The 72,089-nt window shown below is 40.3% G+C and overlaps 3 protein-coding genes and 2 long non-coding RNA genes across 5 annotated transcripts; 2 read left to right on the top strand and 3 right to left on the bottom strand.

The window, feature by feature from the left end:
- Nucleotides 1-3,997: 3,997 nt before the first annotated feature.
- LOC117461779 (calcium-activated potassium channel subunit beta-2-like) lies at nucleotides 3,998-6,043 on the top strand. Its single transcript, XM_034103705.1, has 4 exons — nucleotides 3,998-4,047; nucleotides 4,634-4,807; nucleotides 5,320-5,515; nucleotides 5,759-6,043. Exons 1-4 carry the CDS (start codon nucleotides 3,998-4,000, stop codon nucleotides 6,041-6,043), a joined length of 705 nt encoding a protein of 234 aa, XP_033959596.1.
- Nucleotides 6,044-9,990: 3,947 nt separating this feature from the next.
- On the top strand, nucleotides 9,991-39,554 carry LOC117462023 (phosphatidylinositol 4,5-bisphosphate 3-kinase catalytic subunit alpha isoform). The gene is made up of 21 exons (XM_034104055.2): nucleotides 9,991-10,356; nucleotides 11,719-12,131; nucleotides 14,794-15,003; nucleotides 15,103-15,353; nucleotides 16,540-16,785; nucleotides 17,007-17,092; nucleotides 17,615-17,720; nucleotides 21,713-21,865; nucleotides 24,972-25,106; nucleotides 25,849-25,973; nucleotides 26,069-26,150; nucleotides 29,126-29,290; nucleotides 29,435-29,538; nucleotides 30,452-30,623; nucleotides 31,619-31,725; nucleotides 33,329-33,450; nucleotides 33,778-33,856; nucleotides 34,047-34,217; nucleotides 35,322-35,439; nucleotides 35,528-35,679; nucleotides 36,421-39,554. Exons 2-21 carry the CDS (start codon nucleotides 11,780-11,782, stop codon nucleotides 36,689-36,691), a joined length of 3,207 nt encoding a protein of 1,068 aa, XP_033959946.1. The 5' UTR covers nucleotides 9,991-10,356; nucleotides 11,719-11,779; the 3' UTR covers nucleotides 36,692-39,554.
- Nucleotides 39,555-41,693: 2,139 nt separating this feature from the next.
- LOC139435611 (uncharacterized) lies at nucleotides 41,694-42,425 on the bottom strand. The gene is made up of 2 exons (XR_011644837.1): nucleotides 42,360-42,425; nucleotides 41,694-41,791 (listed from the first exon to the last, which is right to left on the bottom strand). It is a non-coding gene; the product is annotated as an uncharacterized lncRNA (long non-coding RNA).
- An 11,646-nt stretch (nucleotides 42,426-54,071) lies between these two features.
- LOC139435600 (uncharacterized) lies at nucleotides 54,072-54,903 on the bottom strand. Its single transcript, XR_011644826.1, has 2 exons — nucleotides 54,391-54,903; nucleotides 54,072-54,170 (listed from the first exon to the last, which is right to left on the bottom strand). It is a non-coding gene; the product is annotated as an uncharacterized lncRNA (long non-coding RNA).
- A 2,129-nt stretch (nucleotides 54,904-57,032) lies between these two features.
- On the bottom strand, nucleotides 57,033-71,434 carry kcnmb3 (potassium calcium-activated channel subfamily M regulatory beta subunit 3). Its single transcript, XM_071206384.1, is given in 6 exon segments — nucleotides 57,033-57,194; nucleotides 57,196-57,399; nucleotides 58,602-58,776; nucleotides 62,520-62,638; nucleotides 69,550-69,655; nucleotides 71,349-71,434. Coding segments are annotated over 6 exon segments (852 nt in total).
- Nucleotides 71,435-72,089: the final 655 nt, after the last annotated feature.

Genomic DNA, 72,089 nt, shown 5'->3' on the forward strand with positions numbered 1-72,089 from the left:
TGTTTAGGAGAATGGTGTTTGATGGTTGTCAGAAGGGACGAGGTGCGTCACGTGGTAATGTATGATTGGTGCTCGAATTGACTGCCTTGAACTATCTCGCAGGCTTCGCCCCATTTCTGATACAAGCCATTTTAGTTTTCCAAGGTGTCCAGAAACTGTACTTGAATACACTTTCACTAGCAGGAACCACGCCACAACAAGGTGATGTTTGTAAGTTATTGAAGTAACATGTGAATGATATGAGGGGGGTGAAACATGATCTTGGAGGACGAGCTGTCGTCCGTGCAGTGGGGAAGACTCAGAGTGGGGGGTTCCGTCTCCGGCATGATCTGCGTGGGCTGATTACGGCCCCCCAGACGATACCTGGGATTTAAGGTGTTAGTATACGCAGTATATAAACGTGCACCGTTTGAATATAGATGGTGACGGGCAGAGGATGTTGGGATGAAGGGGGAGGGAGGGAGGGATGTAGGGATGTAGGGATGAGGGATGTTGGGATGTAGGGATGAAGGGATGAGGGAGGGAGGGATGTAGGGATGTAGGGATGAGGGATGTTGGGATGAGGGGAGGTTGGGATGAGGGATGTAGGGATGTTGGGATGAGGGGTGTAGGGATGAGGGTGGGATGAGGGAGGTTGGGATGGGGATGTTGGGATGAGGGGATGTCGGGTGTTGGGATGAGGGATGTTGGGATGCTGGATGTTGGGATGCTGGATGTTGGGATGGGGGATGTTGGGATGGGGATGTTGGGATGGGGGATGTTGGGATGCTGGATGTTGGGATGGGGGATGTTGGGATGAGGGATGTGGAGGGATGTTGGGATGTAGGGATGTTGGGATGAGGGGATGTAGGATGTAGGGATGTTGGGATGAGGGATGTAGGGATGTTGGGATGAGGGATGAGGGATGTAGGGATGTTGGGATGAGGGGATGTAGGGAGTAGGGATGTTGGGATGAGGGATGTTGGGATGTAGGGATGTTGAGGGAGGAGATGGGGATGGGTGGAGGTATCGCTCGGTGTGAGTCGGAAGGGGAACTGTATGGGTAGAAAGGGAGAGGGAGGGTGGGTTGAAAGGATGGAGACGAGCAGTGGCCGGAAGTTTTGCCGGATATAAATAGGGGTGGTTGTGGTTCGAGGCGGAGTTTTAGGCGTGGCCATGCTCCTGGACCTATGTTAACATTTTAACCTCATTTAGTTGCCTAAAAAATCCACTACTTTCAATGTTTAGCATTGTGACGAAGGGAACTTCGTCACTATGGACTGACGGCTTCAGGCCGGGTGATAGGGCACTTTATTAGCGTGATTGCACAGTATATGTTGTCTGTGGCTGATGACGGTGTGCACCTGGTGTCCTGTGTTGTCTCCTCCCCCTCACCTGTGTCTTGTTGTGATGATTAGAGTGTGTGTATTTAGGCTCGGTTTCTCTGTCTGTGGAGACAGAGGGGTGTGTGTGTGAGATCCTTGTGGCTGCAGGATGTGGACAAAGGGAACAGCAGGATTGAGGCTGTGAACTGTGTGCCCGTGTTTTTAATAAATGCCCACGTCGGGTTATATTTTTAGACGTTCTGCCTCTGCCCTCCTTGCTTCGTCTGAGCCGCTCAACGGTCAGCTTTACAAGCATTGAGAAAAAAAATGAAGACAATTATCTAAACCAGACCAATGTCTATTGTGAAAGAAATATTACACTTTTTTTTAATGTAATGTGTGAGGCAGGTTAACTGTCTATTCCTTATAAGTTAATAATCAGAATCAGAAAACTTTGTTTAATTCCGGGGTTATTAGGTTTGGGGATAGTTGCTCCATTATAGAATTAAATAAATACATACAAATAAAACAATACAATAATAATATACGTTTTAATATAAGGAGGTAAGAGAAGGAATGAACAATAGAATACTTTTTAAATTATAAATAACATGTATGGAAACAGAAGTTAAAGTTAAAATATAAAGTTAAACATTTATTTATAAACTAAAGATATTTATCACATAACATAAGAAACTAAATAAAATGCCAAAAAAAAGTGAATGAAAATGTTCGTATAAACATAAGAAGTTAAAGTAAGAATGTGCAATACAAATATTTTAGAGAGCAGAATACAAATATTTATATTAATTGAAGTAAAAAACTGCACAGTGTACAGCTGAATTATTTAGATAGTCACCTGCATACATGAGGCACGGATCCAAACCCCTTGCTCTAAAAACCCTTTAAACAGTTGGTACAAGGAGTAAGGCAATCTTCTGAAAATGACTGTGTCCATGTTTAGTTGAAATCAATACCGCTATGCGTGGAGCTTGAAGCACGCAGTCATAATGGATTTACAGAGGGAAATAATTGGAGAGTTGTAAGACAGACCATAAATCGCATGAACCTTTGTTATGGGTGTGAATGCAAAAGCGCATGGACTGTTTCCAAAAACATTGATGGTTTCCTTCAGATTCCCTTTGTCTCACTGGCCGGTGTTATCTCCCAGCAACATCTCCCCCAAGCAGCTGGGAATGGCGATACAATGAGGAAATTACTCATCCAACAGGAACTTGTTGGCTTCTTTTCCAACTATTCTGCTCCTTGAAAGGTTGTTTTCTCCTACACAAATGAAGAGCATACTTAATGTACTAACATGTTAAAGGACTGGGCGGGTGGCTACAGAAAATCCAACAATATATCATAAAATCCATGGGTATGTAATGTATTGAAGGGGAGTCAATAAACATGAAAAACACTTTTTACGGTCATTTATTGATTTTCTGATTTAATATCTTAATATCTTTTTTCCCAGTTATGTTTCTGATTGTTTCAGGTTGAATTTATATTTCAATTCACTGTCATGTCTTTGAGTGGGAAATATTTACATAAAGTCACATTACCTTTTCGTTAGATTTAATTATTCCTCATTGCACTTTATACCCATATCTTTAGTTGAAACACGTCAAATATCCGTGCATCAGTAAATATTTTATAATTTACTACCAAATAGTCTTGGATGCTCTCCAGGTAGACGACTTCGATTGAAAGTAAGCTGGATAGCTATTGTTTCCTTTTTGTATTCCTGCTTATTTTTGTTTGCCTTATCCTTGAAGAGCAACAGATATTTGTATTTTAACATCACCAATATTTGGTTTCTTAACCTGTGCAGAGTGCAGCGATCCCTATTCTTTCTTCAATATCATTTGATTGATACTGTCCTGATTGGTTGGTATTTCTTATTCAGTTTGGGCTTCTGATGGAGCCCACCCCTGATATACAAGACGATGACCAAACATTACTAGCGGAAATACATTTGTCCTAAATTGTGTTTTGGAATAACTGCCTTTGTATCGACCCTCACCATAACCCTTTCGGGACCCACAATAAATAACTCATAATGTCTCACTTACCCATTTATTGGCATCTGAATCAAGGCTGATGTTATTAATGGGACCGAAACAACATGTGAACTCTGTGTTCTGCAAACTGTAGGACCAGTGCAAAGCGAGAGGAAGCATGTGCAAGGTGTCGTGCCAAGAGAGGACCCAATGACTTTGTGTTGACAGCAGAAGTGTTCGGGATACAGCAGGTAGGTTTATCACAAGCGCCTCATCAGCATGACCACCGTTCGTCTGTGGCTATCTGTCATCTTGTTTACCCCTTTGTCGCGTTGCTTTGTGTGCAAAATGAGATGTTTACCTGGCGGAGACCACTACGTGCTTCCTGTCCCCACTCTGCACCACACTCTGAGAGTCAGGAACTGCAGTACTTTGTAGGCTAAAGAAGAGGCCGTTAGAACTTACAAAACTAGACATATTTAGCGACTTTGACAGCAGCTATGCACCAAAGGTACAGTGTGATTTGTCGTCTTACACATTTGCTTTGTAACCAGTGATTTGGGACTGGGACTTATGATCCATATAGTAGAAGTGCTTCCGGACAACTAACAAACTCCATTTCACAGGTCTTTTCAGCGATCCTACCGTTCCACATCAGCGAGCAAAGGAGGACGCGGATCATCGAGAAAGATGTTTTTTCTGGCCGGGGCCAAAAAGAATGCAGGACGAAATGAAAGGAGGTAACCAATTCGTGCTGAGAATTTGATTTGAAAGGGGACCTATTCTACAAAATGTCAGGTTCATAATTGTATTCTAGACTGTGGCATGTTTTCATGTTTTAATGTTCAAAAAGCTCTTTACTTTTCTCATACTGCCTGTACTGCAGCACCTCTTTTCACCCTCTGTCACAAACCAGAGCGCAGTCTGCTCTGATTGCTTATCTGGCTGGCTATTTTGTGATTGGTCAACCACTTAGAGATGTCCCGCAACCTTAGCCTATCACGCATAATGTGTTGGAGGGCTAGGCGAGATGCAAATGTTACATAGTGATGTCATTTTGTTATCGGATGTAAACAAAGGAGTCCAATGGAGGCATTTCAGGGGGGGGGGGGGCACAAAAACATTTCATGCACAAAAACCTATATAACACACTACTGGAAAGGGAAACCCCCAAAAAGCATAATAGGGCCTCTTTCAAATACAAAGGGGGGGAAGGGGGCATGCCCAAGAAGAAGCTCATATCTATCGTGCAATTTTCATGTAATAATATTTGCACTGTAAGTGAAACTACATATTGATAGGTCATATCCTTTTTTAACGCAGCAGTAAGTCAATCTACCAGAAATTCCGTCGGGTAGATTTGTTGGACAAGAAGAAGACGGTGACGGCTCTGAAGCCCGGTGAAGATCGAGCCATCTTCCTGGGACTGGGAATGATCCTCTCTTCAGTGATGATGTACTTTGTCCTGGGCGTCACGATGTTACGCTCCTATGCAGACAGGTACAGGCCTGTTGTTTGACATCCCTTCATGTTTGCACCCCCATACAGGAAGCTAAGTGATATAACTATCAGACGCATCTTTGATTCATCAGATGCTTTCAGTGCTCGATCAACCTGAAAACTGCAAAAATGAATACTTTATGAAATCAGGAACAAATTATACCGTAAGCCATTTTCTTACCATGCGGAGGACTATTAGTGCCGGGCAAAAGGACAAGACGAGAGAGGGAATACTTTTGTTTTACTTTCTTTTTGGAGATTAGGGAAAGGGATTAGGGAAATGTAGTTTGGTATTTGTTCCAACATATTTTGACTTTACTGTCAAAATGTTGGTTTATTAACACCATTTCGACACTATTCCCGATAGTTGGACTTTATGTTCAACATTTTCTCTCAAAGTAGCATTTCTTAACACATTGAAATAGTTTTTTCACATTTGTACCCAACATTTTCTAGAATTGTTTATCTTTTTTTTGGTATTAAATCGTTTTTCCATTTAAATCTCATCACAGTGTGTGGACAGAGGAAGGTGTGTGTGTTATACTGAACTCCACGGTCACAGCAGACATGAACTGTTCCTACAACTGTGGGTCAGAGTGCTGGAGAGACTCCAAATACCCCTGCCTGCAGGTCTACGTGAGCGTCAACAACACGGGCCGTGTCAGCCGTTTATCTCACAACGAGGAGACACAGGACACCAGCTCTGAAGTGAGTACAGTGCCAGAGGGGGAAATACTGACAATTACTGAAGCGTTACAAATGTTGACAATGGCTGTCAAATGTTGGCCTGATTGTAGACTTGCTCTGTTTCCGATTCAGAAAATGTTAGTTGATAGGATTATTTCTGGTCAAGCTGAACGATGATACATGAAGGTTGATGTATTCAATAAAGAACAAACCAACTGATTGCCCCCTAGATAACCTAAATGTCTTTCAATCCTGTCCTTGCAGTGTTTCTACGTGCCAAGGTGCCAGAAAGACAGTGTCGCCATGCATGTCATCATCATGAACATCTCGGAGCGTCTGAAGGTGAACCAGCAGGTCACGTGTTACTACGACCCCAGCGAGCACCAGGAGAACATTATCCTGACGCGGCTGTATGACCAGACCGTCGTCTTCCACTCGCTGCTCTGGCCCTCCAGCATGCTCATTGGAGGGGCCCTCGTCATCGTCATGGTGAAGCTCACACAGTACCTCTCCAGACTGTGCGAAGAGATAGGGAAGATCAAGAGATGAAATCCAATGCAGCAGCTGTCAAAGCCAAGCATATGGGGGCTGGTGATGGACATATGACATGGGATTAGTGCACCTCCTTCAGATGATATCAGCTCATTCGATGGCTGCCATCAGTGGCTGAGAGTCAGTATCAGTGTACATATCTGGGTCAGAAGGGGCTTGACCTGGAAACCCATCGTCCATTGTTGTGACAATGATGAGTCTCTCAGGGCAACGACCAACTTCCCTCAGGTTTCCGGTGTAGCCAGTGAATATCCAGGCCATGATTTTCTTCTTCTGTGTGCCAATTGTTTACAGGCTGATTTGCAAATTGTGATGCGATATTGAAGTTAGATTTCAGAGACGACATCGAAGATTGGATTTATCCACATGCTAATTTTAAATTCATTTAAGCTAAATTGTTGCGAAATGGTAGCCAATCGATTCTGAGATTGCATTCCGATCAATGTGTTCCCCCTATTTTGCTTCACACAGACTTCCTGCATCAATCCAAAGCTTCCTTAAGCGGGGTTTTCCCATTATAGCTGGACTTCAAGCGCAAACCAGAACTCATCCAATACCAAATGATTGTCCAATGCTGCAGATTTATAATAATCAATAATAATAATCAATTTTATTTATAAGCGCACTTTTCATTTGCGTAAACAAATTCAAAGTTCTACAGAGTAAAAAGGGTGAAACAAAACAACAAAAACAATTAAAACAACAGAATAAAAGCAGTGACATTTATGCTGGCAAAATGTGGGGGTTATAGGATTTCATAATTTCTTTTTAGAGACTAGGTTCTGATACTGATATTCTGTACACACTGTGAAGACCACTGAGACAAATGTAACATTTGTGATATTGGGCTATATAAATAAACATTGATTGATTGATTGAACAAGATTATTGTCTTTTCAAACAGTAGCCCCCCGATACAGGAACAAAAAGGTGGTGACCTCTATAATGACGACAGAACAACGTTCGGTCCCGCAAAACCATTGACTGTAAATAGAAAGTGGTTATAGTCACCAAGTTCAGCCTTTTGGTTGTCACCATATTGTTTTTTTTGGAAGAAAATACAAGAAACAATATTTGGACGACATTTTGAAGATAAGAACAACTGAGACTGACATTTTTAGGTGACCAAAATTGTTAAAACTTGTATTAAAACAGAGAAGGAGTTGAAGTTGTAAAACGAAAACATGGAGTATACTTAAACACCCAAATTACAATTGGGACCATAAACTCATTATATTTCCTCATAGGCAATATGAGTCACCCTTGCTGGCTATTGAAAAAAGAAATGAACATTTAAGAAGCTTCCGTAATGTCTTCACTTTTCAGAACTGGGGGTTTTTCGCTCGGTGAAAACAAAAATATGAGATATGTTTACTGAAGTATTCTATTGTAACAACAACGTAGGCATACTTATTGTGTCTTATTAAACCATAATCTTATACCTAAATCTTACCACACTGTAATTATGCAAAGATCTAAATAAGTAAAACTTAACAAAACTGCCACGCTTTCATAATGTTGTATATGAACCTTCTGGGCTAGGCAAATAATGGGAGCAGTTTGCCCCTTCTGAAGCAATAGAGTGAAAGTGAAAACAACTGAATAGGCCATTTGATGGCTTGATAGCACTCATAAAAGGTAATTGTTTAAACCCAACCACCTTGCTGTGGCCTCTTACAAGCTTCCTCAGGTTCAGACATTTGGGAGAGCTGACTATGTGTCCGGAACGAAGATGCGACTGTTTATAAATGTGAAGTGAATGTTTCAAGGCGGAAACTGTCAACAAAAACACTGCATTTTGCATGGTTTTTAAGCATTATGAAGGTTTTATGGATATTTGTTCACAAGAGTTCTTTAAATGTGTAAAAATGGTATGTTCTATAAGTGTATGTTTGCTTTTGCACATATAATACACAGGACAATACCAGCATGTATGCCAAAGGGAGAAAACTCTGATGTTAGTCCAAAAATGCTTCCTATATTTTGATAATAACATGTAATCGTAAATGATTTTATTTTATATCCACTATGTCAGCGACCAAATAATATTTGTAAGCCTCTCATTATGAAATGTATTTAATAAATAAACATAAGGTGATGATGAATTTTGTTGGTCATGAGGTTAAAAAAACTATAAAAATGAAGCTCACCAAACCACAATAAACAAATAAATGCATAATATTTAATATACGTTGCATATGCTTGACATTTCTTATGTATTGAGATGTTATAACATAATAATTTATACTTGCATATTTGCAGGATAAACATATAGGAAGTCAAATAAATAAATTATCAGGTCAGGTTCTCACAAGTTTACCTACAGGTCATCTCATGAATATAATCAGTAAATAAATCAAAATAAAAAATACACACAAGGCCTCCTGGAGATATGTCCTATTAGACCAAAACAAATATATTAGGCAAGGTAAGGTTTGTATTTATCCACAGAGGCGGTTCAATGTGCGTTATATAATGACATTTAAAAAAGACAATGATAACACAACAGTGCATAAAACATGTTTTTTAATTAAGGAAAAGAAAGAAAAACAAAAGGGTATAAATTAAAACAAAAATAAATAAATAAATAATGCTAATACATGGATAATAATGAAAAAATAAATTGCTATTACATATATCATTACATGTGTAATTTAGTTTAAAAGGCAGTCATGAACAGTCTTAAGCTTGCTTTTATAAGTAGTTTCACTTAGTGCCGATGTAAGATATTCAGGCCGTATGGTCCAACAAATGTCATAATAACTACAATAGTTTCACTTTATGCGAAGCAAGGGTCAGTGGGTGTCATATGCTGTATACATTGTAGAAGGCACATTTGAGGTTTGTGGTATTGGGGCATTTATATAAATTAAACTGATTTGTCCTAACTTAACCTACAAATCTAACTGTCTACACAGCATTACCATTGTTCTGGGAAATGATCTGACCAGTTCCAGCGTACCCAAGGAAGATGTGAATTCAGATTCCTTCAAAAATGTAGAACCTCTCTCGATAGCATAACATAAATAATAATAATAATAATAATACATTTTATTTTTAGGCGCCTTTCATGACACCCAAGGACACCGTACAATTTAAAAAAATAAAAATAAAATACAAATAACTAAATTAAAAATAAATAAAATAAAAGCTAATAGGCAACAGAACATGATAAAAAAAACACAAACAGGAAATCATGGAGGAGACAGTCAAGTGGACACAAATGGGACATATAATGGGGGCACTCCAGTGAGTAAGCAGATTTGAACAGGTGGGTTTTTAATTGGGATTTGAATATGGTGGTTGTGTCTGACTGTCGGATGTGCGGGGGGAGGGAGTTCCAGAGTCTGGGAGCAGTGTCAAAATGTCAATTCTATAACCGAGAAGAAGCCAGCAGAGACTAGGGAGTCATGTGTTCGGCTCTCTTGGCCTTTGTTCGAACTCTAGCAGCCTCTCTGAAAGAACTGAAGCCTTGGAGCTTTCTCTGAAAGATCTTTGATATGTTGTGACTTGTAACTCTGCCTATGACCTGCTATAAGGTCCAACTGAATTCCATTGAAATGTAACTTCAAAGTTACACCATAAAAAGCGGGGGAAATATAGTGTCAATGTGGAAGCATTAAAACATTATGCAATTAAAATGAATGACTCATACAAGTCTCAATAATACTTCTCCTCATTCCAGTTTGTATCTGGGGGCTCCATCCACACACATGCTGGTAACGGGATTTGCTATGAGCTCTGCTGAATATGACCGTATCATATAGTGACATATACATATTTGGGAGTGTTTTTCATGCGCACTTTAGTAATATTTTTATTGAGGTTTTTCATGTCCAATGGCAGAAAACAGCGAACAAGCGGCTTCCCTTCCTATTCTCATGTCATGACAAAGTGCTTCCTCCAGCGAACGTAAACTCGCTGTATGTGGGACTTCCATGGTGTGGGAGGGCGCTCCATGATGATGAGCCTGCTAGCAGCCTTTGAGCAGAATAGCTGTGTGGAGCTAGCGTGCTACCGAACTGTGCAGTTCATTTTCGGGACCGCACGATGAAGAACATCATGAAGTATTATATACTTATTCCGCCTCAGCGTTTTGACAACATCACTGGGAGCTAGGGGCGTCTTTTTTCCTACACGGCGGGTCCGTCCCGACCCCTCGGTGTCATTGTTTGGATGGATTAACGTTAGAGCTAGCCCCTCTGTTTGAGACTTCCCGAGCGGGCACAAACGGGACACTCGGCTAGCCGCTGCTAATGATTCTGCTGGAACATTAGCTTGGCAGCTAACCGGTTGGCTAACTGACAGAGGTAGCTTTACATTTGTTTTTGTCATGGTTTGTTGAATGTTCGCGTTCCCTGTTTATCAAAGCAGCTACCCACTTACTTCCACGACACATGGTCGGGTCGCACCCTTTTATTGAAGTAACGTCAGTGTAACATGGTTATGTATAAGGCGAGGTTTTTATATTGTAGATGACATTGGTCTGCTTACTGAACTTGGCTAGCATGGTAAGCTAGCAAGCTAAGAAACAACACCTAACACACCAAGCAGCAGCACAACATAGTCGAGATGACTGTCAAGCCCAGGCTAACAATCTACAACTAAGCCATTCTTTACTAACGAGTGGGTAATGCTTGTTCGTTAATGTGTTTGTTTACATTATTTTTGTCCCTAAATTCGACATCACTGGACATGTCTATGGCTGCTCTCTTTGAGTTAACATGGGTTTAACACCACATCACTAAAGCGAAAGTTTCTTTCATACGTGTTTGCGGTCTCTGCTGTGATTACACGTTATGTTGCCTTGCTAAAATGATAATAATTAAAACAATACAGTCAAATGTTGAATTCATGCTAGTTCCAACGTTAGTTAGCCAGCTCATTTGTTATAAATGTGTTGCTATCTTAAATTACTATACATAATGGCTATGTGCAGAGGTGGAAGAAGTACTCAGATCTTGTACTGAAGTAAAAGTAGAAGTACCAGAGGGTAGGAATACTCTCTTACAAGTAAACGTCCTGCATTCAAAATATTACTCGTGTAAAAAAGTATTAGCATCAACATATACTTAAAGTACCAAAGAGTACTCATTATGCAGATTGGCCCATTTCATATATTTTGATTATAATTATTGATCATTAAAGTGTTATCAAAGCTGGTAAAGATGCAGCTAATTTTAATTACTTTATATACTGCAGGGTAGCTTGTCAATTCTCATCAGGTGTAACTAAAGTCTGATTTAAATGTCTTGATTATATTTCACATCGTTAATCCAAATCTGCAAAGTATCTAGAGATATTAAATAAATGAAGGGGTGTAAAAGTAAACTATTTACTCAAGTAAATTACAAGTCTCTCAAAATTGTACTTTAGCACAGTACTTGAGTAAATGTAATGAGTAACTTTAACCCACTGGATATTGGCAATATGGTTAGCTCAAAAACAATATGAACAATATGCAGTGGTGCTACAGAAATTCCTCTGTTATGTAATTTGGGAATTTCACAATATGTTTGGCATCCCATGTTAAATTGGTGAAGTGTGTATTTAGAATGGCTGCCTCTATGCAACTCTAGCATCACTTGGGTCAACTGGTTACCACAAGCGCTTTGCATTATTGTGCACAGGTCAGTGGTTCTTATATCATTCTGCTTCCTTCTTTCTGGCAGTTGGTCGGCATCGCTCATCTGATAATTACCGGGCTCTGAAAATAGCAGATTTGTGACAACCATGCCTCCAAGGCCCTCCTCAGGAGAACTATGGGGGATGCACTTGATGCCCCCCAGCATCTTGGTGGACTGCCTTCTGCCAAATGGCATGATTCTCACGTTGGAGTGCCTCCGGGAAGCCACGCTGATCACAGTCAAGCATGAGCTATTCAAAGAGGCCAGGAAGTACCCGCTTTACCATCTGCTGCAGGAGGAGAGCTCCTACATCTTTGTCAGTGTGACCCAGGAGGCCGAGCGGGAGGAGTTCTACGATGAGACCAGGAGGCTGTGCGATCTCAGGCTCTTCCAGGCCTTCCTCAAAGTCATTGAGCCAGTGGGAAACAGGGAAGAGAAAATTCTCAACAGAGAAATAGGTATGGTTCTTCAATTATTCTACAGTTACAAACACCTTACTGTGCTTTACACTAATATAGTGTAACAGCCATTTGCCTTGGCAATGCCATTACCAGCAGAGAGGACTATACATAACACTGTTGGCTGGAGGAGAACATTTGGTACCTCTTTGTGTGTGGATGTCCAATTAGTGTTTATTGTACATGTAGTAGGGCTGCACAATGAATATATATATATATATATATTTAAAATATGGACTAGTTTTCCATAGACATCGCAGTAAACAGAATATTCAGCAAAGGCAAGTAATGTGAAAATGTCAATCTTAAAAAGTATTGTGGTGCTGTAGAGAAATCTCGGCCTACAAACCGTATTTTATAGTCTTATGTTAGTTAGGTCCACAACCCTTCTAAAATATCATGATCATTTTAATATCTTTTTTTTAATGATGATCTGAACAAAGTTTAAATCTAATATTTCAAAACATATTGCGCAATTGCAATAACAGAATCCGAATCGGAATACCTTTATTAACATATATTCACAAAATTCACATTTGTTACAGCAAAGTTAAAAAAGTACACATCGAGGTAAAGAAAAATTAGTAGCATTATCAGATTTGAGAAAAAACAAGTGTAGAATGTAGTGTGATAGCAGTCAGATATCAGTAGTTAAAACATTAGTAAAAGTATATATCAGTCAATATAATCGCCACAATTATTTTTCTCCAACTTGTGGAGCCCTAAAATCTAGGCTGAAGTCGAATAGTCCATTTAGCTTAGGAACCTTCCTAACGGAGTGAAATGACCCGGAAGTCCCTCAGTGGCAGCCATGATAAGTGCCGTTCCAATTCTCTACATGAAAGGAAAGGAGGTTTCAAACTTCCTTTATAACCTCCTTTAGCTTAGGAACCACTGGACCTCCCTCACCGAAAGGAGAGGAGAAAATGCTGCCCCACAATGCCTTGCAGCCGCAGCATTTGCGTCACACAACAGTCGGCCGAGAAATGATATCATGAAAGTTACGGTGCTTATTAAGCTTTTTAAAACGGTAACTTGCCAAAGTGCTTTGTTTTGAACGTTCATCAGTATTATAATCAAAAGGAGAAATATGAATGTTAGTTTTTACTGAAATGATCAAATAAAGTCAACATTTCACAGTGTTTACTGAGCTGTGTGGAGATTGTTCAACTTTTAAAAGATGTTTGAATGGTGATATAAGTTTCACCTTCCTTTTTTATTTCAATTCCAACTTTGGTCATGAAGAATATGTTTCTCTGTTGTCCACGTTCATAAAGCAAAGCAGCAGCATCAGAGCACGGTGCAGAGTCTCTAGATGAGTCCCTCGTTCTTATTGAACATCCATGTTGTAGTCCGCTGTACAGAAAACTGTGGTTTCCATAGTTTCCCCACAGCAGCAGACGCACATTCATGACGTCCGCTGGCGCATCATAAACACGTCGGATAGTGAAAGTGCAGTCGATTCTCTAAAGTACCGCAGTCTCTTCTCCTAAGTCCTTTTGAATTCTCCTATCCACTATCCCTTAACCCCGTGACGTTTCACTCAAGTCAAGGAATAGGAGATAGGGTTAGACGTTAGGAGCTGATTTTTGGATTATCCGACCGCAACCCAAGTCTATTGAAACAGATAATTCCTCAGTGCTTAGTTTATCTGCACGCAGCTCCTTGCCTACATGTACCAGGATGCATTGCTCTGAAGTGGCGGCACATTAAAGCCCGCCTTAAATTCATTCAGCCGTGGGCTTTTCTGGCTGCATTTTCTCAACAGCACACTGGCTCTACTAAATAGTGCTGAATATCCAAATCAGCCAAAACACTGTACAATGCATCATCTCCCATGACATCCTCTACACTCATGTGTGGAGATTACATGTTTGGCGTTGGAAATTAGTTTCCAATGTGAACAAAGCAAACAAGGAAAGTCTGTTTATTTAATAACTTTGTTTACAAAATTGAAGTTACGACAAGGAGTTTTTATTTTTTTTACGCCCACTGAATATCCAGAGAAATCTGACCTGAGCTAGTTTGTAGTTCTTCCTTGCCACCAATTATGTCAAAATGTTCTCAAACGGCCCGGCTGGATGCAGGAGAACTCAGAGTTGTTGCTAAATATAGCACAAACTAAGGAATGTATTACTCCAATCGACTACATTTGACACCATCATCAACACCGATGGATGTGTGAAAAGGTGGCAGATTTCTATTTGTGATCAGATCGCAGCGCAGTGACGCGTCCTAAAACCCGGATGGAAGCTTCTTCCGGTTACTCGACAAAAACGCAAAGCAATCTCTCCATAGGATTTTAGAAAGTAGCTGGAAATAAGGTCTGTGGTTGGGACACATTTAAGAGACGGATCACGTTTTGTTCAGTCGGATAATATCCACATGTCTACCCTACTTTTATAATTTTCTAATCATAAATCTATCGATTAGATTAAGAATTGAAAGTAAAAATGTACCACAATATATTAAATGTATACTACAGTATATACAGTGGTGACTAAAACATACTTTGATATAGGTGTATTAGTATAAATAAGATGCTAATGCTACATTTCACAGTTGAAAAGGATTAGGCTGCTTATAATGAATAATGAATACGCCATGGCTCACATGTCCCGACAAAGAAAATGTTTTATTAAGCATTAGTTTTTCCTTTCAGGTTTTGCGATTGGAATGCCAATATGTGAGTTTGATTTGGTGAAAGACTCAGAAGTGCAGGACTTCAGAAGGAACATTTTAAATGTTTGCAAAGAAGCCATAGACCTCAGAGACTGTAACGGACCCCACAGCAGAGCGCTGTACGTGTACCCCCCCAATGTAGAATCCTCCGTGGAACTCCCCAGGCACATCTATAACAAGCTAGATAAAGGTAAGACATTTTATACGAAACATTCACACTGTTGCTATGTGCACCTTTTTTCTGTGTACAAAAGGCATTTCTTCAATCTCTTTTATTTCCATCCCTCAGGTCAAATCATTGTCGTCATATGGGTGATTGTGTCACCCAGCAATGACAAGCAGAAGTACACCCTGAAGATCAACCACGACTACGTGCCGGAGCAGGTGATCGCTGAAGCCATCCGGAAGAAGACGCGCAGCATGCTGCTCTCCCAGGAGCAGCTGAAGATGTGTGTGCAGGAGTATCAGGGGAAGTACATCCTCAAAGTGTGCGGCTGCGACGAGTACCTGCTGGAGAAATACCCTCTGAGTCAGTACAAGGTAATCTGATTTAATCTCACTGCGTCTGACGCTGTTGTATTTAGGAGAGATACACGTCGCATTACATTATCATCCCATACATACGCCTGGCATCTGTCCCATGGAATTTGATTTAGGAGAAAAGGAGCTGACTCCAGAGTAGACTGTATGTATACACGTCGTAATCTATAAGTAATAAGAGCAAATGTTACAGTAATAATGTAAATAATAAACATGTTGACACATAGGGCTGCAACTAACGATTAGTTACATTATGGAGTAATCGGCAAATTGGTTTCTCAATTATTCGTTTGTCAGTCTATAAAAGATCCGAAGATATTGAAAAAGTGTTTATCCAAGTTTCCCAAAATCTACGTTTATGTTTTTAAATGTTGTATTTTGTCAGTGCAACACCCAAAGGTATTCATGTGTATATCATAGAGAAGAGAAAAGCAGGGAATCTCATATTTTTAAAGGCTTTAAAAACCGTACAAAAATAGTTTTTAAGGTATTTTAAAAGTTAAGAATCCACCAGCTCATTCTCCCAACCTTCCATTTGTTTAAGGAGGAAAACAACGATGACAAAAAGGAAGAAATCAAGCTCACAAACTGAAGAAATAAACAAAACAACAAAAATGTATGACAAAAAAACAACACAAAATTAGCTGATAAATGAACCAATCATTACACAACAATACAAAATAAATCAAAACAATACAGAATCAAAAATGATTCTTCATATCATAACAAAGGGCACAGTGCAGATACAGTTGATGAGTAGACTGACATATTTGATAAAGAGGCACACATTTATACAATATTTATGAATATATGTAAAACAGTTAACTAGCAGCCAGTTATAACAACATTTAAATAGAACAAGTTGCAAATGTTATTTCACAACAGTGTTGTTACAGTCGAAGGTATTCAAGTAGCAGTCAGTTGTTACAATATTAAACTCTAGAAAATGTATACAGTGTATACAATGTTTTGAATTATATATATATATAAGTGTTATTGCACAACAAAGTTGGAAATGTATTAAAAACAAGATATACACTTACATTATTAGACATAATTAGTCCATTAGATGTCATGAAATGTTTTCTCTTCTGCCATCGACGCATGAATAAAGACATAAACAATCCTAATATGTTTATTTTCCTGTTGCTCGGCTTCAAAATGTCACTCTGTGTGTCCTTGGCAGTATGTGCGCAGCTGCATCATGCTGGGACGGATGCCCAACCTGATGCTGATGGCGAAAGACAGCTTGTATTCCCAGCTGCCCATAGACAACTTCACCATGCCGTCATATGCCAGGCGGATATCCACAGCCACGCCCTACATGAACGGGGAGACAGCCACCAAGTCTCTGTGGACCATCAACGGAACGCTGAGGATCAGAATACTGTGCGCCACCTACGTCAACGTCAACATCAGAGACATTGACAAGGTACACCGCCGCGGTGCTGTGGCGACTACAGCGACTACAGCGTGTTTTATTTATAGCCCCCCGGCTTTGTTCTGCTTTGACGAATATAACATGTGACTGTCACACATCTTCTGTCTTGAAAGTATTAGCAGATCTTGCAAAGTGTTATGTAGTCAGTGAAAGATATCCTCAACTCTCGAAGGATTAGTAAAGAAGAAGTGTCTTTCTTCGGGTTGCTCTAGATCTACGTCAGGACCGGGATATACCACGGCGGAGAGCAGTTGTGTGACAACGTCAACTCCCAGCGTGTTCCCTGCTCCAACCCCAGGTATTTTTTTAATTCTTTGTATTCACATTGACCGTGCAGGGCCCTGTTCTACCCACTGTGACATGTCTCCATGCCTTAAAGGTCCCATGTCATGCTTGGGACCCGTCCCCTTGTGTGTTATGTAAACGGTCTGCCGTCATCACATACTTTGTTTTGGAGCGCTAGCCAATAGAAGCTCGTGTTACCTAGTGATGTCATTATATAACGGAAGGAAAAAAAGGATTTCGATGGAGGCGTTTCAGACAGAGTGGGGGGGGGAGCAGTTTGGGAGAGAAACTCCCAGGAGGGAACACAGGGATTTTAGCCTTTGCACACCATTTACATGCACACAAAAAACACCAATATAACAGAAAAAGGAAAACCCCACAAAGCATAATAGGACCCCTTTAATGATAAGGGCAATTGAGGGAGGGGCATTTTGGGTTATTCTTTGATACTTGTGCCCATGACAACCCTTCAAAAGGTATGTGTTGCATTGTTGGTGCGTGGTTATGCTAACGACTCCCTTCCTATTCCTCCCAGGTGGAACGAGTGGCTGAACTACGAAATGTACATTCCAGACATCCCTTGCGCTGCCCGGCTCTGCCTCTCCATCTGCTCCGTGAAAGGAAGGAAGGGAGCTAAAGAGGTTAGCAGCTTGATCTTTGCGTTGGTTGATTTGACAACATCGTGGTGACAAATGTGTCGAGCGAAACCTCCTTGCATGCATTTTTCATGACCAATAACCTCAGGGACAAGTGCGGTGCGGTTCCTGTGTCCATGTGCTTCGTAATAAAAGCATTCACCAGATAAGCACTTACAGCAACAGGAGGAGGACATGTTGGATAAGCAGTGAGTGAGTACAGCTCTGACACTGGGAGAGGACATCATAAACAGTGAAGCTGGAGTGCATCGTTATCCTGTGGCCCCTCATGCGTCGGGAGGCGATTTCAATCTAGGGCTGCATCTGTGAACTTCAGACGGGAGCAGCGCGACGTGACGGCCTGCCGAAATAACGGCCCGGCCCCCTTTAGGGTGAAAACAAAGAATTGGTGCCGAGAGGACAAAATAATTGTATCATCATCTAAAAGTGTCATATATATTGCAGTCAAACAACAAAAAGATCATTATTTATACTTTGACTTAGAATAAAGGAAGATAAAAGTAAATCTCTGGCATCAGGCCCTCCACAGAGAGGAGGGGGATCGTATTCAATGGGACGGTGAATACGAGACGTCTGAGGGAAACACTTTATCACAGTTACATTATGATGCTATTGAGGTTAATCACAATGGTGAAAGTAAACAGTTGTAGTGTCAACAGTCAGAGTAGTGACTGCAGACGCTGCATTAGAATATAAAACACTGACAAGCCAAGAAAGCTCAACTTAAAGAGCCTGTGACACGGTTTTCCCCCATCACCCAAACCCATCCATTTGAGTACATATTGTCCCCTTGAAAACCGTTACTGAACTGATTTTGGATATTTGTACTTTGATAACCATTAATCTGCCTTCAATCTTGACCATTTTCTGGATCTTCTCGCGGATTCTTCAAGTCCCGCCAAATGATGGGTGACGTCATTGTGGGCACAGCGCTCCAGCTGCACCGTCCAGGATCCCAGCTTCTGCATGTAAACCTTTATATATATACAGTCAGATGTAAACGCACGACGGCGCACACAGCAGCAAGCTCAGACAGCGATGACAGGTTAATGTTGAACGTGTCTGAGAGCTCATATGAGGCTGAAGGATCGGTTTATGTTGTATCTGTTAGAAGTTTAGGAATGAGGTGCGTCAATATGGGCGATCATACGGTCATGTAGCCAGTGGTGGAATGGGACTAAAAATCATCCCGGGACTCTCGACCGGCCCACTTCGGTACCGCTAGTAAATTGTCAACGGGGGGAGTGGGGGATGTCAGGGTGCTGTAGATAGTAAATGTAAATATGTAAATATTTGTGTCACTGCATCCTGGTAACATACAAATATAATGTATAATGTCTCTGTCTTTGACATTAGCGCTGCTAGCCACCTGTGCCCTGTACTACGAAGCCAGTTCAACAGACCCTGGATATGTTTGAGTAACAAACTAACTAACAACAACAAACTAACAAACGAGATCTCGCTAAGCGGCCCTACGACGCTGGTTATCAACTCGGTAAATCAAGCCAGGGTTTCTCTCTCCAGCTGAGAGCACGTTCACGTCTAAGACACGAGTGGATCTGACTTTAATTACATTTGTCTCGAGTGTTTCGTCAACATAATGTGTTAAATAATACTTCTGCATCCAGTCTGTGACACTGTGAGTGTTGCACGGCCAGATGAGGCTGGAGAAGCTGACTCAGATAAGGAAATATATGATATATTATGATATTATATGATCGATGATCTGATTGATGATGTAATATGAATGATAAGTGCGACACGTCGGCGTCTTCTCTGCATACGGCAGTTTAAACTGTATTTCCTTTATCCTGTAATATGACTTGAGGGATTTAAACTCCGCACACTGAGTTGATCTCTTTGCTATAGACGCCGGAGGCGGGCAGCGTCAGGTAAAAGAAGTTATTTAGCCTTCTCAAACCTGAGCCTCACACGCCACCCATGGGGGATGTGCTGGTGACTTATCTTGTCTGTCTAAACTGTTCGTCTGACTGCCTTTTGTTTTGTTATGTTTGTTTATACTCCTGTTCTTCCTTGTAAAGCGACCTTGTGTATCATGAAAGGCGCTATAGAAATCCAAGTTATTATTATTATTATTATTATTATCCCACCGGCCCACTTCGGACTGTCAACGGGGGGAGCCTCGCTGCGGGGAAACGGTGGACCTAGTGTCCCGATCGGAGTGGGAATAATAATAATAATAATCCGTGCATTTTATCCATTAATTTCCCCAACATTGTGGTAAAAAAACCACACGTTTAATCCATGTTGGTGTTGGTGTACTACAACTACAAAAATAATCGATTTGTTTTTATATCACATCCGACGGGAGTAAATTCAGCAGCTCTCACTCCCGATTTTTAATCCTAATGTAATCATCATCTTCACCACGATCATCTATGTTTATGTTCGCCGAATTGACATGAAAGCACTGACAAATATGAATATACTGTAGTCAACTTCATTAAAACGTTATTAACGTGCCTAATCTCAGTAATTCACCATTTCTACGCATGACAACACACTTTGTCCGTGTTTGGCTCTCGAAGCGTTCCCGCATTGACGTCACTTCCGTCTTCCCCCAAAACTTCAAAATGAGTCGAAGGAATTTCCCCGCGATGTTCGAAATTATTGATATTTAACGGAACGGTATCGCTTTTTCTTTTTTAAACTGACGGTTCGAGATGACTAGTAGCCCAATATTTCATTGCACAACAGTTGTTGGGATGCTGTCACAGGCTCTTTAAGTGTTAGCCTGCTTCCTGCCACTCGTCCTCCGGCAGACTGACAGGACATCCGTCCTCTTTAGCTTTCAATCTGACTATATATCAACGCCAATCATCTTTCTCAGATGACATGTTTCATTGTTTGCCTGACTGACCATCATAATTCTGCTCCATGTGAACGGTATCCTTGGTTACTTCGGAACCTGTATTTACTGCCAGTCAAATGACAGCGACCTTACGTGGAGCGAAGGTTCACGGATGGGTTGCTCCCATCTATGGGATGAAGAGAAAATAAATACTAAAACCATTGTCAACCATAAATAAATCAGAAACTAGGTTTGATTTCATGAAACCTTGGTTTGGTTGCCCTAGGGTTCTTTGAATAGATATATATGATAGATAGATATAAACTTTATTTATCTAAAGTTGGATATATTCAGAAGAGTATCTAAGAATACACAATATAAGATATACATAACATTAGAATACTCTCTTATAGACCAATCTACTACATGGACAGATACATATACACATATTGTACTATATACATAACTAATAATAATACATCAAACACAGGGGCAATGGAAATGCTTTTATTTGCAGTATATATATATATATATATATATGTATATATGTGAAAGAACTGAAATTATTTTTAAGTGGCTAAATAATGTTATTTTTTCTCTCTCACTGGAACACACTGGGACCCGTTCACATATACAAGCTTCTTCTTATTCATTGTTGTCTGCGAGTTTCTGTAACACCTGCTAGTTCTCACAACACATTCCTAATGTTGTGACATTAATTATCAATAATCTGTGTCTTAAACTAAATTCATGAAATGTAGCAATTTGGGTCTGGAAAATCCTCAAAGAGTCAGATATTAAACTCAGACTTTGTAGGGATTTTAATTGTATAATGTTTAAATTCAAATAAGTGCTGTTACGATTAGCTGATTTACAGAATGTTTGAATCCATTAGTCGTTATTGTTTATTTTGTACAAACATGACAGAAAGTGATGTTCCACCAATTCATCAATGATAATAACCCTTAGTTGCAGCCCTTAAGTTGTTACTCAAATCTTGTCATGCTTCTTGTTTGCATTGAATCCGTTAACAAAGGATGATGAATGGGTGGATGGGAAGTAAAGCACTTCCCCTTGTTCTACACCGCACCGGTTTGTTCCATAGCCCCGAGCTGTTGCCTCTCATATCCTTTTCATGCATCGTCTAAATGGTGTTTTCCTGCAGGAGCACTGTCCTCTCGCCTGGGGCAACATCAACCTGTTTGACTACACCCACACACTGGTAGCAGGGAAGATGGCGCTCAACCTGTGGCCTGTCCCGCACGGCATGGAGGACCTGCTCAACCCCATCGGAGTCACAGGCTCCAACCCCAACAAGGTGAACAACTAATGTCATCATGAACATCTTTTGTCATCATTTTTTTTAAGGTTAAAAAACAGTTTGACGGACAAGTATAGAGTGGTGCAGGGACAAGTCCTAAAATCCAGAAATGTCTTAATGATTTTTTATTCGATGCCTCAAATAAGATCTATGGTAAACACAAGGTTGGGATGCTTTCATGTTTTACTCTACGACATAAAGAACGTCAGTAAATACCCCACCGTTGAATGTCTTAAGCTTTTACATGTCTTGAAAAGGGCTGTTGCTAACAAGTGGCCAAATGAGACTACTAAACATTACGTCGCACACTACCCGTCTTCAGCTTAGCCGTGGTGATGCACAGCAAAGCGACTGTGATTTAGTTTGTTTATATGTGTCATAAAAGCGGCGGTTGCTAACAAGATACTGGATGAGAGTACTTAGCTTGTGCACAGCCTAACGTTAGCTTTTCAGTTCAGGCGATTGCATTTACGCTCTTAAAAAATCTTAAAAGTGGTGTTAATACGTAGAGATAATCCTGATGAATAAATGTGTAAGTATCATAAACGTGTGTTTGCCACAGGGTTTTTTCCCGGGAATATTCTGAAATCCAAGGGAAAATCCAAAAATGTTTGTTGAGGGAGCCCTCGCAATACTACTTCCTGGTCGGCCTACGCAAATATTCTCTCTTTTGGAATGTTTTCTCAGTGGAATAGAAAAGACATAATTGCAAACAAAATACAAATGTCTTTATGCCAAAAATACTCGCATATAAATAATAGGATTTAAATTTCAGTTACTTCAATCTTGAAATTCTAAAATGTTAGAACAACGTGGCACGAGTGGTGTAACGGTTCACACAATTCACGGTTCGGTATGTACCTCGGTTTGGAGGTCACGGTTCGGTACAACAACAAAAAAGAAAAAAAAGTCCCAAATGCATAATTCCAGGTTTGTTTTTATTTATTTTGAACAGTAGTGCAAGTTTCAGTTTAAAAATAAGGAACTCTAGCATTTTGAATAATTAACTTTATTACACAGTTAAAAACAAACCATACACAGTACCACACACACTCAGATGGCCATATCATCTATAATGGCTGATGTCAAACCAAAAGGTTCAATAAGCTGTAAAACTAAAAAGAATGTATTGAAAATATTACAAAATAAATAATAAGATAGTGTTTCAATCACTTTCAATCACAATCAATAAAAGCCGGGGTCCTCTACTATTGCATAAGGCGCAGCATAGCCGTTGAAAAACACATGCCAAAAGCTTCCGTTATTTCGTTTGGTCTCTCGGCTCTCATGTCTCTTGGCTTCTTAAAAACAGCGGGGAGAAGCTGTTGAACTGCTGCTGTCTTTTGCCGGGCTCTGGAAAATCTGGGTGATGCCTTCTGATATGATTTAGCATGTTTGGCGTGTGTTACCATTAGCATACCGCACCGCTGTCGAACAACGCCGACACACCGTCCTCGTCCAATCCACCACTCGCACACTCCATCGTCATTGTAGTCCACAGGGAACCCCACACAGCTGATTTAAAAGAAGCAGGTGACCGGGGCCCTTTCTCATTTCTCTAACTCCCCTCCTAGACTCCCCTCCTCGAGACTCCTAACCTCCAGACTTAGTCCCGCCCACAGGAGAAGCGAGCGGAGGAGCCGAGGAGGGGAACCGAGGAGAGAGGAGGGGAAGCAGCAGGCGGTTAGAGAAATGAGAACTCCTCTCCTCTGAGCGGTCATTTTAAAGAGACGTCCATTAATGATGACAGGAGGCACAGCAGCCTCTGTCTGATGGACAGATGTGTTCTATATATTTACTTTGATTCATTCACAGTGCGGTATAATGAGACAATAACAGGCTACAGATGCGGACACACACACACACATATATATATATATATATAAATATATACAATTTCAGAATCAAACAGAGCACTCTCATAATAAAGTAACACTATCGGAGACTGATATATCCCCCCCCCCCCCTCTGGTCGCTACAATGAGGAAAATAAATTACGGGCCAAAAGTTTTATTTACAAGTATTAAAGGTAAGCAGAGGACACCAAACCAACTGAGACCTGTCTGTCCGCTGCATCTACGCACTGTACCACACACACACCTACACACTGTACCACACACACACCACACACACACAGTTCCTAAAACAGGCTACAGCCGTTGTGTATTTTATTATGTGAAGCACTAAATGGTTTTAGAATTTTTTTAAATATCGACTCTTTGTTTGTAGATATCTACTAAACTAAAGCAAATAAAGAGAGTAGGCCTGTTCTACTGAGTGATATATATTATACACACTGCTCTGCTTTCTGCACGGACCTCACAGCTGTTCTCACTGTAAACATCGTGTTGCGATGAAAGCAGTTAATAAAATAATATCAGGGGATGCATGCAGAGCTGTCATTGGCTGAGATAAGTCCGGCCGTGTGTCACATCTCTGTTGCCGGAAATGCATCCACGAAGGAGCCGTGGAGGACCCATCAGTGTATCCTCGGTTATAGCTCCTCCAGAGAGCCTCCTCGATCCTCGGTCCTCGAAGTGCATTTAGAGAAATGAGATGTCCTTCAACATGGCGCGCTGAAATTCGTTTCCGGATCACTACCGGAGGACCGAGGAGTCGAGGAGTCGAGGAGGGGGATTTGATGAGATGAGAAAGGGCCCGGGTTTTCTAGCTCCTGTGTTGTTCTTCATTTTTTGTTTAAGGGCGGCTGGCAAACAGCTTTTAGCCGCAATACCGCCCCCTGGATTATATATAGTGAATGACAGACTTTTTTCCCACTCGTAAAAAAAAGGCGTGTTTGTTGTGTGACTGCATGCACCGAACCGTGACGGTACGGGACGGATACCGTTACACCCCTACGTGGCACCAAACATAATCTTTTCAAAGCTTTTCAAATATGTATCACGCTCGTGTCTGCTCTGACCTCTAAGCCTCATGACTCATTTTTAATCTAAGTGCTGATGACCTTTAGAGTTTCAGAGGTGAATCTAAGCCGCCTCGGTTTAATCAGCCAAGCCTCTTATCTTGCTTAATTAAAGACTCATTGACACAGGCCTTGTTCTTTGATTACTAATTCTCCTTCCACAACCTTCTCAATCTGCAGGAAACCCCGTGTCTGGAGCTGGAGTTTGACCACTTCAGCTGCCCTGTGAAATACCCTGATATGACCATCATCGAGGACCATGCTAACTGGAACATTTCCAGAGAGCTGGGCTTCAATTACTGCCACACCGGTTTGGTGAGATAAGCTCACGTGTTGTTGTGTGTCAGGTTCATCAGGAGATCAGCTTTGTAGTTCACTCATACACAGGCGGTCACTTAAAAAGTACCATATGAATTAGCTTAAAATTACTACACCAATGTAGTTTTGTTCTTACATTATTCCAAATATTGCCAACATATTCTAAACCAGAGAATTATGTTATTTAAATGTAATGTATAATTTTAAGGAAATGTGGTCTCCTGTAATGGCGTCTTATCCCCTTGTATCAGTTTTGTTGTTGTCATGAATTCAACTTGTATCCAGTTGAAAGACGCATGCGAACAATTAACTCTTAAAAATGTTCAACAAGATAAGAAATGTTAGTCAGAAGTCTGGAAGCTGTCAGAGAAACAAACTAGCTATTGTTAGCCTAGCTTACAGCCTCTCTGACTTTGTCAACAAGATAAACACTTATTTTTTTACATAAAACTCTTTTACAGTATTCTTTCATCGGCTTAAATCGCTCTGTCCGTTTGTTTTGAAGAAGAGCATCATTCTGTTATAGTTCAACTCTGGGTCGAAATCCTCTGAATACAAAACAATACATATTAGCTGTAGAAGCTAACTCCACTCAGTGAGAGACCCCTAGTGGCAGAACATGACATACAGTGCATTTAAATCACATGTTTATTACATGACGTTTCGTGTGACACAATGAGGTGTTGACATTGTTGTTCGGTTAATTGTATTGAACGATGTTGCATGTGCGGCGTCATAGAGCAACAGACTGGCCCGGGACAACCCCCTGACGGACACCGACAACGAGCAGCTCCGCCAAGTGTGCAACAGAGACCCGCTGTCTGAGATCACTGAGCAGGAGAAGGACTTCCTGTGGAGGCACAGGTACGAGTGTGCGGTTGTGTTGTGTTGGCTTTGAGGGTTTATTGTGTACTGTCTTTAAAGTTCTAACAAGTGTATTCTCTCTGTTATCATTTCAGACAAGACTGCGTCAACATGCCGGAGATCCTTCCCAAGATCCTCCTGGCTGTGAAATGGAACTCCAGAGATGAGATTGCACAGGTAAGCTCCGGTTTCTCCCCTGACACACCTTTATTTGAAGGACATCACGCCAGTGGCTCAAACATGCTGATCTGCTGATATTTACACGGATAGCAAAACTCGCTTGCCGTCAAATAGTGTTTTTTGATCAGGAAGCGTCCTCGCAGGGTGGAATGACCGGGAAGTATTTAAATGTCAGCCGTGATAAGAGCAGGTGGAATCCTCTACGGGAAAGAAGCTTCAATGCTTCCTTTATCGTCTTGTTTAGCGAAGGATACAGCGGACCATCCTTGACCAAAGGAAAGGAGTTTTCATTTCATTTCATTTCAAACCTTTATTTAACCAGATTGGTCCCATTGAGATCATAGATCTCTTTTTCAAGGGAGACCTGCAGCATACAGGTTCCACATGAAACATAAAACAATAAAGGACATTATACATTATATTTACAGGATACATAGTTATAGACATTTACAAGTGCCCATAGTATCGGCAAGCATTTAATTTAGCCTAGCTTTAAAAACATGCAGAGGAATGAGATTGCTCAGTTTCAATTCTTGCTGAAGATTGTTCCAAGCAAGTGGAGCTGCGCACATAAAAGCTGTCTTACCTAAGATAGTCCTTGCTCTTGGCACATCTAACAAGACCACATCATGTGACCTCAGACAATAGCTGCTTGCAACTCTCTGTGTGATCAGAGAGCAGATATAATACGGGAGTTTACCCAACAAAGCTTTATAGATAAACGTGTACCAGTGACTGAGCCTCCGTACAGAGAGTGATGGTAAACCTGCCTTGGTATACAGGGTACAGTGATGTGTAAGCGCTTTACAATTTGTGACAAATCTCAGAGCGCTGTGATACGCAGCATCCAATTTGCTCAGGTAATTGGCAGGTGCATTCATATACAACAAATCCCCATAGTCCAGCACAGGTCAAAAGGTCACAGTGACTAGCCTTTTCCTGGCCTCAAGCGAGAAACAGGACTTGTTCCTGTAGAAGAACCCTAGCCTAACCCTCAGTTTTTTTAGCAGGTTATTGACATGAAGTTTAAAAGTGAGACAATCATCAAGCCAGATACCAAGGTATTTGTAACAGGCAACAACTTCAAGTTTTGTTCCTTGCGTAGTTACAATATCTAAAACAGGCTCTGGAGTCTTTTTAGCTTCAGAAAAGAGCATTACCTTGGTTTGATCCACATTTAAAAGAAGCTTTAATTCAGAGAGCTGAGTCTGAATAGTGTTAAAAACAGCCTGTAATTTAACAACAGCCTCTTTAATGGAGGGACCTGCACAGAACATCACAGTATCATCCGCATAAAAATGTAAAGTAGCTTCATCCACATTATCACCTACACTGTTAATATATATGGAGAATAAAAGTGGTCCTAAAACAGAACCTTGTGGTACACCATTAGAAATGTTTAACCACTCAGAAGACAGTCCATCAAAATGAACACATTGGGACCTTTCAGAGAGGTAGTTCACAAACCACCTCACTGCATGGCTGGATATGCCAATACTGAGTAGCCTCTGCTTTAAGATGCGATGATCAACGGTGTCAAACGCTTTGGAAAGGTCAATAAACAGAGCTGCACAACTCTGCTTATTATCTAAAATAGTAGTAATGTCATTCACCACTTTCATTGCCGCAGTGATGGTGCTGTGTTTCTTTCTGAAGCCTGACTGATGTTTAGACAGGATGTCATTGTTACATAAAAACTCCTTTACTTGTTCACTCACAAGTCGTTCGAGCACCTTAGCCAGAACTGACAACTTAGAGATTGGCCTATAGTTATTTAAAATAGTTTCCTCCCCTCCTTTCAGTAAAGGCAAAACATAAGCAGACTTCCATACTTTTGGAATTGTGTTCGTGCTGAGGGAGAGGTTAAAAAGAGAAGTAAGAGGTGGAGCAATAAAATCTGCAGACTATAAATTTAAAAAGAAAGGTTCTACGTTGTCCGGGCCAGCCGGTTTCCTAGGATCTAACTTGGATAATGCTTCATGAACAATACCAACAGTTAAAGAAGTAAAACTGAAAGGGTTTTCCAGACCACATTGTTCAGAGTCAAGGATTGGAGCGTTCACCGGAGCCACACAGCCAAACAGAGAGCCACAAGACACAACATGCTCATTAAAGCAATTTAGCATAGTAGCCCTGTCTGATATAGTGCCAGATGCTGTGGTGAGGCACATTTAGCTCATTTGGGATATCACCAGTGGAAATCGATTTTATGGCTTTCCAAAATTTCCTAGGATTATTCAGGTTTTCTGTGGTAACCGACAAATAGTACTTTGATTTAGCACTTTTTATTTGGGATGTGAAGCTATTTCTTAGCTGCCTACAATGTGCTACAGTTCCTTGTACAACATTTTAAAATGAAGCACCATTTGGCTTTGCACGGATATAACTAACATGCAAGGGACAGAAGTTACAGTGCTGAGTGCATATTCCATCTTTGATATGCACCGTAATAGATGTCTAATCCAAACAAAGTATGCATATATTGCCTACAGTATTATTTATTCAAACAGTTTCACACGATCATACTAATTGAATTAATGTTGAAGAATACTAGTGGACAGGAGTGAGTGCGAGTTCCACTTTCCTTTATTTGAATTCAAACCTTGGTAATGAAGTTATAAAGCCTGCATGAAACAACATGATAAGCATGCATGATGCTAAGTATCTCGATGCACCTCTGGTCGTGCATTCACGTCAAACTGTGTTTCCCCACGGCAACAGCCAATAAGTGACACCTCAGCCGGATTCGCTGAGGACCGCAGTTGTCTTTTCCAAAGCCCCGATGAATATTCCTTCACATCTTTTCTTAACCCCGTGACCTTTTTCAGTAAGCTAAAGGCAAAGTGGTTAGGAGAAGACATAGGACCTTATTTTATAGACAATTTGACCATATCCACCGTCTCTTGTTTAATATTTCCCTCCTAAAACAAATATATATATTGGAAGTAAATGTAAGATGTCTTTCATTTAAGATGTACTGCCTCCTGAAGGACTGGCCCACCATCAAGCCGGAGCAGGCCATGGAGCTGCTGGACTGCAACTTCCCGGATCCTATGGTCCGAGACTTTGCCGTGAAGTGCCTTGACAAATATCTGACTGATGACAAACTCTCGCAGTACCTCATTCAACTTGTTCAGGTGTGTTGCATCCTCATTACACTGGAAATATAATTGAATTAAACATTCGATCAAGGTTTATGTTTCTTTTCATATACTGTAGTTGTGTTTTTTTCTGTCAAATAATAATGATGCTAAAGTATTTTCTCTGTTTTCTGTGCCCAGGTTCTAAAGTACGAGCAGTACCTTGACAACCCTCTTGCACGCTTCCTGCTGAAAAAGGCATTAACCAATCAGAGGATAGGACATTTCTTCTTCTGGCATTTGAAGTGAGTTCATTAAAAAAGGTCTTCTTTGAAGGATTGGAAGCTGTATGGGACTTGAAAGGTTAAACTGGTGTTTGAATGTCACTTCGCTGTCTGGTCTCCAATCACGCTGGAGACAGTTCTGTGAAGACTGCTTTGTGTTTCACGTGTATTTGTATCGAGTCTGAACATATTCTACTGAAGCCATGGGAGGCACATAAAAAAAACTATTATGTAAAATCCCCTTTTCATGTCTTTTATACATAAATATGTGTCCCCTCTGCGTTAAAGCTACACACAGAGAATCAGCACTTTCGAAGCAGGGCTGAAACAGAGGGGATTATGGGTAATGCTGCAATGATCAGCATTCCAGTTAAGACATGTTTTGTATATATCTGAGACCTTTAATATATTGTTGAGAGAGTATAATAGCGGACCTTTAAGAGCAGGGGATTGTCATTGTCATTGTTGTTTTAATACTCCTTTCACCCACACGAGGCGCCACTACACCGTTCTGAAAATAGCGTTCGTGTTTTCTTTCAGATGAGCTTTAATTTATTCTTATACTATAAACATGTCAAGGTCCGTACATTGTGTGCTAACATGATTATAACACAGCAAAAACCTGAGAGAAACATCAAATCACTCAATTTAATGGTGAAATAGAAGAAAAATGATCCCAGATCTTTTTTCTTACCATGCAAAATTCCACCTGTTTTCACAGATGAATAAAAAATTGATAAAGGATAATAATCATAAAACATAATCATAACTCAACTATCAATTATTAAGATATAAACATAGGAAAACAAATATTTAGATCAAACTTAGAAAATGGATGACCAACATATTTCCCCTTTAATTGCCTCCCAGGCTTTCCACACATTTCCCATTAAGTCACGGACAACCTCCTTAATGTTTATTTTCGTGTTTGTAGGTCGGAGATGCACAACAAGACGGTGAGTCAGCGCTTCGGCCTGCTGCTGGAGTCGTACTGCCGGGCCTGTGGCATGTATCTGAAGCACCTGAGCAGACAGGTGGAGGCCATGGAGAAACTCATCAATCTCACTGACCTCCTCAAACAGGAGAAAAAAGACGAGGCGCAGAAGGTAACCCGACAGCCGGCAGCTGCTAATCCTGATCCACTGAATCCTTCACTTTCATTTTTTCCAACATCCAAACCAATCAGGCCAAAACACAGCAGAGAGATACAGACAGCTTCTATGTTCAGTTTGCTGCATCGAAACGTCAACCACACATTTCTGAAAGTGTGAGTGAGGGATTTGTTTGTGAATTACCATAGATTCATGGGCGCTATTCTTAAATACAACCTGGTTCTAGGGGTGGTAAGATATTGAATATACTCCACTGTATCTCAGCTTGTTCTACGTGGGATCATTTGCCCACTCTAAAGGATTATACCACGGACATCTTGTACACATATGAATTGGCTGGTGATTCTTTAAGCCGCCAGCATGAGACTCGCTTTGGTGTTCCGCTGCTTTCACGGCGTTCTCCCCCTCACACACATCACATATCCTGGGCAAGTCTTATAGTGTGTGAGCAAGGATGCTTGGATAGGACTCGTGTTCTTCCATCTCAAGGGAAGCAGGGCACAGGGGAAGACTCCAGAGCCAGAACGTGAAGCTGTTGAAAGCAGAAATAATGCAGATCAGAACACAGAGATGATACTTCTTAGTATATGACAAGTGGGTTTTTTTAAATAAAAAACTGTTTATCAGAAAAAGACCCATCTCTTATTATTGTTTTCAAATTAAGGCCTTTTCTCAAGACAATGTAAAGACACTTAAATGATGGCACTATTACCCGTGTTTAAATAATTTGTAGACACGGCAAACAGTATTTTAAGTGTTACTGTCTAATGTCTAAACAAATGGATTGATTAGCTAGCTACCTAGCAAACTGACTTAATATCTTAAGACATCATCCTCAATGAAATACCATCCTTTTTTTTCTTTTTAAATGTAAACACACACGGCACCAAGCTGCTCAGCTGCAGCACCTCGTTGCTACAGCTGGATCATTCTGCTGAGGGAAAGCAGCAGCATGTTTTTGAACCTGACCTGGGTTCCTCTGCTTTAAGGTCCAAATGAAGTTCCTGGTGGAGCAGATGAGAAGGCCTGACTACATGGACGCCCTGCAGAGCTTCACCTCCCCTCTGAATCCGGCACATCAGCTGGGAAACCTCCGGTACATCTCTCACCTTAGTCTCCCCTCTTCAAAGCCTGGCATTTACTATTAATATTTCATATGAATCTGTTACTTTTCATTTGTTTGAAATCCACATGAAACACTCTTCACGTGAATTAAAACCACTGCAGCACTTTAGATTTACAAATCAAATGTTACCTTAAAGCTGGTTCTCAGCTCCTTATCTCCTTGCACTAAAACAGTGATAATGAACACCAGCAGCAAATTGACTTTTCATTATAACTAATCACGGCTGGTTTGTTAACTGCATGCCAAATGAACGAGAGCACAAAAGGCCAAATGGCTTGCTAAGTATGACCGGTTACTGACAGGCGATGTAGCATTTAAAGGGCTATTATTGAAATGGAGCCTGGCTCAGAGCTCACTCCACCCCTCAGCACCACGGCTACAGAAGCATCCCGACAGCCCTCGGGTCACAACAGCATCACAATGTGTTTGAACCAGATTAGACAACACTCATCTGTGCTGCTGTTTCAACTCACAGACACTTGCCTCGTTAAGAGGACATATTGTGTTGGTCGATATTTATTTTTGATGTCTCTGCTCTCACATGTCTCCTTGCTTTCATGTTCAGAAAGCTCTTTATTTCCCTCACACTGCCTGTGCTGCAGCACCTCTTTTCACCCTCTGTCTGAAACCAGAGTCCAGTCTGCTCTGATTGGTTAAGTGACCGGCTCTGATTGGTCAACCGCTTAGAGATGTCCCGCCTCTTAGAAAAGAACATACATTGTGTTGGAGTGTTACATAGTGATGTCACTATGTTCGGATGTCAAGCAAGGGGTCCAATGAAGGCGTTTCGGGCGGAGGGGGTAGGGAGAGTGGGAGAGAAGCTCCCTCTGGAGGGAACACCAGGATGTCAGCCTTTGCAGACCATGTAGATGCACCACCACAGAGGCAGTTTGGAGTAGCCCTAAACACTTTGCAAAATGCACTTCTGAAATGTACAGGTGGTTAGTGTTCGCCAAGCGGCCATTGTCCTACTCCTTTCTCTTTACGCTACCGGCCTAATCGACATCCAATCGCAAGAATGCCGACATATATCTTTGGCATTAAATACAAAATGTTTGGCAGGAGATCCTGTTCCATAACTATAGCAGCAATACTGATGTATATATCGTTTGGAGTCAGGGCTCAAAAGCACAGGTTGCCTGGGCCCAGAACTTTAACTCCACCTCCTCCATCAAGTTGGCTGATGGGTCTGGCATTTGTGACGGCTTCTTGTTTGGAAAAACAATCCAGCCAACAATCGCTATGGGTAACAAACTATAAGCCAATCGGCACCAAGGGCCAGACTGACGCTGTTGTCAAGCTGTGCAGCAATAGACGGCCATATAGCCCAACATCGTTTTTACCGGACTCTGAACTGTGTTTCCAGTCGGCCCCATGGAGTGGGCGGATTCAAAGGTCCGGAGAGGGCAACTCCAACTCTTAAAGCCCCGGGAGTACAGTATGTTGGCATGGCTACACATCAGTGTTAATGTATAATGCTCATGGGATTGGTGAGGAGGAATCTGAGAAGATGGAAACTGAGTGTAACGAGTCGTGGTCTTCCTCTCTAAACATGTCCCTGTCTGCGTTTCAGCCTGGAGGAATGCAGGATGATGTCATCAGCCAAGCGGCCTCTGTGGCTCAACTGGGAAAACCCGGACATGATGTCCGAGCTGCTCTTTCAGAACAACGAAATCATCTTCAAGAATGGAGATGGTGAGTTTAGTCTCTGTGTTCCCCCCTTGCTGCCCACCCTCTGCGTATCACACACACAGCTTTGGAAGAAGCTCCTGCTGAGCCTGCAACATAATTAACTCGAGGCCTCTGGGGCATATCATGGCGCACAACCTCATCCGTGTTCTGTACACGGATTTCAAAAAAAGAACGAGTCACATTATCGGAGTGGCACGAGCTGCGGCTGCCAGAGCGTTTTGCCGCTGACAGCTCTGCTCCATAATGGATGGTCGATTGATCAAAGAGCAGCTAATATTCACCTGACTGACACCCACCTCCTCCTCCTCCTCTCTCTCTGTGCCCCCGCAGATCTGAGGCAGGACATGCTGACGCTGCAGATCATTAGGATAATGGAGAACATCTGGCAGAACCAAGGCCTTGATCTCAGGTAGGCTCCGCGCCTCTCCATGGCAGCGAGGATGCAGGTGCACATTGAACAGCCGCTGGACGCTTTCATGTCTCTGCGCCTCTGTACCTGAATGCAGATTAGCCGCAAACCACCGCGAGTCATGTAATATGAAGTCCATCACTGCCGCCCTAATTATTTTCTGCCCCCTCGTTATGTCCTCCTCTCCCAGGATGCTCCCGTACGGCTGCCTGTCAATCGGAGACTGCGTGGGCTTGATCGAGGTGGTGAGGAACTCTCACACCATCATGCAGATCCAGTGCAAAGGAGGCCTGAAGGGGGCGCTGCAGTTCAACAGCCACACACTGCATCAGTGGCTCAAGGATAAGAACAAGGGGGAGATGTGAGTGGAGACAGCAGTGATTTACAGTGGGGTCTGCGGGCTGTAGGGCGTGTGGGAGATAATGTACAGACTAATGTGGAGACTTAGGGTGCGTTCGCTCCTGCAGCTCGCTCCGTCTCGGCCCAACCGAAGGAGAACAAAAGATGCAATGTGGCATTTTCCTTCTGGTCTGGTTTAAGATATTATCAATGCACCAAGAGGAGAACTCTTCAAAGGATACAGGCTGATAGGTAGAGCATTAACAGTTAGTTTGTTGCATTAACAGAAAAATAAACGGCAATTATTTTTGGCATAAAATGAAGCCGAGTAAATGCAGTATGTAGATTTCCATTTTTTTTTTACTCTGTTTCAAATCCTAAAAGTGCGTAACCTTGGGTTTCTGGCGTGACAAAACAAGACATGCAACATCTATTCGTGTTCTTTGGTGTGATGTATGCTTCCAAAGTAATAACTGATATAAGAATGATTCAAACTATCAGACAGCAAACCGACCGCATCTCAGAATAATGACTAACAGGTGGAGTAATGACTGCCTGCTTATTACTGCGGGATTGCTTTCACACCATTTCTAATGTACTTAATGACCTGACTCGGTACTAAAAAGTCAAGCACAATACCCATAATAACACATGCATACAGGTTACCATGGTTACCAAATGAATTGTATAAAAAAGTCATGCCTTACACGGATACAATTTTTAAGATTGCTTTCTGAACAGATTTCCCAATCAGCAAATGGATTTATTTTTATTTTAGCTTTGACATCATGCTAAGTAAAAAATAATTTAAATAATAAAAGTGAAATAAATGTTATTTATAGAGTGCTTCTCAAGGTATTCAAAGACACTGAACAAGAAGTACAATCCATTAAAGACATCACAAAAACAACAAAGCAGCTCTGCTAAGGTTTTGTTTTGGGATTTGAATATCGACAGATTGGGGCAGTCATGAATGTGTGGAGGCAGAGTTCAAGAGAGCGGGGGCAGTTATGGAACAATATTCAAATCTGTCTGCAGAGTTGGCTGAAGTGCTGGAGGGAACATCCTTTCCTTCTTTGTGTGGGACTGCATCAATGAAGTGTTTTCCCTCTGATTGATTGTCCAGGTATGACCAGGCCATAGATCTGTTCACGCGCTCGTGTGCGGGCTACTGTGTAGCCACATTCATCCTGGGCATCGGGGACAGACACAACAGCAACATCATGGTCAAAGACGACGGACAGGTACAGATTACACTCTGATATCCTCTCGATGTTATAAATGCTACTCTGTGTCTCTCTCGTTGATTTCCTCATGTTCCTTCTGTCACAGCTGTTCCACATAGACTTCGGCCATTTCCTCGACCACAAGAAGAAGAAGTTTGGCTACAAGAGGGAGCGCGTGCCCTTCGTGCTCACACAGGACTTCCTGATCGTCATTAGCAAAGGAACTCAAGAGTGCACCAAAACAAGGGAGTTTGAAAGGTAAGACCAGCAACAATTCCAAAGCCAAATGAAGATATAAAGATATATTGAGTCACATATTTTTACATTAAGATATCTAAAAACAACTTATCAGATGCTGGTTTCCATTCTGAGGAGCCAACACAATAGACAACAAAGTTAAAGGTTTATGTAACAACTACAGCTATGTTTTATATTTAGTGGAGTCGTGTAATTATATCATATCCAACGTTCCAAACTATTTTCACACCTGGAGAAACTGGTAATCTTAAGAGGGTAAAAGTAGGTTTCATCAGTTTCACCCTTTTAGCATAACTGATGCTTTTGAACTAGTTTTATTCCCCTTTTTCTTATGATGATAACTCATTGTTTTTAATTATATATTTGAACTGGATTAAGGATTTTAGACATTCATATTCTGAATCTGAAGTTATCTAAGCTAAGCAAATGTTAGCGGTTAGCTTGTAGCCCCTCCATCCTATGTCCACTGAACCGTATCAACAGAACACCGATTTGAACAGGCTTTATTCAGCGTTACTCTCGCTTTTACTCACCTGGTATGTTTGTTTTGGAAAAGAAGAAACCTCTGGAGATAATCTGCCTCGGTGTTAAACCTCCTGAACAACGGAGGACTAGGGCTGACTGCTATGACGGAAATAAATGCCACCAGACTATACTATCCTACGTAGAATATCCTACTCATGTGATTGTTCCCATATCGTCATTTCCCCCCGCTTATATCCATTTGTGTATTTCCCCCAGGTTCCAGGAGATGTGTTACAAGGCGTACCTGGCGATCCGGCAGCACGCCAACCTCTTCATCAACCTGTTCTCCATGATGCTGGGCTCCGGGATGCCCGAGCTGCAGTCCTTCGACGACATCGCCTACATCAGGAAGACCCTGGCTCTGGACAAGACGGAGCAGGAGGCCCTGGACTACTTCATGAAGCAAATGAACGACGCTCACCACGGAGGCTGGACCACCAAGATGGACTGGATCTTCCACACCATCCGCCAGCACGCCATGAACTAGAGCAACGAGAGGACCGTGGCAACATCCTGGTCTTCTGCCAGTGTGTGACTCATGAAATAAGGGTGCTCAGAAGGGACAGTTTCAGGGACACAATGCCTAGACGCTAGGGTGGAGTTATATTTCATCAGTCATCTTCATAGGAACTAAGCAAGTGTAATGGACCTCGACAACGTTGGCCTTCTCCCTCGTGTGAACAAACTACGGGCAACATTTAATTTTGTATTTGATTTGTATTCCCTTTCAGTACATCTGCAACCATCAGCATTAAGGAAGGAGCATCATGAAGCGGTGTACCTTGAGCACAGCCAGCTTTTTCTAAGATTTCCACTACCTATTGTGGGGATATCACTCACACAGACTGAAAGGGGAAGATAAGAAACAAACTATAAAACAATCATCAACACTACGACAGGACTGACGGAGGACGCGTTGTTAAGCTAGCATTTAACGCTTCTGGTACTCAGATACCATGATTATTTTTACCCTACAGTTTAGAATTTACGCTACATAACACACTTTTGTACAGCAGTATATCCTTAGACTTGTATGCATTCAGTGCACATATTCCTTTTTTTTTTTTCTACTGAGCCAAAGTACTACATGTGTAACCCCCCACTACTCGGCAGTCTTATCGTGTGAAAAAAAAAATTCCAAGCCTCTCGTGTGTACTCATAGCACTGATCTCCGCAGTATTTGTTTTTGTCTATCAGTATTATTCTGTGTCAGCTGTCGGGGCGTGACTGTCCGTCAACACCCCCCCCCATGCAGACGGGGACAGACCCTGGGAAGGATGGTCAACATGTTGTGAGTTGTTGTGGAGCTGAGGAAAGGCGAGAGACGCAGAGGGAGATGTGCTGCGCTGTTACACTATGCAACTTGTGATATATGTACTGCAGAGAGGAGAAGAGGATAAGTTGAAATGCTTTTACCCCGACAAGTGGACTTTGCACATGGAAGAGAAAAATAATGCTGCGCTGTAACAGAATCGGCTGCTTCTTCCCGAGAAAAAAGAACTGAAAAACCGCCTTCGGACCCGCCTTCTCCGCTTCTCCTCACCGGGTTTTTATTCTGATCTTCAATTTTAAAGCCATCTGTAAAAACGTTAGAGTTTTCTCCTGTCCTACTTGTCCTCGATCGCACACACATAATTCACAACTGATCATTTCAAGGAGAACTTCACCCCCAAAATGTGTTGATCAGTAACTCACCATGTGTTACCTTGGATTCTGGGAAATGTAGTTTTTCACGCATGCCTCCGCAGGTCTTAAAGAACTATTTTAAAACATCCTTTCCTAAACTCTCACCCTCTTGCACTTAAACCCAAGTCTAATATATCTAGTTCTTATGCTCATTTCTTCCGCATTTTGATACCAAGGTTCTTCAGGTCCTTGAGAAAATTGGGAATTTGAAGACAACAAAGCAAGGCCTTGGACGTTTTTGAAAAATATACATAAGGAAATTCAAGTTCTATTGTTATTTGTGAGCTTCCGTAGAATTTGATAGATCTCATTGTTTACATTCTACGATTGTGTCTCAATCGATGTGTCGGGTCCTGGAATTTGAGGGAATATGGCCTTGAATGTTAAGGGGTAAGTAGTTGAGAGATATACACTTCCGGATAAACAGTGTCAGGCAACTAATGCGTTTGAGTGCAAAGTGTTGAATAGTTTTACAAAAAAAGACTTGTGTTTGGGAAGTAGTGAGCAGATGTCTTGATTTAGTAAGATTGACCCTATTTACTTCTATTCATCAGGCTTTTTTTATTCTTCGTTGACCGTCGAGGCATGTGAGAAACACTTTTATTCAAGGTGACACGGGTTCAGTAACTGATATAGAAATGATGGTTTTGATGGTAAAGTATTCCTTTAAGACAGCCCGTTTCCTCACATTAGCCACATCGTGACATCCAGGTAGAGAAAGTAACCGGAGTGAATTCTTTTTGAACCAAGTGTCTTCTTCCCTCCACTCTCCTATGATTGTCGCGCTTATGTATGGTCGGTTGCAGGTTTTGCATACGTAAGAGGTCAGTTCATGTTCCAGCTTTACCAAATGATACCCAATGGGCGGTTTCCTGGACACGAGTCTGTCTGAAAGTCCATTTTTTTTCTTTACGTGCGAACAGACTGAAACTGCTCAGAAAGCCGCCCCTGCTGAGATGCTCCTGTACCGGCTACAGAGCAGTGGGCCGGACCCAGACAAAAAAACAAAAGACCCCATATACTTTATGGAAGAACTCTCTGAAAAATGCTATTTCCCTTTGTACAGTTCTGTTTCTCACACTGCATTATGCATGAGGTCCTCGAATATCTACTTTTATTTGTTTTGTTTTTTTCTGTTGGTTGACCTGATGTTGTTTACTTGAATTTCATGTATAGAAATGACCTTGTTACTTGTGTGAGGTACAACAAAGTCACAATGAAGATAACCGAAAAAATGCTACATCATGTGCTTTCCTTGAATAACTGCAGAGGTAATATATTTTTGTATTTTTAAAATGTACGCAAACTCGTATATATGTAACTGCTAACCAAAAGAAAAAGGAAAAAAAAGAGGAGGCGGAGGAATCATGAATTAATGTGCAACATCCTCATCCAGAAGCTAGTATAATGAATGAGAGGAGAGTTGTCGAATGAAGGATGTCGGAGTACGCTCCTCACATCAAGTGGAGGTCTGTAAGCACAATACAGAGGAAGACCCTACCCTGCATGTTTAAAAAAAAGATCCAATCATGTGTTAGTTATATATCCATCTGTATATATATCATTAAACCTTTTCAAATATTCATTTTACTCATCCGCATATGTCTGATAAGAAACTGTATGCATTCATTTATTGTACTATTGAATAAAAACATTTCTCCCTATTGAAACACATTTTAGGTTTTATTATTCTGTTGCTTTTTATACATGTGTACAACTGTGAGTCATTTATAAGGCACTTCTTTTGCATTATTTGGATAAACATTGACATTCATGTGGGATAAGGCTTCAAGATGTAAACAATTCTGACATCCATCTTCCCATAGGCAACAAAGACTTGATGAGCTGGACACTTTGTTGTTTTTTAAATAAGAAATGGGGCTGATTGCTATAAATACAATTTTTAAAGAGTCCTAATCTGCTTTTGGGGGTTCCCTGTAGTGTGTTCCATAGGTAGTAGTGCATGTAAATGGTCTGCAAAGGCAAAAATCCCTGTGCTTCCCTCCCACCTCCTGCCCCCCCCCCCCCCTTGCATGACACGCCTCCATTGGACTCCTTTGTTTACTTCTGTAACATAATGACATCACTATGTAACACTCACACTTCTATTGGCTAGCATAATATGATATTATCCTCTTTAACAAATATTAAATGTCAAACCTGTTAAGCCCGAGAGACCCCGGTAACGGGGCCTTCTGCAATATCTTGCAGAAAACAGTGTCTGAGGGCATGTTAATTTAATAAACTATGAATGTTTTATATCCATGTAACGGAAAGAAACTCATCTAACTGATCATTTAAATTTTTTTTTCAAAAAAAACCCAAAATGCTAACGCTGAGCCTCTGAATTAGCAACGAGTGAAAAATGCTAACAGATGACTGCACCAAAATTCACTCACACAACCTTATTATTTATATTTGCTGCACATCTCAACCATAGACTGTATATATAAATGGACGTAGGGTCCGTGACGTCACCCATAGGATTCTGCAGAGTTGCAGAGAAGCCCTTAGTAGGCGGAGTCGGCCACTAACGGCTCAACAGTTACGTCAGATTTCAACTTCCTGCCTTCTCCAGCCTGCTCCAAATAAGGGCAAAGAGGCGGAGCCGAGGCGGGACCTGCTGCCACCGAGCTGGAAGTTCCAGAGCTAGCTGAAGCTACCAAGCTAAGCTAACATGCTCCCCATCTGCACGCTGCCGTCGCATTTTACGTTTCTAAGGTAAGCGGCCTTGAAACTATTCAGCAAAACTATAAATAATAATCTAAGTTATTGAGTTTTTAGCATAATACTTCAGAATCTTAAAACCCCTTAACGTTTGTATGCAATTGTGCTAAATTCAACTCTGGAATCAAGCAAATATTAATGTTTGCATGACATTAGTTATTTATATTTTGATATCACTTACCTATACGTTTTATACATTTAAGTCAAGCTAAGGTACATGTGATGGTAGCTAGTTAGTGCTCTTACCTGTGAGGCCTCCTCCAAACAGCATAATAACCAGACTGTATTATTCAAACTAAGTACCAGTTCTAGATCCTTGACTTTAGACAAACAATTCAAAAGACAAAATGTATTTAAAGACCAATCTTTATTTGAATGTGCCTCTTAACCTGAGATATTAGTTATACAGTAATAGTATTGACAATCTAAAAAAACTGAGCAACTCAACAGTCAACTTTATGTTTCTTATTGTCTAAAGCATTTATTATTTTCATTTCCCCCCTCTCATATTCAGTGTGGACGGATTGAGACAGCCTGGTGTCCAGAGAGCAGCAGAGACTTCAGGGAGAAACCTCTGTGTGATGGACGTCCTGTCTGTTGGTTTGGAGAGGACTGAGGGTCTTTCCTCAGCGAGGAGGACCAGGCCTGATGGAGGAGCCCATGCTGGGCAAAGCTGATACCAACTGCACAGGCCTAGTCTGTCACTTTATTTGACTAAATGTGTTTACTTATACATTTAATAGGTTTACACCTTCTGTCCATATGTGCTTTTTATTTAAAACATTTGATTAACTTTTGGTTCACATTTCAATAAATTGTATTTGTATTTGCACTCCTTTTGTCCATTATTCTTACTGAACATGTTAGATTACACATTCACATCTGACTGAAGATTGGCCCCATTTATTTGTGACGTTGCAAACTCTGCGGTAAAAGGCACAAGTGATGTGAAGCTCATAAAGTGAGGCAAATAGAAATAATCAGCGGATGGAGTGTAGATGTGGAAATAGCTGCATTCGATCAGCTGACTGTTTTTACAATAAAAGTAGTTTCTTAGTGAATGTCCTGTACTGGTCTTAAAATCTCATAACATCAGCTTTTAATGTTCCTCTTGGATGTTCTTCTTGACCCTCAGAGAAGGAGAAGATGTCGTGTCTTTCAGGCATGTCCTTTCCTAACAAAAAGGACAGGAAACATAAAACATATTATTGCAGAACAAGTGTGTTATTTATGAAAGCGGTGTGTTTGTGTGTTTAGGGGCTGTAGATATAATTATTTTGTAATTGTAATGTTTTTATTTTATTTTAACAGTGAGCAATCAGATTATGAATGAACAGTATGAAGTTCATCAACATTGAAATATATGTTATTATCAAAATAATATTTAACTGTTACAAAACGTAGTGCAACTGTAGAAGCTTGCTCTGTTGTCTCACTGAAAGAATAACTTTTACCACGTTTTACAGACAATATTGAGAGATAAATAGTAGCAGTTCTCACTATGTGTTAAATATCTTTGCCTTCAATACATTAAATTAGAAAGCTGACAAAGTCATATTGCTAAATATCTAAATGTAACTTTTTGCATGGAATAAACCCTCAACTTAACTGATGTGTAGGTGATCTAGTATTTAGTATTGTTTAATGGAATGTATATCAGTGTATTCAAGTCAATACTTCATTCATTTAAACCCATATCTTTCTTGATTCTTTGTACAGTATGAAAAATAGAGTCTTTGTACCTGTGCTGAAGTTCACTGCTGTGAGGAGTCCAGTTCTGTCTCTCACTCTCTGGTCCAGCCTGTCTGCATCACCTGGACACCTTAAACAAACAGATATATATATATATATATATATATATGTATGTAAAGTACCATGTGTACAAACAATATAACTGATTCTCTGCTGTTGAACATGTTGTGTATTGTCCGAGTCAGGGTCCTTTTTATTTTACTGTAACTTTGGAAGTTGGGTTACCAATGCTTACTGTTTATTTGATACCCATTTGGTAATGCAATTAATAAAAACAACAAGGTTTGGGTTCGTTCTTCAGATGACTGTGACGTTAAGGTGTAAGCTCGATAATGAACTCCAGCTCAATCAACCATATTGTAATATCTAAGTAATCATCTTGAAATATGACATTAATAATTGTAATATACACATATCTTATTGTGAGGTTGATTTCACATAACTACTTCGACATTAACTTGTCTACATACTTGAGCATAGCCAATTTAAATTAACCTTAGCGATGCATACAGTTCCTCCTACATAATAAAATATCTCTAAGTTACAAGGATGTAACCTTATTTTATCAACCTCAAACAGAAGCCGTTTGTTCAACAGTATTATCCCACTTAACACTTGTCTATTTCGTTTTAACCTTTATATATACAGTCTATGATTTTAACTTGGAGGGTACGATTACAATCGTTAGCACCGATGTAGCTACCACTAGCTTACATGCTAACCCAAGCCTTACCATTCATTACGTAGCTGATTAAAATCATTAACACATAAATAAAGCACTCGAATTTCACTTACCGCATTCATGCACTGTCTGTTTTAACGGCAGAGCGAGTCACAATAGTCCGATATATAAGCATGAAGAACAAACAACCACGGCCGGCTACAAGTTGTGTTTCCTGGATGAGCTGAGCAGGCAGAGTCCCTGTAGCTAGCTTCACGGAGCAGCTAGCAGAGAGACAAGAAGCTAACAGCGGCAGGCACTTGACAGAGCCGTCACTCAATGTGACCACGCCCTAATTTATGCACACACTTTAAGACCTAATATAAATAAAATGGTCGCGTTAGAAAACAATTCACTCTCAGATCCATAATCATGAAAGTGGAATCTAACTATATCGATAATAAAATGTATGGAGCCAGGGAGAGAAACATGTTTTTTTCTGCTGTAAAATTGGGCATTTTAACATGGGGGTCTATGGAAATTGCTCCTTTCTGCAGCCATCGCCTATTGGCCAATATATGAACTGCAGTGTGTGACACTTCCGTATTGGCTTCACGGCTCTACCCCACAGTTTGCCGCTTGATCTCAACCCATTGTTTCACATCGTGAGGGGACACAGAATCGATGGGTACCCTCATTATCACTCAATTATACTAATTCTCGGAGATAATAACAAGAACACACATCAAAACATATGGAGCTAGTTAGCTAAAAACGGCAAAATGGCACACCTGTGTGGTAATCTGGTCAAAAGTAGTCTTCAATGGCATTACAACGATAAAAACGATGCTGAAGTTAATCCATAGGTTAATCCAATGTGTCACTTTGAATGATTTCTGATAATCCATGACATGAGCAATAAATCTGCTTTTCGGTTTTGAGATGTCAGACCTAGAGACAGCTTCACTCTGGAGCAAAACTGTGTACGCAAAGCCCCCACCTTTTCGTTTTACCATGTGTGTGTGTGGGGAGATTCCCCTTCGATTCTATTGGCTTTAACGGTCAAAAAGAGATGTCACATGTCAAAATCGAAGAAGGGGGGCCAGCCAGAGATAAGGAAAATCCACCCAAATGGCCCTTTAAATCTTTAAAATAAAAAACATCTATATTGATTCTGACTTTTCTACATCCAACTCACAGGTTTATCATTACTTTGAGAAAAAAGATTATTAATTTAACCCTTTTAGAAGGGAAGATATGGTCATTTGTTCTGGGAATGTCCTTTTCAAGCCTGAGACCTGAAAAATAGGCTCAGGTTACTGACAGCATCATTTCTAAATGTGTTTCTTTGTGCATTGAATCAGCCAATGTGAGTTTCACACCTTGTTAAGCACAGTTAAGATGCTAGTACGAACTCATTCATTCACTTTGGAAATACATATTTGTCATGTTTTTCTGAATGTATTATCATCCCAAAGGGTTTAGAAACTGATTCTAGGGGAAAATAAATCTTCTCTTGTTTTTCCAAATAACGAGATGCCTCAAAAACCAAAGACAAGCTCTCAATCTCATGGAAGCAAACATGTCTTGTTGTTTACTTAATTTAACACTGAGAAGAATGACATGAGTGCAATTGCCGGAGTTGCCATGTTACCAACCTGAATGCAATTTTAGATGCATCTCATGCATCTGTTTCCGCTGCACTATTTCTTAATGCTGTTAATGTCTTGCATTTTTGTAAAGCACGTTGAATTGCCTTGTGTTAAAAGGAGCTGTAAATAAACTTGCCTTGCCTTATTTCTGAACAACTGCAAAGCCCTGACGTGCCTGCGCAAGGTCCAAGGTATAACGTTATTTATAGACATCTCCCGATGTCTCAAACCTAAGATAAAAAAAGAAATCTAGCTCTGGATTTTATTCAATGAAAACCTTTGTCGGAATTCTTAAACAGCAATCCTGTAAATTCAGAAAAACTGGGTCCATAAACATTACTACGCTCCAGTATTAACATCATAAAGTATGTGCTTCAAAATAGTGAAGCATGCCTCTAGTCTAGAGTGATTTAGCCAATATCGGCTCCTTTTTTAATTCCTGTCAGCATTACATTGTTTTTCTTGTTGAAATGTGTGTGTGACTGTACCGGTTATCCGCCGGTCACTCCTCAGTGAGCTCAGCAGCCTCTGGAGTTCTCTAAATTAAGTTGGGAGTGATTAATTCTTTAAATGTACGATTTTTCTGCACAGCTCAAGAGAATAAGGCTAGAAAGAAGCCTTTCTTTGATTGTTGACTCTCGGAACTGTGAGCCCTGGTTCATATCATATACATGTTGCTATTGCAGTGGCGAATCGTCAGGGCCTTCAAGGTATTCAGAGAATACCCTGGAACACTCAGATAAAACAAAGAAAAAAATCGTTTTAATTATATAAATAAAATGTATATAAAATGAATAAATGAGAATCGTATCTGTGTTGTTGATGTGTTACGTTGATGTGTTTGTCCTTCTCGGACCATGCACTACGCATTTCAGTGGTTTTGTGTTAGAAAAGAAAGCAACCAATCAGATCTTGTTCTGGGTCTCTGGGTGGAATATCCTTCAACCAAGGTATTCTACATCCTTGAGAGAATGCCCTGGCCGTTGCACTGAATGAGAGCGTACGTTTGGACTGACAGTTTTATCAACCAATCAGCAAAACATTTCAACAGGAAATTAAATATAGTCTATAACTAGCATTGTTCAAGTTTACTTTAAGCAACAAGCTTTGTTTGCCTAATTACAGTATGTCATCTTGAGTACTAGGATTGCTTGGAATGTGAAAAACATTGCAAGATTAGAAAATAACACTTTGGTAACAATGGAATGAGAAAGTTGGTTCATTGTAATCCTGTCTTCTCTCAGACAAATGATTGCTATTCATATTTTGCTTTAGGACAAAGCAGCAGAAGCTGTTCAGAGTGGATGAAAGACTGAAGGTTAGCCTTTTTCTTTATCTCATGAACCTGAATTCCTTTAACATCTCTTTCATTTTTTGTTTGCTATGAAACAGTATTTAAGATACGAAAACTTTGTAGATAAAGAATTATCACCTAAATGAGGAGCATACACTTATTTTTATTTATTTATTCATTTGTTTAACAGGGACAGTGCACATTAATTAACATTCCTGTAAATGTGCCAGAGTTAGCCAAGAGGCTATTTTTCATCTGTTGTCCCTGGACAGATTTTATAAGTGAACCTAAAACAAATTTCATTTAAACAAGTAAATACAATCAAATTAAAACATGCAACATACATTACTGGAATACTTAAATAAATAAAAAGACAGAACAATAAAACAAAACAAAAGAACATGTTGTGACAACCCCTCCCCCCTTCTGCCTGTCTGTGCTCCCTGCCTTGCTGTCCTCTGGCATGGTACTGGGAGTGTCGTCCTGTTTGTGCCCGCCCATCTAGAGGCGGAGCCTCAAGAAGGCATAAAGGCTTGCCCAGCTGGGAGGTTCACTTTCTGATCCTGATCCTGTCCTGCTGCAGCAACCGCAGCCTTCCACCTGTGTTTGTATTTTCACAAATAGAATAAAGATTTCACAAATCTGAAACTGTGTTATAAGAATCTTTAGACCCTCTGGGATAATCCAGTCCAGATTTGATGAGTGTAGGTCTAGTGGTTTTAGATCAGGACCTGGTCTAATGTGGTGAAGATGCGAAAAAAGCACTGAAATCTCCCTTTTTTAATTTTCACAAATAGAATAAAGGTTTCACAAATCTGAAACTGGGTTATAAAGAATCTTTAGCCTCTCTAGGATAATCCAGTCCAAATAAATCTGCTATGCAGCGATTTAAGAGGTTCAAACACGGAGGATTGTTCGCTCAGCGCTGTAAATTAAATGTCCCTTAACTTTCCCCTTAACTGCCGAATCGGATGCTCTGAATCGGAAGCCAACTTCAGCGTCGTCAATGTTTTACTGTTTATTAAACTTTGGGACAACATTACAACCTTTTTATTCAGCTCATGCTGCTTTGAGGTAGAGCAAAAAAAAAGCCTATTTTCAATATTTCCACCAGATTTGATCATCTTTTATTTAGGTTAAAGTGTATTTAATTTATCCTGATCCCATAATAAGACAATCACAAATAGACAGCAGCCTTTTGCTTAATGTTAGTTTGTGCTGTCAAAGGGATGCAGGTGTGACTGTCATTTCATCTCTTTAGTTTTAAAAAAACCAGAACAGTACATCATTTTAAATTATGCTTTAGGGATTGTTTGTCTGAAATGCTGAGTTACATTTTGCAATAACACTTTTGCAACACTGTGTCTAATATGATTAATTCCCTTTTTTATTTTTCTCTTGTTTTTCTCTGTAATTAGGAACATTCTGGAGAAATGGATCTGCTGGAGAAGGACCCCTAATCTGAAAAGTGCACAGCGGATCATCAGGACAGAGCTGCATCCACCTGGACCCCCGAGGTGCTGGAGAAAGAAAAACGGCGATCAGGAGCATCCTCCACCCAGACCTCTGCTTACTGCCGTACTACAGACTGGTGTTTTACTTTCAGAGTTTAATTTTGTATGTGTCCTTTTTTTTAATAGATATTTAACGATTATAGCGTGAGTCTTTTTGATTCCCCAAACAGCTGCTTCTATACTTGCTGCACATATAATAAAAATAAACAACTCCATAAACACACTTTTGCTGATATTTGTGTTACTGCTGGTGATGTTAAATAACATGATTGATTTCCTCTCTACTTTGTGATAAGATGAAAATACAATATTAAATTGTAATTGTTGAACACATTGTTTATTTCATTTACTGAGGTTTTAACCATTATTTACAACATGTGTACATAAGCAGTGGAATAATAGGGTATCTCTAGGTCATTAAACTGTCTTCAGTTAATTTTATGAATAAAGAAATGGACGAATTAATTTCAATAAACATGTGAAAACTAAATCATACAGGTTTTAAGGGGTTTATTTGTGTGAAGACGGCAGCAGCCAGTAAGTAAAGGGCGTCGTCTCTTGTCCTCGGTGGCAGATTACGTCACTTCCGCCAAAAACCCAGGAGGTATAGAGAAGCGAAGTCACGCCCATCTACTTCCGGCCCATGGGACCCCGGAAGCGAAAAATTAACATTGAATTCAATGGAGAGAGAAAACGTATCTTTTGATCCCGTTTGAATTGTGCCACGAACTACACATATGATGTTTGTCAATCTTAAACAATAAGTTCCATGTCAAAAAAGTCACATTTTGTCGTAAAACTGTTGAAATATAAGACTATGAAAAATACGCGACTACAAAGACTACAAATCCCAAATCCCATTCTTGCTCGCGTAAGTGATGTCACAGGCGATAATGCTCCAAGTGGTTGCGACTCGTAATTAAAGCGAAGAAGAAGAAGAAGAAGATCTCATAACTGATTTATTCCCTCCAATAAATAAGAGATTGCTAAAAATAAATTCACTTTTACAAGATGCCTGTGTGCTTTGTACCAGGTTGTAATCACATAAGTGATCATACCACTTGCTCGTTCTATCGCTTCCCGTCTGATGAAAGGACCAGGAGTCGTTGGACCAAACATATCAGGTAATATACATGTTTTGCATGGAACATAGTCAAGTTAGCTACCTAGCTAGTAGCGAGCACGTTAGTTAGCATCACATTACTTAGCCTTGTCATTTGTATTAGCCTTAACATGAAGTAAACCCAAATGTTAAACAGTAAAGAGTAGTCATGATGGTAAGTATTTTGTGAAACATTTGAAGAGGAGCCTATCGCCCCCTCCACCAGGTGCTAAGGGGGCGGGAGGTAGGCTAACGGCAGATTAGCATCTGCGATCTTTTCTACTTAATGCTATCTGCACAAATGGTTAACATTGAACATTAAAAGATCAGGCAGTTCAGGGAGAGTCGAAGGAAGGAAGGCAGGCAGGCAGCTTTGCATGACATGTATTTATTTATAGAAGGACCATGCATACAAAAACATTCATCTCAGCAAAGAGAAGAGATGCAATATGCCAGATTATAGCTAATAGCTCATTTCCATCTGTGGTCCATTCTTCTGGACGTGTTTCATTGTGATGAGAGTGAGTCAATCTGTTTGTTGGAAAGACAGTAGTTGAGTGATTACTGAGAGAACATTATTAAAAGAGATAATTATTCAAAGTGTTGTTACTTTAAAGTGTTGTTACTGACCTTTTTCTCTTTTATTTCCTTTCCCTCACCTGTAACTGCTGAGACCCTGAGGAACATGCACACTGACCTGCCCTGGCAACCTGATTTCCACTGTACGTAATAGTATTTGGTTATGGTATATTATTTATATACATCAAAGGCACAATGCACCCCCCAGAGACACACATGTATTGAGTGTGATATTGTGCATAGGTCAAGTGAAATCATCTTTACACACTAGAAAACTGTAGGAGCGGCAACTTGTTTTGAAATTGAATTTTTAATATCCGATAATAAAGTTGATCTGTTTTCTTTATTCTTCTCTCCAGCTCCATCCATCACCATGCTCTGTTCCTGCAGGTCCTGCTTGCTAATCAATGCTCATATGTTTTTACACAATTACAAATAAAGTCAATGTATTGTATGACATGAAGTTGTGCTTCATTCGGAGTCAATAATACATTCATTCTGCCTTCAACTGCACAATGACTGTGGACTGCACCGACATCCATGTAGCTGCCCCCCAGTAAGATGAACCAAGCAAAGAGGGTCACCATCATGCCCAAGGACATCCAGCTGGCCCGCCGCATCCGCGGAGAGAGGGCTTAGACTGACCCGAGAACAGCACACCCAAACACAACGGCTCTTTTAAGAGCCACCTACAGTTTCAAAGAGTTGCAATCCTACGTTATTATAATGATTAAACTGGTTCATGTGTCACTTAGTTTACTGAACCGTGATGAAAGAAATGAGTGAGGTAGTGGTTTACTGAAGTTACAAAGACATTAATATATGAGTAACAGGTCAGTGTAAACACAAGCTTCTGTCAATTATGGATCATTCAAACTATATACAAATAATATGTAATAACGTTCTAAAACAAGTATTCGGTATATTCCTTGATAGCTTTTGGAGAAGGTTGTTTTTAAGTTTACTAAAATCTATCGTTTCAACTGTTTCACTTTATAAAAAGGAACAGGTGAGTAGAGCATCATTGAGTTTCTTATTCTGTCAGTAAATTATCCAAATGAAATGTTTATCATTATTTTATTCAACCCTAAACAAATTGATTGTACCTTTTTAATAATGACCTTACATGGTCGGCAAAGTTAAATTAACTTCAGAAAATCAAATCTGTTCTGAGAAAAAACTAATAAATGTTTAAAGATAGGAACTTGCCATCCCACTGAAGAACAGTCCGTAGAGATTTAAAGGCGTAGTTGTAGTTCAGTCCAACGTTTCATTTGGATTCATTTCGCCAACAGGCAACTATTTTCATAAAGAATATATATATTTTTCAAAGTCAACTTTATTGTCAATCTTACTCAGTTTGTGTTTATAGACAGAGATCAAAAAGACGTTTAAATAAAATTATACAATTTACAGATATGTATACAAATATATATATCCTATATACACCATCATGTATAATGATGGTGTATGATGTAGAAGGGAGTGTGGTAGATAACAAGTAAATATAGAGTTACATACAGATCCATGTTACAGCAAAAGATGGAATAACTAAGAAGCACGCAGTATAATAATAATTACATGCAACAATTAAATAACTGCTCAGCGTCTCCACCACAATCCCAATCTGCTGTGTCCTGTTTTCCTCCCCTCTGCATAACACCCATCACACATACGAAACACAACGCAGAGTCTGAGGGTGTTAAGAGTATGTTTATTTAAATGTCCTCCTCTCTACTGGCCAACACAGGGAGCATATGCTGGGTGTAGAATTGTTCCAGGAGGAGGAGATTTCCATGCCATGCAGGGTCTTTGGGGATGAGGATGATGATCGCCTCCTTCGTGGTCCACACAACAAAGTAGCAGAGACTCCGGTCTGTGATGTGCAGCTGCCCTTGGACCTGGTGCCAGTATGGGAGCCTCCATGGGACCCCGGAAGCGTAAAATTATACATTGAAGTCAATGGAGAGAGAAAGAGAAACCCCATGGAGGCTCCCGGAAAGGGAGGGACTTCGCCTCTCTATAGAGAGGCGAAGTCCCTCCCTTTCCGGGAGCCTCCATGGGACCCCGGAAGCGTAAAATTATACATTGAAGTCAATGGAGAGAGAAAGGTTATCTTTTGATCCCGTTTGAATTGTGCCACGAATGACACATATGATGTTTGTCAATTTAAAAGAATATTTTGCAAGTCAAAAAAATTAAAATGTGTCGTAAAACTGTGAAGTTACACATTTTTTTGTGTGAAACCGCTGAGTGAACTACAGGTCTCTTGGTCTCGCACAATACGCGTCACCATCACAAAGATGGCCGTCACGTTAGCAAATGTCACCTGTTTCTTTCAGAATGAGAATAAAAGTATAAAACGAGGTGACTACAAGTCTGGACACGTTGAGAGCTGTACATACACGAAAGGGGAGTTATTCGGTTCTGTAAGAGCAGCGGGACCGGCTTTACAAGATGTTGGTGAGTAATATGAGTGCAATGTGTAACGTTAATGTCAGCTAGCTAACATTAGCTAACAAGGTACACTAACGTGTTTTGTTTCAGTAACTAGTGTTCTCCTTTAGAACTTCGTGGTCTGTGTGTATGCTGTGGATAACATTAGTGTTCACAAGAACAAGGTATACTCCCGTGTTTTGTTTTAGTTGCTCTTCAGATTGAAACGGCCAGTTTTATATCGACTATACTGTATGTGTGATCTCCTTTTACATCTCGTTGTGTCATTTGAGTTTATTTGCTGTGTGTAGATTCAAGGGTTTTGGTTATCTTGTCAATTTGTTTGGTTATCCAGGCACAGCTGTGCGTGACTCCCTCGGGTACACTGGTATGTGTTTTCCTAATGTAGAGAGCATTGATTAATTAATAAACTACACACTGAGTCTAGATCCTGACCAAATCCTTTTTTATTGTTGATCAAATGTTTTTCAAAAATGTATTCATACACATTTAGAAAAATACAATGTACAATCACAACCAGTACAACACACATTATAAAAAATACAGAAAAAACAAACAATAACAACAATCAGACAAAACTATGGAAAAATAACCCCTCCCACCCCCAGATCCGGACCATCCTTGTATTATTGCTCATTCAATCTATTATAGCATGCTAACAAACATGGTACTTTCTTTATTTGTACAGATCATCATGGGAGGCGATGGCGCGAAGCAGAGAGCTGTCTGTGATTGTGCACGGGGGATGTACAAATGCAGCCACGCTGCAGCATTGGCAATATGTGCCATGTGGCAGATCAGCTACACAGATGTTGAGTGCCAGTGGAGGAAGCCTGGCACTTCCAAAGTAGTCCAGCCGGTGTCTCAACTTTACCAACAGTGAGAGGAGACATACAACCCACTGGCCAGAGACATCGCCACTCAGGATGTAGACTGGTTCAGGTCTGCACTGAGGGGCGCACAGTGTGGCATGGCATGGCTTTTGTCACCTGAGCCAGAGCCGCGGCCTCAACATCAGGCCATTGTCACCGTGCCGGAGCTGGTGAAGGGGGTCGGGGGCTTGAGGCAATTCTTGCCTCAATGCGACTGAGCAGAGACCAGCAAGCTGCCATCCAGACAGCCACCGGAGGACAGCGGACAAAGTGGCAGTTACACAGGCGGGGCAGGTTGACAGCCAGCAAGTTTGGTTCTGTGCTGCGGTCGGGACTTTCATCCACTCCATGCGCGTCCCTCATGAAGAGGGTGCTCGGGGGGTACAACTTGGACGGAGTCATGGCTGTCAACTGGGGGGTTTTAAACGAGGCCGAAGGGGTGAAGGCTTTTGTGCAGGCCTCTCAGGAGACAGTGTTCGAGTCTGGTCTCTTTGTGAGTGAGTCGGTGTTTTGGGAGCATCCCCCGATGGACTTGTGCAGCCATCTGCCCTGCTGGAGGTGAAGTGTCCACCATCATTATATAGGATATATATATATATATATATATATTTGTATACATATCTGTAAATTGTATAATTTTATTTGATTTAAAAGTATTTTTGATCTCTGTCTATAAACACAAACTGAGTAAGATTGACAATAAAGTTGACTTTGAAAAATATATATATTCTTTATGAAAATAGTTGACTGTTGGAGAAATGAATCCAAATGAAACGTTGGACTGAACTACAACTACACCTTTAAATCTCTACGGACTGTTTTTCAGTGGGATGGCAAGTTCCTATCTTTAAACATTTATTAGTTTTTTCTCAGAACAGATTTGATTTTCTGAAGTTAATTTAACTTAACCATGTAAGGTCATTATTAAAAAGGTACACTCAATTTGTTTAGGGTTGAATAAAATAATGATAAACATTTCATTTGGATAATTTACTGACAGAATAAGAAACTCAATAATGCTCTACTCACCTGTTCCTTTTTATAAAGTGAAACAGTTGAAACGATAGATTTTAGTAAACTTAAAAACAACCTTCTCCAAAAGCTATCAAGGAATATACCGAATACTTGTTTTAAAACTTTATTACATATTTTTATATAAATAGTTTGAGTGATCCATAATTGACAGAAGCTTGTGTTTACACTGACCTGTCACTCATATATTAATGTCTTTGTAACTTCAGTAAACCACTACCTCACTCATTTCTTTCATCACGGTTCAGTAAACTAAGTGACACATGAACCAGTTTAATAATTATAATAACGTAGGATTGCAACTCTTTGAAACTGTAGGTGGCTCTTAAAAGAGCCGTTGTATTTGGGTGTGCTGGTCTCAGGTCAGTCTAAGCCCTCTCTCGCGGATGCGGCTGGATGTCCTTGGGCATGATGTTGACCCTCTTTGCTTGGTTCATCTTACTGGGGGGCAGCTACATGGATGTCGGTGCAGTCCACAATCATTGTGCAGTTGAAGGCAGAATGAATGTATTATTGACTCCGAATGAAGCACAACTTCATGTCATACAACACATTGACTTTATTTGTAATTGTGTAAAAAAATAAAGCATTGATTAGCAAGCAGGACCTGCAGGAACAGAGCACGGTGATGGATGGAGCTGGGAAGAGAGAAGAATAAAGAAAACAGATCAACTTTATTATCGGATATTAAAAATTCAATTTCAAAACAAGTTGCCGCTCCTACAGTTTTCTAGTATGTAAAGATGATTTCACTTGACCTATGCACAATATCACACTCAATACATGTGTGTCTCTGGGGGGTGCATTGTGCCTTTGATGTATATAAATAATATACCATAACCAAATACTATTACGTACAGTGGAAATCAGGTTGCCAGAGCAGGTCAGTCCAGTGTGCATGTTCCTCAGGGTCTCAGCAGTTACAGGTGAGGTAAAGAAAATAAAAGAGAAAAAGGTCAGTAACAACACTTTAAAGTAACAACACTTTGAATAATTATCTCTTTTAATAATGTTCTATCAGTAATCACTCAACTACTGTCTTTCCAACAAACAGATTGACTCACTATCATCACAATGAAACACGTCCAGAAGAATGGACCACAGATGGAAATTAGCTATTAGCTATAATCTGGCATATTGCATCTCTTCTCTTTGCTGAGATTAATGTTTGTGTATGCATGGTCCTTCTATAAATAAATACATGTCATGCAAAGCTGCCTGCCTGCCTTCCTTCCTTCGACTCTCCCTGAACTGCCTGATCTTTTAATGTTCAATGTTAACCATTTGAGCAGATAGCATTAAGTAGAAAAGATCGCAGATGCTAATCTGCCGTTAGCCTACCTCCCGCCCCCTTAGCACCTGGCGATAGGCTCCTCTTCAAATGTTTCAGAAAATACTTAACATCATGACTACTCTTTACTGTTTAACATTTGGGTTCACTTCATGTTAAGGCTAATACAAATGACAAGGCTAAGTAATGTGATGCTAACTAACGTGCTCGCTACTAGCTATGTAGCTAGCTTGACTGTGTTCCATGCACAACATGTGTATTACCTGAGATCTCTGATCCAGCGACTCCTGGTCCTTTCATCAGACGGGAAGCGATAGAACGAGCTATGATCTATAAGTATGATCACTTATGTGATTACAACCTGGTACAAAGCACACAGGCATCTTGTAAAAGTGAATTTATTTTTAGCAATCTCTTATTTATTGGAGGGAATAAATCAGTTATGAGATCTTCTTCTTCGCTTTAATTACGAGTCGCAACCACTTGGAGCATTATCGCCTGTGACATCACTTACGCGAGCCAGAATGGGATTTGGGATTTGTAGTCTTTGTAGTCGCGTATTTTTCATAGTCTTATATTTCAACAGTTTTACGACAAAATGTGACTTTTTTGACATGGAACTTATTGTTTAAGATTGACAAACATCATATGTGTAGTTCGTGGCACAATTCAAACGGGATCAAAAGATACGTGTTCTCTATCCATTGAATTCAATGTTAATTTTTCGCTTCCGGGGTCCCATGGGCCGGAAGTAGATGGGCGTGACTTCGCCTCTCTATACGATCTAGCACTAACCGTGCAGTGACGCGTCCTAAAACCCGGAAGTAAGCTGTGCTCGGATTCCCTCGACAGAAAGCAGTGAGATTTCTCCATAGGATTTTGGAAAATAGTTTGAAATAAGATCTGTGGAAAACGAACCTGTTAGATAAATGCACATTTTGTTCAACCGGATAATATCCACATGTCTACCCTACTTTTATTATTTTCGAATCATAACTCTAATCGATAGATTTATGACCGATAGATTTATGATTAGCATAAGTTCGTTCATGATGGCTCACTTCAGTGATAGTGATGACATCGTTTGCAAAATTATTAACCGAGTCATTTTCAAGATTGAGTTCCAATGATAAACTGGAGTGGCAAAGGATCAGCTGAATGACCCGCAAGTGCTTCATCCAGAAGGACGGGAGGAAGGACTTTGTGTTTCAGTGATTTGATCATCAAAGTCATTTCAATGTGGGCCGCCGTGCCGACTTCATTCATTTGTAATTGTTACTTGGCTGTGGGCGCCCTGTCATGATAGGTGTTTATATAAATTATGTTGTTTTGTGTGGTAGAGGGTCGCTGTCATTGATGCGTTTTGCACCCGGGCCGCTGTTTTGATATTCCGCTGAATATACACTGTGACGTAATAACTCTTCTTTTTTTTCGAGGGAAGGGGGGGGGGTCAGACGGCCTAGGTATCAAAGTCACGGCTCACCACTGAATTGTTGTGAGTACCCTTTTCAAGACGACAATTCAGTGAAAAGACGGACATTATAATGCGGGGGGGGGGGCGACGGCGGTGTGTGTGTGTGTCTACAGAAGGTCCAGTTGTGATAGACACGGTTCGCCACTGCTATATTGACCTTTGGTTTTACATGTTGCACAAATAAAGGATTCTTATATAACATGAATTGTTGTACATTGTGCTTGTTATGTTTATAAATATTTTAATTCTAAATGTGTTAATTATTTTATCGGAGATTCTTACTTTAACTTGTCATGTTTTTTTTCTATCTTTTCTATTTCTATTGGACATTCTGACTTGAACCTTAGTGTTTATATACATATTTGACTTTAACTTCTGATCTTTAAATAAATATATACATATTTTTGTCATATTTTAATGGTACATTCTTACTTTATTTTCTCACCTTTGAATAAATACGTGTGCTCTTTTTTTTGTATATTTATATCAGACCTTCTTTTTTGTTTCTATTTAACCTTTATTTTAATATATTTCATTTTCACATTCCCACTTTAACCTTTAATGTGTGTGTATATATATTGTATGTTTATAGAAATATTTGTATGATATTTGTTTAAACTTAAACCTCTCACATTTACATAAATATTTTTGATCTATTTAAAAAAAAATACATTTTAAAACAGCAACTGTTTCAAACCCAATAAACCTCAGGACAGATAACCTCAGACCCTGATGTTAGGGAGGCGCCTGGGAGCTGGACCTGCGCAGCATTCGGTACAGTTTCCCCTGAGAGTGTCTGGGTGTACGCCGGCCCTCTGCAGCCTCACTGCTCCCTGAGGAGAGGTGGGCTAAGCACTGCGTGAGCTTCACCAGCCCCACCAGCAGAGCCCCCCCCCCCCAGCATCAGGCCGGGCCACAGCAGGGTAAACAGAGCGATCCTCAGGGTGTACTTCCTGTTTAGGATGACGTCCCTGGGGTGCCCTGAGGGGGCAGCGATGCACGACGAGGTGACCCCTATCTGAGAGTCCAGGCTGCTCTTCACCTTCAGGACTTCATCCTCCAGCTCTGCTCTGTCTGTCTGACATTTGGGAACGTAAAAACACTGAGAAAGAAAAAGATGATTCAAGTATAATTTTTTATCAAGGGGGCTGCTCGATATAGTCGGCTGATTGCAATCAGGGAGACAAGCTGCAAGGTTCTTTTTTGGTTTAGTGTTTTTTCTTTATTTTTCATGTGCAGTTCTGGTACAGAATTTTCTTTCCTCCTCTGAATGGAGCAGAGGTGCTGCATGAGAGCGTCTACTTATAATATCTGCTGTTTTACTCACAAGGGTGCAGAACGTTTCCACTTGTCCATCCTGTCAGTTAGTTCAGCTTTTTACGTTCAATTCTTTCTCAGAAGCTTGCTTATGTCCTTGCTTGGATGCCTGCCACAAAGATATACTTCACAGAGTAGTTCTAGTGTAAGTTGTAGCACATTGAGTCTTAATGCTCAAATCCACTATCCTACAGTCTGGTAGGAATCTACTACTGTGGCTGACAGGTGCTAACTCGTTTTTCTTATTTTATTTGTTATGTTAAGTATACTGTATGTATACTGTATGTAAGTAATTTAGCTTCATCACCTGTGTATATACAACTTCTTCCTATCCTTTATCTAATAGTGGCATTTCAATATGTTCCGTATTTGTTTGATACTGTGGCAGGTGCAAACACGTTACAACGGCCAAAAACATTTCCGTTTGGAGACAATGTGCTGCACTTTTAAGAACGATGCAAATAAAAAAAACACAAATATTCTAAAACACATAAAAAAGAAGAAACTTTTGATTGGATTATTTTGACTGTGATCACATGATTCCTTAAGATATTATTGCAGATCTGCTGTAAGCTAGCTAGCTAACAAAGCTAATATACTGACAAAATACTTACAATTATAAAACAGACTAACTCTGTGAGAGTGACAGGCCAGCTTTTTAATCCCTGAAAGCGCTTCCAGTCCAAGCTGTGTGCATCACTTTTTATTGTCCCCGTTTCCATTGTTTTTTGAGCTTCTTGCAGCTATTTTTGATTTGCTGCGTTTAGTTTATGAAACGCTTTTAGTAAACGATGCACATGTTTTTTGCTGCTTTTTTCATTTGCAAAGTTTTTGAAACTGTAGCGTATTTCTCTTAAATGTAAGTATTTTGGGCTGTTGTTACGTGTTTGCCTCTGTCGGCCACCATATGAATCAGATCCAAACCCACAGTGCATTCAGCTGAAGGGTGGGACTTTAAACCTGGAGTTGACTGACATAAAACTCTACCCCAGGAGCGAGGAGGAGAGACTCCTCGTCAAAGTGGAGGAGAGCCCTCTGATTGGAGTAGCTGAGGTTCACCGTCACCCTGAGGCACGGCACAGTGCTCACACCTCTGCAGTCCACCCACTCCTCCAGGATGTCAGCCTGCAGCAGCACACAGCGGACCCCCTCCTCCCAGTTACTTGAAAACAAAGAGGAATAGCTCCAGTACCCATAGACAGTTTCACACCAGAAAGGCAGTGTCTTCTTTTTTTCCCTTTCTTAGATCTCTGATGTGAGGTATGTTTTTTTGTGCCTGTTTTAGCAAATGGTATGGAAGCCCATTTATTCCAAAAAATAGATAAACTATGCATTATAATACTCAACACACACAATTATAAAATACGTACTATCTTAAAAATGTATATTGTCTTATTTTTGAGTTGGTCGGACTATCACTTTGGTCTAAATATCTCAACAACTCAACTATTGATTTTTAGCGTACCGTACACAGAGGACAAATCTGGACGTTGGTGATCCATTAGCCTTTCTTCCACTTTCATAGGTCAACATCGTGACATGCACATAGTGCTGCGTACCTGGACTCACATTCAGGTTCAGGTCCGGACTCAAGTCCAGAGGTTCAGGTTCAGGTCCGGACTTATAAGTCCGGACCTGAACCCATGGCTTGTGTCAAGTTGTGTGAGTAACTAAAGTGAACTTATTGTGAGCTAATTATCAATTGAAAATTAACTCATAATCAACTCAAATTCAAACTCATCAGGTTTATTGTGCTCCCTTCCAACTCGTGTCTACATTTCTCTACAAAGTACAAATGTGCCACTTAGTCTACAAATGACTTATGACAGCAACTACAGTGAACTACTACAAAGTTCAAACATTTATTTCATTTACCAAACTAAAGTAACCAAACAGTCCCTGAGCTGACTGAGCCTAAATCCCTAAAACGTTGCTGAAAGGTAGAGTGTAGAGTAGACTATACGCATCACACTGTTACACACCTACTATACAGTATACACTCTAGTGACTGTACAGTCAGAGTGTACTGTACTGTCTGTACACCATGTATTTTCTACAACTCTACAATACATACTGTTAGAAATTAAAATCAATGTTGATATGGCGTAATTTTGAATTAAAAACACTAATTTAAATCACTTTTATTCTGAAAAAACCGAAAGTTCACACTATTAACTTAAAACTTTTATTCTGAAAATTCTTCACTTCCGGTTAGCATTAGCATGTGGCGAAATTCTACGTTTTCAAACCGTAAATCGAAGGTGAAATGACATGTGATGTTGTACACTGAGCACACTGGGATTAGCACTCATTTATTGACGCTGAATAACGTTCATCAGGGAATGTTTAAATAACCACAGACACCAGAATATACGTAAGTGCTAGTTTTTTTGCGAGTCCAAGTACCGGTTCCTGACGTTCCGGTTTTAACCGGACTTGAACCGAAACTTTTTACAAGTCCAGTACCGGTTCGGCGTACCGGTACGCAGCACTACATGCACATGGTCGTTTGCCATGACAAGTTTTACTTTCGTGCATTCCTTCGAGTATTTTAGCTTATGACCAAAAAGCTGCAAAGAAAATCATCTAATTTAAAAAAAATGGCATGCTAACATGCAAACATTGGAAAAGCTAGCATTGGTTCTTTGAGCACTTGTGATTTGTTTGTGAGTAAAAACAGAATGAGTGGATCTGGTATAAATCAACTTGGTCCAGGTTGGAGGAAAATAAGGTTTGCCGTTTTGGTTCTAACTATGGAGTCTACAAGATAATATACATCTGTACACACCATCATTGTGTTAGGGCTGTACAAGGGCGTGGAATCAAAAGCACAATGCAGAGACAAACAAAGTATCAAAATAAAGTGTTTTAATGTAGACGGGTCATAACACACTGAATACATAAAGCAACAAAACAAAAACTACTAATACACTAATCTAACTCTATGCACGATAACTCTATGGACAATGACAAAAGGATCTTACGCTGGAAGGCTTGGAACACACAAGACAATCTGGCAACGAGACAGGGGAAGACGAGAACTATATATATACTAGACACTGACAGACAACACCAGGTGAAGACAATTATACAATCACAACCGTGGGAAAACAGACAAGGCAGGAAACGTACTTTAGACACATGAGGGTAGACAAGACTATCAAAAAATAAAACAGGAACCTATCTAAACACATAACATGAAACCTAAACTAGGGAACAATCTTAGCAGAGCCGTCTACGCACAACACATTGGTTGATGCCTTGATTTTCTCGTGTGAAACTTTTGCCTTATAAACATTGTTGGTCTATGCAAGTGTTAATAGCAAAAACGAGTGCCAAAAAATACATTTCAGTCTGACAAGTTACATTTGCAATGTTTATCAACGGCAGCAAATAGTTTGAGTTTGGCGTCCTGGGGGGTATACTGCGAAGCAGGATTTTCGCTTAGCCGGCTAAATTCAGGGAAAACTCTGGTTTTCCGGTCATCCGAAGCTGGTTCTCTTTTTAGCAAGCTAGATCTCCATGGTAATATATGCTAAGCAGCTAACCTGGTCGGGACCAGGTTAGGTTGCAGGCTAAGAGCTCAACTCAGTGAAAGCACCGCCTGCTGACCAATCAGAGCTCAGTGGGCGGAGTTTAAAGCGATCAAGTCATATTACAGGAGAAAGGAAATACAGAAAAACTGCTGTCGCAGGAAAGACGGCCGGCAAAAATCACCGACTGTGTGAACGTGAACATGAATAGAATATCACCTCCATCTTCAGAGCAATCTGACTATTATAACATTAGCGTTAAGAAAGCTTACTTAAATATCGGCCACAACATAAGTAACCGGATCAGAGTACATTAAGTACAGTCCGCGGCATATCACTTCATAATGTATCATATATCTCCTGATCTGAGTCAGCTGAGCCGTATCTGGCCGTGCAACACTCACAGTGTCACATACTGGATGCAGAAGTATTATTTTAAGCAACACATAAGTTGACGAAACACTCGAGACAAATGTAATTGAAGTCAGATCGTGTCTTAGACGGGGCAGTGATATCATAAACCTGTTAATGTATGCATTCAAACACTTTTTCTGTTACCAGCTGTGTTCACCTTGCAGGTGCAGCTCTGTGGCTTTTATCCTGGATAAAGTGTTTAAGTCATGGATGTTTAAAGTTTAACTTCTTCATTTTTGACTAGTATTAAAGTTCACTTTTCATTCAGGAAGTATGACGCTGCGCTGTCAGTACGCTTCTCCATGTTTGTGATTGGTCGAATGCTCCAGATACCACCCCTTTCATGTGAACGTGCACCTAACTAGATAGGACACGGCTGGCTTGAGCGATCCACTTGATAACCCGTGTCGTAGGACCGTTTAGCGAGAGCGCGTATGTTTTGGATTAAGCCAACCGGCTAACTCAAACATATCCAGGTTAGGTTGAACCAGCTTCGTAGTATAGGCCCCAGGCTCCTCGCAAATATTTTTTACATAACTGTTGAGGATTAATGATTAAATAGCTATCCCCCAGAGCCTACAGGTGGATGATGGGGTGGTGGTTCGGTAGAAAGCAGCAGCGTTGCAGAAGCAGAGGCAGAGAGGTTGCATGAGAGGCTCAGACCTGTCAAGTGTATATTTATCATTGATACTAAAAAAACAATGCCCTGGTGGGTAAAGGTCTTTGGTCGAGCTTTTGTTTTTCTAGGTAGAAATGGGCTCCCAAAACATGTAGTTTGCATACAAACTCTGATAATAGATTTTAGATTTGTCAGACATTTAACTAAACAGTCTCCCATTGAAGAAAAAAATGATAATCACCAGTTCAATCAAAGAAAAAGGGTTAGTTGCAGCCCTAATTGTATTGTTAAAAAGCACATGATATTCTGCCATTGTCAAAAGTCATCATCACAAACTACCTGTTCACATAAGGTTGGACCATAGTGATGAAGACCACAAAGAACATGAGCACGGAGAAGGCCATCATGGCGAAGCTCAGCAGGATGGCTCGGTCCTCCCCAACACTCGACACCGGCGCCTGGGTCCCCCCCCACACATCCAGCCCTCTGCTCCACACACACACACACACACACACACACACACACACACACACACACACACACACACACACACACACACACACACACACACACACACACACACACACACACACACACACACACACACACACACACACACACACACACACACACACACACACACACACACACACACACACACACACACACACACACACACCAGGGTTTCCGCTAGGACTTTTTCTCGCCGGTCAAATGTCCGGGCAGAATTCATTTTACCGGACTAATTTGAAACTTACCGGTCATATTTCAATAATAATAATAATAATAGTTGTGTAGCAGAGTTTCCGTTAGCAGGTAATTACCGGACTATGAGCAGATATGCTTCAGTTTAAAACTCAGTTCACGGGGCTCATTTTTATATTGCTTCAGTTTATAATCGTAACAGATCGAAAAATTCAGATTCATTTTTCAATAAATGATTCCACAAACAACAAACAACATAATTATTACATTCAAACAAACTACTTGTAGTAGATAACGTACATTATTCAGAAGTTTACATCAACTTTGAATAATAACACGGGAGAAACGGATCCTCTCTTTTCCCCTCTCTCTCCTGACAGCACGTCAGTTTCTCATGCAGCTCCTGCAGCCCGCTAAACAGAGGGCGGGGCTTCAGGTGATCCTGCAGAGCTGCGTGTCTCGGTCAGACTCAGCAGCTGATCTGATTTCTCTCGGGTCCAGTTACACTTCACTCGCGTTTATGTCCATATCGATCAGATCCAGCTCTCCTGATCGGCCTTTATAGAGAGCACCGATCAAACTATTAAGAGTGAATATCGGCCGATAATGACCGGCGGCCGATCGATCGGAGCCTCCCTAATTATTACCGGACATTTTGACCGTCAGGTTTTGAATTTACCGGTTTTTTATAATTTTTACCAGCTAAAAACCGGTAATTACCGGCTAACGGAAACCCTGACACACACACACACACACACACACACACACACACACACACACACACACACACACACACACACACACACACACACACACACACACACACACACACACACACACACACACACACACACACACACACACACACACACACGTTCTCACTCCCATCCCGTCACATATTGACGGACGGTCACGGCCCCTCCCCGTCGCTATATTACTACAGGGTACCCCTTGCCCGTCAGGCTTCTACGGGCAGGGCGTCCCATAGACCTTCATAGACCACGTGATCAAGAACGATGGCCGACCTTCGTGTTATTCTCGGTGGAAAATGCCTATTTTAAGGTTCATTTGGCCATTAAAATGCGTTTTGATGTAATTTTATGCGAGTAATGAGTTTTTATTTCTGATTATTTGTGCAGTACAGGTACATGATGTTTAGTTTGCTAGTTATGACGAAGATTACACATGGTTGCTAACGTTTTTTTGGTGGAAATGTGTTTTTTCACAGCAAAGTCACCCTCTGTACTTGGACTTATTGGGAGAATCTAAAGGCAAGAACATCCCAAATATTCATTTAGGTCTTTATTTTAGACCTTTAGTGTTGCCGTCTGTGAGGAAAATAAATGGGGCTCAGAGCCTCGTATTTTTAAAATCTTTTTTTCCTTCTAATTTGTTATTCTTTTCAAAATAACACACTTTTATTTAGTCACCAACAACACACAATTATCCTTGCTTTTATTTATTGGTTTAATTCCATAATCTCTGGGTTTTTTGGCGTCCGTCAGGAACTGAATTTCAAAATAAAAATAACCGGAAACAGACGTAGGCATTTCGAGCGATTACCCAAGATCCTTTTTTTGTTTTAGCCGCAATGCATGCTGGGATTTGGTGTTTATATTATATGAAATCCGGAAAACATTTTAAAAGAATAAAATAATACTTAATACTTAAGTGCTCTTGCTTTTCTCTTTGAAAGTCATCACATAATGGCATTGTAATACACGGTTCGGCTGCATTAAATATTACAGATCTGCCGTAGTTCTTTATGTATAGAGCCCTGATGAGAAGACCTTTGGAAAAATTGAAGAAATGCCGCCGAAACTGAATACTTGACGTGGATCATAAATATATCAACAATGAAAAAACACCTTAAATTTCTCTTCACACAATACGTCTCCTTGCAGTATCAACACTAATTCGGCTGACTTTTACATTTGATATAATTCATAGATAGGTTATATTTTCACCATAACGGTGCACAGCTGATATAAAAGGACTGTAGTTTTTAAAGATATTACTGATTTGAATTGGATTGAATTTTGAATGTAAGAATGTAAATACTGAGTCTGAAATAGTATAGCAATATGCTGTAAAATTATGTGAAAGCATGAATAAAACTACACATCTTCAGATGTTGTACACAAGTGTCCTACACTAATAATACAAAGTTATTATGGCTGTGTGTACCTTGTCTGCACCGCCTAGTGGTTAAAGCACGTTATTGAATTACTGTTTTTATGTGTTATATTTGATTAAAAAAATATTAAGAGTACATATACTTTCATAGGGGGAAAGTAGAAGGTCTGTGATAGAAATATAGAATATAAAAAATCAAGAAGATACTATAAGTGATCTCTACAATAAAACAGTTTAGTGCAGGATGTACAAAGATATGAATAGGAGGAGGTGCAAAACAGAAAAACGAATGAACCTTTATTTAAACATTAAATAACAGATTAAGGTCTTCTTTTAAATAAGAAAAAAACTCTGGGGGTATCTATCTACAGATAAATATTAAGCCTGACAAAGTACTTAACGTCTAATATATTGCTTTCCTGCAATGTTAACTGTTGAAGCACTTATTTTAACTGATATTATACATATGGATTATACTCTTATGTATGTAGATAGAATAAGAAATGTGCAGAATATGACAGTTTAATGGTGGAGGTACACTCATATTGATAGATGTCTTGTAATGCACTGTTGAGGAACCTGTGACCCAAGTTTTTCATTCATTGCATAACTACACCGTAGTTGTGTATATGATATGTCAACAAACCTTTAAAATCTTGAAATCTTGAAAGGGATGTGCAAAATAGCCATAATATATAGTCTTTAATTAACTATTAGTAGAGAATAATGAGTAATTAATATACTTTATTACTCGTTTCCATTAATGTCAATTGCAGATACATGTTTAGTCTTCTCAAGCACCAACTATCAAATATCTCTCCTGATTGTTGGCACTTGACAATCACCTTCCCTGAATTTTACTCAGGTGTAACTAAAGTCTGATTTAAGGGTTGTTTATATTTCACATGATTAATCAGAATCTGCAAAGTAACTCAAATAAGTGTAGTGGAGTAAAAATACCAGGTTAACCTCTGAATTGTAGTGGAGTAGAATTACAAAGTATCAATGAGCTGTCATGTGGGTATATAATGCTATATATTGATGCTCCGCATTATGGACACAAGCGATTTTCACCCATTTATTAATTATATGTTTTACATTTGATAACACCAATGTGTTTAATACTGGCAACTTCTAATTTTGGGAAAAACGAAAACGTTCAGTAGAGACGTCCCATAGAACATTTTGCGAAACACAATAGTGTAGTGTGTAGTTCTGGGGGGGCGTTCGATTCCAGTTTTGGATAGTCTGGCGTGGTTTCGTTCCATTTCAAACAGCTGTTTGACGCTCGGCGTAACCTTGGCGCACTGCCACTCCAACATCCAATCCCAGACCTTGAAGAGTAATCACGGGGACTATAGTCCTAAACGATAGCTGGGGATTATGGGTAGTGTAGTGTCTTCGGCCATCCTAAACTCAAAAATGTTGACAATCGCAATGAAGCTCGAAATGTCCCTTATAGGCCTACGTCTGTTTCCGGTTATTTTTATTTTGAAATTCAGTTCCTGACGAACGCCGAGATTATGGAATTAAACCAATAAATAAAAGCAAGGATAATTGTGTGTTATTGATGAGTAAATAACAGTGTGTTATTTTTGAAAAGAATAACAAATTAGAAGGAAAAAAAGATTTTAAAAATACGAGGCTCTGAGCCCCATTTATTTTCCTCACAGACGGCAACACTAAAGGTCTAAAATAAAGACCTAAATGAATATTTGGGATGTTCTTGCCTTTAGATTCTCCCAATAAGTCCAAGTACAGAGGGTGACTTTGCTGTGAAAAAACACATTTCCACCAAAAAAACGTTAGCATTCATGAAGTAATCTTCGTCATAACTAGCAAACTAAACATCATATACATGTACTGCACAAATAATCAGAAATAAAAACTCATTACTCGCATAAAAACGCATTTTAATGGCCAAATTAACCTTAAAATAGGCATTATGAAGGTCTATGGGACGCCCTGCCCGTAGAAGCCTGACGGGCAAGGGGTACCCTGTACGTAATATAGCGATGGGGAGGGGCCCTGACCGTCCGTCAATATGTGACGGGATGGGAGTGAGAACGTGTTTTGCGCACACACACACACACACACACACACACACACACACACACACACACACACACACACACACACACACACACACACACACACACACACACACACACACACACACACACACACACACACACACACACACACACACACACACACACACACACACACACACACACACACACACACACACACACACACACACACACACACACACACACACACACACACACACACACACGCAAACATTACACACACATACACACATGACATGTGTACAGCATAGGTGTACAGACACCAGGGTAGTAACGATTTTATCCAAGAGTGATACAAATTAGAATTTTGATTCAAGGCGTCAACAAATGTAATGTGCAACATAAATGTATTTGATTTATTTGATGAATTTTCTACTCAAACTACATGATTCCCCTTCAGGACTGAAGCGATTCGCAATTCTTAAACCTGAAGCGATTCGCTGAGCGATTCATTTCAAATTGTTTTGGAAATAAGGCACATTTGCATTTTTTCAGATATCTTGCATCAGGATTTTCTCTTTTTTCATTTAGCTTTTTAAAAAAAACTTGAAATGAATATAGAGAGTTCCGTTGGCAGAGTTTCAATTAGAAGGAACTTTAAAGGAGGACTCTGCCAATTTAGTATTTTACTGCCATGTTTTTGAGAGAGCAGCTCTTTGCGGCTAAATGTATGCACAGTGGTGCTTTGGGCTAAATGCTAACATTAGCATGATAAGAATATGCTCATAATAACTATACTAACCCACTGTTCTTTAGCAGTTAGAATGTTTACCGTTTTCCCAACAGGAAAAGGTATCCCCTTGTTGAAGGAGGTGTGAATCTACTGTAGACATGAGGCTTTCTTGAGCTAGCTAACGTTAAAGCTTAGCTTAGACAATGGCGCTATTGATGTTGAAATTCCACTCTGCCACAAGTCTCTATTTCATGAGTATTTACCAGTTCCTTTTGTGTGGTTATACAATAGAAATAAAAGTTTCTTTATTTAACTGCTTTCAACAAGTCTGTGGATTATCCTGAGTAACAGGGCCATGATTACTAGAAAAGGCATTGCTTTTCAGTTTTGCAAATGCTTTTGGTGCCTTTAGTTAGCAACTTTACGGTCAGTATCTCCAACTAACAGCAACTCACACTAATGGCGCATTTCCACTGCAGCGGGTAGCCCCGTTTAAGCGTCCTTAACCGTCCTCAAGCGGCCAGGCCAGTTTTTGGTGGCATTTCCATATAGCCTAGTAGGCCTACCGGCTAGCGGGTACTTTTTCCCTCTTTTTCCGGCCCCATAAAATCGTGGTTCTATCAGACCAGGCCAGGGCTGTGACGTCAACACTCGACTGCTGATTGGTTAGAGAGAATCGTCACAAGATCGCGCGAGATCATCCCTAGCGTCGCATATAGATCTAGAAGCAAGCTTGCAGCATTTTGTAAACGGAGGAGCTACAAAAATGGCAACGTCGAAGAAAAGCACACCGTGGTCGACCGAGGAGGTGACGACGTTCCTTAATCTCATTGGGGATGATAAAATCCAGCGGGAGCTCGACGGAACAACGCGAAATGTGAAAGTGTTCCAGGATTTCTCTGCACAGATGCCCGAACGCTGATTTTCGAGGACTTTCCTGCAATGTAGGGAAAACGGCAACGGCTTTACTGGAGTCCCTGCAAGGTACGCTCACTTCTAACAAAGAAGTCTATTTTATCCTTACATTAATGTTCGACAACCCGTGCTTTTATGGAGCCCCGATAAGCTACATAGCTAGCTAAGGCAGATAGCCTTAGCTAGAGCTATTGTTTGCTAACACCATATGTGCCATTGTTTACGTTCAGTTTTTCTTTTCTATAGTTGTTGTTGCTATTTAGTATTGTGCTGCAGTAGTTTGTGGAATTAACAAGTCATGTTGCTGTTCTAGATGATTACATTGGGACTCGTGAGGAGGAACATTCCCGAACAACGGGTGATGGCAGTGTTCCGTCCACATCGTCATCGAATCCAGAACGGACCCCAGCCGAAGAATCGACACCAACTCAACCACCAACACCGAGTGCCATCACGACACCGCAGCGTGTGGTTCTAGGTAAGAAATAGAAAAGGCAAAACGACTGGAATTGTGTTTTTGTTTTTTTAAACCGTGGATCATCCATCGTCAGTAATTAAAATAAGCTATATCACTGTGTGGAAATGCTCTGTTACAAGTAAAGTCTTAGCTAGTAAGCAGCTAGTACAGTTGTGTGTGACATCCTATCATATACATATATTTATATTCATTATCAACAGGCTGGACATAATGTAATTCACTTTCACAATCATTGTAAACATCTAGGGCCAGAACTTTCTTTAGTTCACCTTACTGTTGTTCTGTTTATACATGTTATTCTTATATCCTTGTGTGACCTGTACCTGTCCTGTGTGTTTTCCTTATTGCTAATTATTATCTTATTGTCACCCAGGCAAGAGGAAACGAGGAGGAGAGGATCGGGCCCAGCAGGAACGACACCATGACTGACTGGGCAGCCGACGTGGCCCGTCTCCTCCCTGATACTTCAAAAAACCTTAATAGTTATTGTACATATTATATATTTTTTATCTAGTTAATTTTTAAATGCAACATTTGTACTTCCTTGTTTATTTATTTTCTTTAAAATGTTTTATATTTACAATGCCATGTATAGTTATGCTGGCTGCAATACAGTTTTACATGTTTTATTTGTATTGTTTAATGGCATGCCTTTGATACAACATTTTTTTTGTATTTTTATACTGCCATCAATAAAGTACTTATTTGACTTATCTTATTTCTTGTTGATAATGAATGGCACCCAACAGAAAAAAATCAGATTCACATAATCTTGATTTAGAGAAGATATAAACATACATGAATTTATAAAGCAATAACAAACACCATCAGTTAGGAAAAAGCCCCTTACTTTTAAGAGATTTAAAGCAAGAAATTGAGTTTGCTAGCTTGAGGTCCTCCTCTAAAACATTATTACATGTTTATTTTGTAATAGTATTAAAAATACATGATAAATACATAATACATGTAGAAATTGCTCAATTGTAATACCCTCATTCTACTAGACTCAAACAACACATTCCTTATATTTCAAAGACGAGAGAACAAAATAAACCTATAACCCATTCAAGCAAGCTTTTAACATGTCTAGAAGAAAGATTGAGGTTATATTTAATATATTATTTTATGTTGTGGATACTTTAGTTTCCATCCATGTTTACAAGTGTCTACACTATTTTACACTTGCATTTATGAATATAGTTTTCCTGTGTTTTACACTTTAGTATTTATGTTTATAGTTAGCTTTGATATTCGCTTAATTTATTAGAAAGATTTTCTTTTCATGATCTGATATTTCCTCAAATGTTCTTATTATGGGGCAGTACTTACTGGTGCTTGAAATTCAAATATTTACTAAATATTCAATTCAGATAACATTTGTTTAAAACATTTGACAAACACATGTACATGAAAAAGATGTATTTATGTTCAATACAATGAATGCAATACAATGCATATGTACTCAGGTAGCGCATCAAACCCTCTCTGATGTCAGTGCCCTCCTCCTCTGCACCTTGAGCCGCTGCTACCCCAGGCTCTGCTGCCGGTGCATTCCACCCATCATCATAGTCCTCTCCATGACTCTCGCAGACGTTATGCAGAGCACAGCATGTCAGCACCATGGATTTCACAATAAACAAGAAAACGATCGCTTCCACATCCTCCATTGTTGTGTGTTTTGTGAGTTATGCCGCATTGAAAATGACGCCACTGCAGTTTTACCCAGCGTCGCTCCGCCCAAAAAGCCGATCGTCCCGCCTACACTGCGTTGCTACCCCAGGTCCTAAACTGTAATGGAAATGCGCCACGGCCTCGGACGGCCAGCGAGGCAGCCCGAGGCCTGAGCGAGGACGCTTAGGGACGCTTAAACGGGGCTACCCCGTTGCAGTGGAAAGACTAGGTTTGATAACAATCACTACAGGTAAGAGGACAAATCGGAACTTTTCATATTGGGCTAACCGTCTCTTTAATTAGCTTTATCTGCAGGATGTCCCTTTAATGAAATATTAATCAATTTTTGTCAATCCAAACTTTTCTGATCTGACTTCTCAGACAACGTTTGTTTAATCATACATGCCAATATGTGTCCAAGAGTTCTAAATCAGAATGTGAAGCATTGTTAAAACGTATGAAGGCCACCCAGTGTTTTTCAGTCCTTGCTCTCCTACCATGTCTGCCGCCTCCGAGCACCCTGCAGGTTGATGTTGATGGGGATGGTGAACGACCTCTGGGGAGAAGCTGTGTTCCAGAACATTCCCACTCCTCTCTGTCTCAGACACTTCCCAGCCCAAAGTATGTCCACCTAACAAGCTGCTCACTATCTCAAAGTGTAATGTCCTGTCTACCAGATTGCCGTTTGTTCACTGGGGGACTTCCTGTTGTTTACCAAGGCTCAAAGGTGACTGCGACAACACCTTCCACCCCCCTGTGTGTTTCTATAGAGACGAGCACAGGTAAGGCAGGTAGCATGCTAATGGCCTCTCAGTGGGCCTGTGATGCTCAGCTGTAGCAGTTTGTCATGGAAAAGATGAATGAAGCCCTTCTTGATCACATGTTACATCATTCAATTTGATTACTTTTAAATCCCACCACTGTGGGCCATCCCTCTGAGGCTAACAGTTGGGAAATAGCAGCATCTATTTGAAAATGACTGAAAGTACTTTTGTATGACTAGAAGAAGACAGCACTACATATCCCCCAGACTCTAAACAAAAGCATTTGGTTGAAAAATAGTAATACTGTAATATTGTCTTTTTTACTTATTTCAACCTATTTACAAAAATATGTTTTCCTTTAGCATTTTTTAAATGTATTCTAAAGATGTTTGGAAAGAGTACAAGTGAATAATTAAAAATAAAATAAAAGTATTATACACAACATATGGAGGGAGATGTCCCGCCCCTTAAACT

This window comes from Pseudochaenichthys georgianus, chromosome 17 (assembly GCF_902827115.2).
Source record: "Pseudochaenichthys georgianus chromosome 17, fPseGeo1.2, whole genome shotgun sequence".
In the NCBI taxonomy this organism is placed as follows: Eukaryota; Metazoa; Chordata; class Actinopteri; order Perciformes; family Channichthyidae; genus Pseudochaenichthys; species Pseudochaenichthys georgianus.

Excerpts from the sequence above, each read along its gene's own strand:
- LOC117461779 (XM_034103705.1), top strand. The coding sequence starts at position 3,998 with ATGTTTTTTCTGGCCGGGGCCAAAAAGAATGCAGGACGAAATGAAAGG. Across the intron at positions 4,808-5,319 it reads TTACGCTCCTATGCAGACAG|TGTGTGGACAGAGGAAGGTG; the intron begins GTACAGGCCTGT and ends ATCTCATCACAG. Across the intron at positions 5,516-5,758 it reads CACAGGACACCAGCTCTGAA|TGTTTCTACGTGCCAAGGTG; the intron begins GTGAGTACAGTG and ends CTGTCCTTGCAG.
- LOC117462023 (XM_034104055.2), top strand. The coding sequence starts at position 11,780 with ATGCCTCCAAGGCCCTCCTCAGGAGAACTATGGGGGATGCACTTGATG. Across the intron at positions 17,093-17,614 it reads GTTCCCTGCTCCAACCCCAG|GTGGAACGAGTGGCTGAACT; the intron begins GTATTTTTTTAA and ends TATTCCTCCCAG. Across the intron at positions 21,866-24,971 it reads CAGGCTCCAACCCCAACAAG|GAAACCCCGTGTCTGGAGCT; the intron begins GTGAACAACTAA and ends CTCAATCTGCAG.